Raw genomic sequence first — 64,057 nt, forward strand, 5'->3', positions numbered from 1 at the left:
CCACGAAATTAAAAACACCTCACAGCCATAAAACACGTAATAAAAATGCCTCACCACCACGAAATTAAAAACACCTCACAGCCATAAAACACGTAATAAAAACACCTCACAGCCATAAGACACGTAATAAAAACACCTCACAGCCATAAAACATGTAATAAAAACACCTCACCACCACAAAATTAAAAACACGTCACAGCCATAAAACACGTAATAAAAACACCTCACAGCCACGAAATTAAAAACACCTCAACACCACGTCATTTAAAAACACCTCACCACCAAGTAATTCAAAACCCCTCACCACCACGTAATTCAAAAACACCTCATCACCAACTAATTCAAAACAACTCACCACCACATAATTAAAAACACCTCACCACCACGTAATTATAAATACCTCACCACCACGTAATTCAAAACACCTCACCACCATGTGATTTAAAAACACCTCACCACCATGTGATTTAAAAACCTCACCACCACGTCATTTAAAAACACCTCTCCACCACGTCATTTAAAAACACCTCACCACCACATAATTCAAAATACCTCACCATCACGTGATTCAAAACCACCACATCGTTATTAAAAACACTTCACAACCACGGAAACAAAAGTTTGAGGGAGTCGTTAAATGACAACACAGACTGCCCAGATGTGTAGATACATACAGTAGATAAATGACATGTACCCGAGTTGCCGTTTTGTCATGGTTTAAACCAATCATAATTCAAACAATTATTTTGCACAAATGTATTTGTAATACACGTGATATCACATTTTATAAACAATTGAAGTTGAAAACTTAAGTAGGGGAAAAAAAATTTCCCAAAATTTTCCATAAAAGAAATTGGAAAATTTTTCAAAAACAATACCCTTAGGACATACCGATGGGAGAGATATGTGCAAACCAGAAGTTTGGTACGATTTCACAAAAGTTTGAGAAAGTCGTTCAGTGACGAGACAACACAAGACAACACAGGACAGGACAGACGCTGCACAGATATATATATATATATATATATTTATATATATATATATATATATATATATATATATATATATATATATATATATATATATATATATATATATATATATATATATATATATATTTATTTATTTATATATATATTTATATATATATATATATATTTATATATATATATATTTATATATAGATATATATATTTATATATATATATATATATTTATATATATATATATATATATTTATATATAGATATATATATTTATATATATTTTTTATATATAGATATATATATTTATATATATTTTTTATATATAGATATATATATTTATATATATATTTTTATATATATATATATATATATATATATACTGTATATATATATATATATATATATATATATATATATATATATATATATATGTATATATACACATACACACAGACTTGGCATTTAATATGGAATATTTTTTTTGTGGGGGTGAACTTACTTTTCAAGATGACTTAGAACCAAAAGTTCATTAGAATTATGTTGAAATTATTCTAGATTTTGTTAATGTGTCCTTTAAAAGAAACAAAAACCACATTTCACATTTTGAAACAAATAAATTGATCCTTGAAAGTGATGTAAACTGATATCGAACTCAATTCACGGACAGTACTGTGTTAAATTTGTGTACGTTTTCCAGAAGTATCTCTTTATTTTGCACATTAGCCAAATTTTCTTTCAACAAAAACAAAAGTTAAATTATGACTGGGATTACGGACAGTAAAATTACAGTTCAGTACTTCGTGTAACCCCCACGAGCATTCAGGAGAGCACGTACACGTCGAGGCATGCTGTTCATGAGATTTGCCAAGGTTTGGACAGGAATCGCTTGCCATGCAGTGAAAATAGCCTGCTGCAATTCACGCACAGAGGTCGGCTGCTGGTCCAAGTTGTCGATTTGACGCGTTAATTCTGCCCACATGTTCTCTATCGGATTCATATCCGGGGACATGGCATGCCACTCCATATGCTCGACACCACGGTCAGCAAGAAAATGTTGGATCATGCGAGCATGATGAGGCCGTGCATTGACATCTTGGAAGGCAAAGTTTCCTCGAAAGGCTGCACGAGCAAATGGAAGCAATGTTTCTTCCAGAATGGCCCTGTACTTGAACTGGTTCTGGTTTCCATTCAGAACAACCAGGTCAGTTTTGCCCCCTGCATGAAAAGCAGCCCAAACGGTCACCCCACCACCTCCAGCTTGGACTCTTGGCACAATACAATCTTCGTTGTAGGCTTCATGCACTTGTCTGCGTACTCGGTTGCGGCCATCTTGACGATAGACCAGAAATCTAGACTCGTCACTGAAGGTCACGTGATTCCAGTGTCCTGGCTGCCATTGACGGTGCTCTCTGGCCCACTGCAATCGGCGCTGGCGGTGTTGTCTGGTCAGGCGTCGCTTTCTCAGGGGACGCCTGGCACGATAGCCTGCTTGAACCAGTCGTTGGTTGACTAGCCTTCTGGATACAGGCACATTTGTCAGTCGCTGCCACTCAGCCCTAAGCCGATTAGCTGACTTGGTACGGCCATTGCAGACTAACCGGTGCAGCTGACGATCATCTCTCCTTGTGGTTCTGCGTGCACGTCCTGGCCTCGGTAATGGAGTAGGGACACCCCTCCGAGCATTTCGTTTCAGGATCTTTGACACCTGACCTTGAGTGATGCCATACTGCCGAGCAATAGCACGCTGTTTCATGCCGTAATTCGTAAAGCCACCATTCCATGACAAACAGCATTGTCGAGTTGACGCACCATCTCCAGAGGAAGCGGCAATAACTTTTGGAGATGTGCAGCAGTTGTTTTCCACTACTACAGAACGCAACAACCCTTGTATACCCGACTGTGAAGCCAATCATCAAATGCACCTGTCCGTACATTTTGCCACGCCACCTGTGATATAATCCTGTTGTTGACTTCTTGCTGCGACAGACAATCAGTGACATGGTTCTTTAAACAAATAAATCACCAAAGTGTAAAAGAAACTCACCAGATTGATATACTGAGTTAAGAAAGTAAACCCAAGTCAAGAAAAAAAATAATTCCATATTAAATGCCAAGTCTGTATATCTATCTATCTGGAAGCAGAGTGTCAGGAGAAGGGTTGGCGAGTTTCTTGTCAGCCATTTGAGGTGGGGTGTAGAGGGTATATTGGAAATTCCTTTTCTACATTTCTTGCTCGGCTTGGAGTGTGTGGGACAGAAAGAAGGAGGATGTGTGACAAAGTGGCCCAGGTTGCCTTGAAAGGCCCACTTTGGATATGTTGGAAGTTTATGGAGGTACGTCGAACGGTGTAGGTTGAGGTTGTGGGTGGTGGTTCATTTCAGTCTAAGGGGGTAGTGACTGAGCACGGAAGAGAAGTGTGTGTGTGTGTGTGTGTGTGTGTGTGTGTGTGTGTGTGTGTGTGTGTGTGTGTGTGTGTGTGTGTGTTGTGCAGGAGTGTGTGTGTGTGTGTGTTGTGCAGGAGTGTGTGTGTGTGTGTGTTGCTTTCCAGGAGAGTGTGTGTGTGTGTTGCGTTGCAGGAGAGTGTGTGTGTGTGTTGCGTTGCAGGAGAGTGTGTGTGTGTGTTGCGTTGCAGGAGTGTGTGTGTTGCGTTGCAGGAGTGTGTGTGTTGCGTTGCAGGAGTGGGTGGGTGTGTTGCGTTGCAGGAGTGGGTGGGTGTGTTGCGTTGCAGGAGTGGGTGGGTGTGTTGCGTTGCAGGAGTGGGTGGGTGTGTTGCGTTGCAGGAGTGGGTGTGTTGCGTTGCAGGAGTGGGTGTGTTGCGTTGCAGGAGTGGGTGTGTTGCGTTGCAGGAGTGGGTGTGTTGCGTTGCAGGAGTGGGTGTGTTGCGTTGCAGGAGTGGGTGTGTTGCGTTGCAGGAGTGGGTGTGTTGCGTTGCAGGAGTGGGTGTGTTGCGTTGCAGGAGTGGGTGTGTTGCGTTGCAGGAGTGGGTGTGTTGCGTTGCAGGAGTGGGTGTGTTGCGTTGCAGGAGTGGGTGTGTTGCGTTGCAGGAGTGGGTGTGTTGCGTTGCAGGAGTGGGTGTGTTGCGTTGCAGGAGTGGGTGTGTTGCGTTGCAGGAGTGGGTGTGTTGCGTTGCAGGAGTGGGTGTGTTGCGTTGCAGGAGTGGGTGTGTTGCGTTGCAGGAGTGGGTGTGTTGCGTTGCAGGAGTGGGTGTGTTGCGTTGCAGGAGTGGGTGTGTTGCGTTGCAGGAGTGGGTGTGTTGCGTTGGAGGAGTGGGTGTGTTGCGTTGCAGGAGTGGGTGTGTTGCGTTGCAGGAGTGGGTGTGTTGCGTTGCAGGAGTGGGTGTGTTGCGTTGCAGGAGTGGGTGTGTTGCGTTGCAGGAGTGGGTGTGTTGCGTTGCAGGAGTGGGTGTGTTGCGTTGCAGGAGTGGGGGTGTTGCATTGCAGGAGTGGGGGTGTTGCTTTGCAGGAGTGGGTGTGTTGCGTCGCAGGAGTGGGTGTGTTGCATTGCAGGAGTGGGTATTTCTGTTGCAGGAGTGGGTGTGGTTTTGCATGAATGTGTTTTTGTTTGAGTGGTGCATGTTGTAAGGGTGGTGGTGGGTGTGGTTTTTTTTGTTGTTGTTTTTTGGTGTGTGAGTGAGTGGATGAGGGGCTGTTTATTCTGGGAGTGGAGGCAGTTTTGTTGTTGTTCTAGTCTGTGTTCTCACTGGCTGGGGGTGGGGGTATGTAAGCATCCGGGTGGAGGCGTATGTAAGCATCCGGGTGGAGGCGTATGTAAGCATCCGGGTGGAGGCGTATGTAAGCATCCGGGTGGAGGCGTATGTGCCCCTGCTGGCCCACGTTAGCTGACCGTATCGAGGTTGAAGGGCCAAAACGGGATGATGCTGAGGATCTCGGCTGAGGACCCACTCAGTGAGGCACATTTGTGACCAGGTGTGTTTTGAAATTATATATATATATATATTGTTGCGGATCTCAACGTCGGCCTTTCCTCTTACCAAGGGGGGATTAGTCCCCTTGTCTTTTACTAGCCGACGTGATCCGGGGCTATGACGTTCCTTCTGGACGGCGTTGAATAGGGTGGTAGGCCAAATTATTCCTATTACCTAATTACCAACGCCTCCCAGAAAGCAAGGAAATAACCCCGCCCGAATCACGGTTGTAGTGGAAACGCCAAGCGACAGCGAGCCGTGATCCGAGCTGTTAACAAGAACTAACCCGATCTGAGTGGTTCCGAATCGTGCCACGCTTACCCAATGGAGGAAAGGACTGATACGGTTGAATTAGGAAGAAACAAGGAATAACAATTGGTTTATTTACAATTTGTACAGGAAGGAGGAGTGAAGCTTATACAGTGAAGCTTATACAGTCTTAACTTATCCCAGGACACGGGCCCGTTTCACTCTCAGACACACTCACACGGGGATGTAGAAGGTCAGCGTGACGGTCCAGGGATGATGGCGTCCAGGCAGTCGCTCCGGGTCCCCGACTCGTGAAGCAGATGGTCAGAGCGGCAGAAGCTCCCCGCGGGTCGTTTACGCAAAGCGGACAGTTACAGGGCGAAAGGCATGGCTGGCTGGCGGTTACTGGCGACCACGTTTTAAATGCGTACGTTTTAAATGCACTGGCGCTATATGCGCTCCAAATACCGCTCAATGGGCGCTCCCCAATGCAAGTTCAATAGCAGACGTGCTATTTCAAAGCGCGTATCCGCTGCAGTCCTTTTCCAATGCGCTTTCCTCACGAGGCCTCTTTGCACAGTCACGTCGCATCAGTCCTTTTTACCAAGCGCGATTTCTTCAGTCCTCTTTCGTGCGCAAATCGTGCCAGTCCTGTACAAGGGCTTTGTGCGCGTGTTTATATAGTGCCGCCCAGCGAACCCTCTGGAACTTGCCAGCCGCGCCCTTACCACGCCCCTTAAGCCATGCCCACCGAGCCCTGGTTGGTTGTTGGCTCTTACCGTCTCGCTGCCGCTCCCCAACCTCAACGCCGGCTACACCCTCTCTCAGGCCTACCTCGTGGCATTTGGCTGGTTTCGAGCGAAAACCCTTGCCAGCAGCAAACGCTGCTGGCAAAGGAGGTGGATTAGCCGAATCAGGGCGTGGGATGGATGCTGCCCAACGAGGTAGATTTGGAGGGTGGGCCGCAAAATGAATGGGGCCTACTCTTATTTCTTTTACACAACGCAGGTATCACTAATGGAAATGACCTTATTCTCACACATACTATGACATAACTAATGTTCAAAGGTGGCCTACGTGTTGCTTGTGGACTAACTATGGGGGCAAACCTTTAACCTTTAATGATGGTATATGTACATTCTCAGAACCATAACAATATATATATATATATATATATATATATATATATATATATATATATATATATATATATATATATATATATATATCTATCTATCTATATCTATATATATCTATATATCTATATCTATATCTATATCTATATATATCTATATATCTATATCTATATCTATATCTATATATATATATATATATATATATATATATATATATATATATATATATATATATATATATATATATATATATATATATATATATATATATATATATATATCTATCTATAATTTTTTTTTTTTTTTTTTTTTTTTTTTTTTTTTGCGTGGGTATACAAATTAAGTTTTGTGGTGTGGAAGTGAAACCCTTCTGTTAGCAAGCGCCGAGACCACTCCCTTTTTTCCGGATGAAGTGACAAGCAGTTACTGGTAAGGTGTGTGCAGGGATGGGGATGTGAGCAGCTGTCTTACTTTGCATTTATTTTTGCAGTGTGTTTGTAACACATGTGGGGCCACATCCGATCCGCTGCCCTTTATCCAGATGATCCAGTACATCTCAACGACAGCATTTTGGTGAGTGGTTTAACTCTTTTCTTTCATAACCTTTGGTATAGTGATGCTGTTTGTTATTCAATGGTTCCACAGTTGAGACTGCCTATTGGGCATATGGAAGGCCAAATTGTGCCCTATGGGGAGGCATACAACAAAACCATGCCCCCAGGTGGAGTTGACATCCATTCAAGGGGGTGTGGTCAGTCCGGATAACGAAGCAATTAAGATGGTCAATTAGTTTGTCACTTATAAAACTAGACATGCCACAATACTGATAATAACAAATTAAACTTTATCAAAATGGGCTGTGCATGGAGTAATCTAAAGATTGACCTTATCTTAACTACTTCATTCTATGTGAGATGCAGCAGGCTGTATGACGTAAAAACAACATGCAGATGCAAACACAGACACAAGGTGAAGAGACTCTACAAATTATAACACACGGGATTAATAATCTCTAACTGTACATGATGTACATTTCTGTACATGATTATACATACTGATACATTTCATTTCATTTGATACATTTCTGACATGATGATACATTTCTGTACATGATGTACATTTCTGTACATGATGCACATTTCTGTACATGATTATACATACTGATACATTTCATTTCATTTGATACATTTCTGTACATGATGTACATTTCTGTACATGATGCACATTTCTGTACATGATTATACATACTGATACATTTCATTTCATTTGATACATTTCTGACATGATGCACATTTCTGTACATGATGATATAACTGTACATGATGCATGATGTACATGATGTATATGAAGTACATGATCACGACAAATCAACTTCTGGTTAAATTAGACATTAAAATGTGCTGCATGGCTTTATTCTGTGGCCTTTGATGGGGCCTTGTGCTGCATTTTATATATCTGCAAAAAAAGGGAAGCCAAACGATGAAAATACCATCAATTAATTAATGGGAAGCCAAACGGACGAATAACTTTTATGAAAGGCTTATTGTGTGAGGCCTCATTGACATTCTGATTTAGTGCCACAATTTCTACTGCCAAGGCAACTTCACCTGCCATGAGCTAATCTTTGCCAGTTTGGACCATTCTACACTGATCTTTTGTATTGAGTAAATACCCCATTGTTTGTCTGAAATGTTTGAGTTTCTGGAAGGCTTGGCAATTCCATAGACATGACTGTGCTGTTGGCCGACTCATGTCTTCCTAGCGACCAGGCCTTTGCAATGGAACGACAGCATGGAGTTCTGAGTGCTGAGGACTATGGGAAAGTCCTGCACATGGCTAGCACTATGGGAGACTACCGCTGTTGTCCAGTATGTTTGTTTTTTCTTCTTCTGCAAACCAACAGGACACATTCACATACTACTAATCCATTTTTAACCTCCACTTCAGAATTTACTTAAATACGCATATGAAGGTGTCTTATTTGGGGCCTAAGCCTAGAATCCTTTAGCGTAATGGTTTTCATTGTGCTAGGTTCCTAAACATTTTTAAATAAACCTTGTAGTTTTCCTCAACCTATTTGAAGTAGGATTTGTCGGGTAGATTGGTGAGAGTAAAGGAAAATAAGAACAAAATGTTTTTATTGCTAATATTCGCAAGTCTGTCGGATAAGAGCGAACCAAACTTGTGAGAAAAATGCCTGCCATATTTAGCCAACTGATAACCTACGATCTGAGTTCCACTTCATCCAACTATTACAGATAAATATATTCCATTACATTTTGACATGTATGATGGCTTTCTGTAAACTCATAACCAAAACCAAGATGGTTCTGTACTGGTAGTTGGTGTTGGAACAGCTGAAATTATCTCAACCACTTCATGCTCGAGTTTCCTTCAATATGTGACTTTCAAAATGACGTATGGATGCCAACAAGGCCCTGTGTGTGTGCGTGTACGCTTGCGCGTGTGTGCGCTTGTTCGTTTAGAACGAGACAAACAATAGATTTATAACCATCACAGCTCCCATAGGTCCCTCCCACACCCCCCTCTCCTAATATAATTTTTAACTTACCCTGTACATTCAAACGCCCCAGATACGTCCTTCACATCGGTGTTCAGAAGCACCCAAACCAAACAATGTGTCTCCCTCAAGGAAGTCTACCTCATACATCCAGCTTCCGCGTAAATATAGCTGGCACAAGCTTTGTGTATTTTCATGTCACCAACACAAGCTTTGTCGAAGAGTTGGTTACCATTATTTGGTAATGACGTACAGCATCATCTTTCCAATTACAGACGTCCATTAAATAAATCACCAAGCCAGAAATGTTCACAGGAGGCACTCCCACAATGGTCAAAGTTCATTCATTGGGCGCAATCCGTCGGAGGTTTGTACACATGTTCGGAAGCTTGCAGTATTGTCAGCTGCCCATTTGGCGAGCTAAGAACGTTCTCCAAGTCTTCCGGGCACAGCCCCTTTCTCTCAGGTATTTTCCAAGTATTTTAGGCTTCTTTTAGATGCTTTGTGAGCCAATTTAGGTGACAATCATAGTCTCGCACACACAATATACTTTATGGTGCCTCGGAACACCGCCGTTTCAAGGGGTGTCTGCACATGTGCACCAAGCATTCTGAGGTGGATTATGTCATTTTGAAAGTTGCATATTAGGCCGAGAAAAAGACATTTCCGGTCTCTAGTCAGCGCGCGCATCGATTTTGACCCTGCGCGTCAACAATTTTTTTTTTTTTTTTTTAAATTTCCAACGGTACCTACAAAATCGTGCGCCTGTTGTTGCCCGGCCAGCGCGCTATCTCGGGAAATACGGGTCTGTGAGGGTCGCCATTGGTATCAACGTTCGCGCACGGTTCTCCCCTACAAAACTGCATTTAGTTTGTCCAAATCCAACCAGCCGTTCCAAAGATATGAGTAGTTTTGTGTACCGTGCCGTCATGAATCCAATCGGCTGGATATTGTCATTTATTGAAACGAAGACGTTCTTTGTCGGGTTCGTGTGAAGCAACCAGAAGGCCTAGAGAGCTGCGGGTAGTCTCGTTAGTTATGCCTGGATCCTATCTCGTTTGTCATGAAGTTGTAAGTGTCTGTGATAATCTGGTGGACTGGGAGAAGAGATCGTGGGAGACCATCGGTCTGTTAGACCACTTGCGCATGCGCAGTGTTGACGCGATTGATGCATTGGAATGTTTGACGGTACGGCGAGGCGATCTCGAGAACGAAATGGCAGTCAATAATATGCTTGAAGAACTTAATGATTTTCAGAATAAATACATTTTAAAATAACTTAAGCTTGTGTTCATTATTTACAAAAAGGCCTACTAGTCCCATTGGCTGTCTTTAATTTATATCTGGACGGCACCACAGCAGATGAGGAGGACCGCAAGGCATGAGGACACAAAAAACAACACCTTTATATGTGCAATCCATGCTTTTTAAAAAAGAAAAAAAAAACCGCATCGCCACATCAATTCTGGAAGTTTGGTCTGACCAGAGACCAGCAATATTTTTTTTTTGGCCTTATTTATGTGTTTTGCATTTGCACAAAAAGTAGTCATAATGTACATATTTTTGTAAACGTTTGGTTTAACATCCATGTTTTTGTCCTCCTTGCATCCACAATGCCCTTATTTGGTTTTAAATGTCAAGCTTCAATTGGGGGTAGACTCCACAGGGCTGTACAGCACAATTGTGCAATGGTCACATACATTTGCAAAGGTTTCAGTGGTGCTTTATATCTTGGATGGTCATTTTCAGACTTTGTCCTAATCAGCAATACAAAACTTGTTTATACCAAATAGCAAAAGTCACTTCTTAAACAAGGGAAGTCAGTAAGAGGGGTTGTAGGGACTAATCTGCCTCCAAGGAATTTCACATATTTAGGGAGGTTTCAGTATTGTATAGAAAATGCATTTGAGATAGATTTGGAACTAAAAAGGTAAATTGGAAAATGATGTAGGTTCATGCATAGTGATACGTTTTGTTTGTGGTATGAGTGCAGCTTTGCGTTTGTTGTCTGGCATGATTTACACTTTAGAATTGCCCTTTAGAATTACCCTTTAGAATTACCCTTTAGAATTACCCTTTAGAATTGCCCTTCAGAATTACCATTTAGAATTACCCTTTCGAATTAAACTTTAGAATTAGACTTTAGAATTTGACTTTAGAATTACCCTTCAGAATTAGACTTTAGAATTAGACTTTAGAATTAGACTTTAGAATTAGACTTTAGAATTAGACTTTAGAATTAGACTTTAGAATTAGACTTTAGAATTAGACTTTAGAATTAGACTTTAGAATTAGACTTTAGAATTAGACTTTAGAATTAGACTTTAGAATTAGACTTTAGAATTGGACTTTAGAATTGCCCTTTAGAATTACCCTTTTTTTTTTCTTTCTTTTTTTGTATACAAGATCGAGGCTCGTGAAAGAGCGAACATTAATCACACAGAAAGACAAACCGACACATAAAACATATAACATCGGGAGCGGTAGACAAGATGGGGAGAGAGGAGGAAGGACACAAACACAACATTTGAGAGCAGGGACTGAGAGACATCGAGAGATCTGTGAGAGGGAGAGGGCATTGGGGGGCGGGGGCATGGGAAGGGGGGGGGGGTGGGAGAGGTATAAAACATATGGACACTGCCAGGACTTCCAGGAAAGAAGTTGGAATTTCAAACAAGGTGGATCTGGGGTGAATTAGCGGGGGTAGAAAAGATCAAGGTTTTGGATGGGGGAAGATAAGAGATGGTGGTGAACAGCTGTTTTAAAGACCTGGAGGGACGAGTGGGATTGAAGGGAGTGAGGGAGTTTGTTCCAGAGGCGGGAGAAAAGAGGAATTAAAGAGTGAAGTTGAGCAGAGAGCCGAGATTTCGGCAGTTTAACCATCAGAGGGTTGCTGGCAGATCTTGTGCGACCTGTAGGAATATTTGGGGGACAGAGCACAGAGAGAGCTTGGGGTGCAAGGCCGGAGAGGACTCGGTAGAAGACAGAAAGACCACCTACCTGCCTGCGGTGAGTGAGTGAAAGGCCCTCAGAGATAGCTTCATCACGGGAGATTCCAATAATTCTGAAAGCTTTGGTTTCGACAGCGTGAAGCCGAGCTAGGTGTGAGGCAGGAGCACCAGCCCATAGGGGAGAACAGTATTCCATTGAGCTGCGGATGAAAGCCTTGTATGTGGTGAGGAGCTCAGGTGTGCCGAGGAAGGACTTCGCACGACGGAGGATGCCCAGTCGGCGACTGGCTTTGGAGGCCAGCTTGGAAATGTGGTTTTCCCAAGAAAGATCATGGCAGATAGTGAGACCCAAAAGCTTGAGCGACAGAACTTCTTGGAGAGGATTGTTGAGAAAGTAGATGGGAGGGTTGTCCAGTCGATCTTTTCGGAGAGACATAGTAAGAGTGTGAGATTTGTCAGGATTGAAAGACATGTTCCACTTGTTTGACCAGTCTGTGATTTTGTCCGTCTTCAGAGAGTGAGGAGGCTGCAGACTGCCGTTCTGAGGGAAGAGGAATGGAGCGGCAGAGAGTGGAGTCATCAGCAAAGAGATAGAGAGGATTTTCCAGAGAGTCGGAGAGATCATTGATAAAGACCAGAAAAAGCACAGGGCCCAGAACACTGCCTTGGGGAACTCCAGCCTGAACAGGAAGGGGAGTTGAGAGAAATCCATTCAGGGCCACACGTTGACTACGACCAGAGAGGACGTCCGCAAGCCATGCATGGAGATTTCCATGGATACCATAGGAGGAGAGTTTGGTGAGCAGAGCTGGGTGCCAGACCGTATCGAAGGCACGTGATATGTCGAGGGAGACGGCTCTGATTTCCTGTTTGGCATTGAGGACCTCCATCCATTGTTGAGACAGCAGAAGCAGCATGTCCAGAGTAGAGTGACCTGGTCTGAAACCAAATTGATGATCAGAGATCAAGCCATTGGAGAAGAGGAAAGATTTCATATCCAAAGCAATGATGGATTCCATGACTTTGCTGATAATTGGGAGCAGGCTGATTGGTCTGTAGTTGCAAGGATCTGTTTTTGCACCTTTTTTGTGTAAAGCGGTAATGTTTGCTGATTTCCAGGATGCTGGCAGATGACCTTGAGCAAAAGAGAGGGTGAAAAGGACAGAGAGAGGGTGAGATAGAGCAGCAGAGCAGGATTTTAGGACCCGTGGGCTGATGCCGTCTGGTCCAGTTGCAGAATCAGAGTCGAGGTTAGACAAAAACTCCTCCACCTTGTCAGGAGAGAAGGACACAGAGTCCAGGAGCAGTTGGGTTCGACTGGGAAGGGTGGGAACAGAGAGAGATGGGTTTGGGACAAAAGATTTTGAGGCAAACACAGAGTTGAGGCATTCGGCTTTGTCACGTGCGATGTCAACTGTGTGGCCATTTGAGGTAAGGGAGGGGATGGAGGGGGAAAAAAACACCAGAAACGGATTTGACCAGACGCCACCAGAATTTGGAGGAAAGAGAGAGGTTTGAGAGTTCATTCTTGAGTGTGGAGAGATAGCTTCCTGGCACTCCTGAGGGTAGACACACACTTGTTCCGAGCTTGGTGGAAGGAACTGAGATTGCCTTCAGTTGGATTTGCCTTCCAAGAGGCAAAGGCAAGTTGTTTCAGGGCAACTGCCTCACCACAAGATTCAGTGTACCATGGACGGGAGGAAGGGTAAGACAACTGAAGACGAGATGGGATAAATCTGTGCATGAGAGAGCAGTTTGCTTTGGAAGAATTCCCAGGAAGAATTGATGTCAGAGGCAGTGGAGATGGGAGACCAATCCAGACGATTGATGGCTGCTTGAAGACCGTCCCAGTCGGCCTGAGTGAAATGCCAGACTCGTCGACGCTGAGGAGGCTCTCTGAGAATGGCCAGAGAGATGTCCACTTTGACGAGCACATGATCAGAAGAACCGATTGGAGCAGAAGAAGAGCAGCAGACATTAGCAGGGAAGTTTGTCATAACCAAGTCTAGAAGAGAAGATACTCCATTGGCTGAGATCCGGGTCGGGAAATTGACAGATTGTGTCAATCCCAGTGAGTCACAGAAGTCCTTTGCTGAGGTTTCATGACTGGTGAGAGAGGAACCCACACCCAACCAGCTGGCATGATGACAGTTGAAGTCACCACATATGAGGAAGAGAGAGTTGGGATGAGTGGATAAAAGTTGGTCCATGTTGTCAGACAGTGAAATGTAAATGGAGTCATCACTGTTTGGCGGACGGTACAGAACACATATGAACAAAAGGTGGGAGCGGAGAGGAAGCCGTAGCCAGAGGTACTCTTGGGGGTGAGGAGGAGAGAGGGCAGTGCAAGGAGAGTGAGGAAGAGAGTTTTTGATAAAGATAGACACCCCACCACCAGGACGAGGCTCAGGTCTATCATACCAGAGGAGGGAGTAACCAGGAAGAGATATTAAGGAATCAGAGACATCTTGAAGGAGGAACGTCTCTGTTAAGCAGATCAAGTCTGGATTGTCAGAAGCAACCTGTATGGAGAGATCAGTCAGGTTTGAGCGAAGGCCCCGGATGTTTGAGGTCCATACCGTTAATGAAGAGAGAGGGGGAGCATCGGGTACAGGACAGGGGAGGGGATGAGTAGGGTAAGATGAAGGATGAGAGGGGGAGGTAGGGAGAGCAGTTGATAGTGTGTCAGAGATTACAGAAGAGTTCCAAGAAAGGGAAGGATGAGGAGGATGAAAGGTTTGATGGTGAAGGGATGATGCACAGTGAGGGGTTGTTTGAGGGGGGGGCAGAGGAAAGTAGAAGGTTGGGGGGGGGTTTAGGTATGAGATAGAAGGGAGACGAAGTGGGGAGGAGGCAGCTTTGAGGAGGAGGAGGGGGGAGGAGGGAGAATTGGAGAGGAATGGTATGGGGGTAGATTTGAATGGGAGGGGTTGGGGGGGAGTTTTGAAGGGGAGGAGTGAGGGGGGAGTGTAGGAGGGGAGGGGCAAGGGGGGAGTTTAGGTGTGGAGGGGCAAGGGGGGAGTTTAGGAGTGTAGGGGCAAGGGGGGATTTGGAGGGGAGGGGCAAGGGGGGAGTTTAGGAGGGGAAGGGCGAGGAGGGAGTTCAGGAGTGGAGGGGCAAGGGGGGAGTTTAGGAGTGGAGGGGCAAGGGGAGAGTTTAGGAGTGTAGGTGCAAGGGGGGGGGGGATTTGGAGGGGAGGGGCAAGAGGGGAGTTTCGAAAGTGGATGATTAATCAAAGACAAACATTGATAACAAATTGGGTTTGTTGTGATTTTCAAGTTAGCAATCCGATTCAGAACGATGGAGGAGGGGTGGAATGAATGTGAATTTAGACCATGTAGTAAGGGAGACGTATAAGAGATTGAATTTCTTTTTTTTGACATGGAATGAGATGGAGAGGAATTTGAAAAAAGCCTTTTAAATAGGAAGAAAAACAGCGTGTTGTAATATAATAATAATAATAATAATACATTTATTTTATATAGCGCTTTTCAAGAAGCCCAAAGACGCTTTGACAGAGTACAAAAAAACAAGTGCAAAAAGACAAAAATCAACAGGTAAATAGTCAAAGCAAAAGGAAGGAGAAGGAGAAGAGATAGTCAGGGGTTAAGTGCTGTGGGTTAAATGTTGAATGCAGTGTTGAACAGGTGGGTGTTGAGTGATGTTTTGAATGTGGTGAGTGAGGAGGAGTCTCTGATGGTGTGAGGTAGTGAGTTCCAGAGGGTGGGAGCAGCGATGGAGAAGGCCCTGTCCCCCCAGGATCTGAATTTGGTCCGCATGGGGTGGGGGGGGGGGGGTCAGGAGGTTGGTACCAGCAGAGCGGAGGTTGCGGGTGGGAGTGTGTCTGGAGAGGAGGTCAGTCAGGTAGGATGGGGCCAGGTTATGGAGGGCTTTGTAGGTCAAGAGGAGGATTTTGTACTGGATTCTCTGGGGGATGGGGAGCCAGTGAAGCTTGTAAAGGACGGGGGTGATGTGGTCACGGGTCCGGGAATGGGTGAGTAGACGGCCAGCGGAGTTCTGAATGTATTGGAGTTTATTGGTGGAGGGGACAGACCACTGAATAAAACACTGAAGGGGAAAGTTTATACATATTTAAATAATATTAAAACAGAACCGTAAACAATCTTATATGCACAAAGTACCAACGGGGGGAGAGCTGAGAGGGACCACCACGAGTCACGTGAACAGGGCAAAAGGTGGATGGCAAGGAGATAATGGCGGCGGGCGAACAGCACACCTGGACAGAAAGTACAGGATGAGACAAACAGCACACGTGGAGAAAGGAAAAATAAATGTTTTTGGTTTGTTTTTTTTTTCGTTTTTTTTGGGGGGGGGGTGGGGGGATTTACTAAGAGCCAAGCAAAACACGATGTAGGGGAGTTAAGTAAACAAACACCGATGGGGGTACAAGGCCGCACACGCGGAGCAGAACACGATTAATTAATTACGAGTTACAGGAAATTCAAACCAAAACTAACTATAAACAAACAATATTACGCATGGACGATAAAATAACGAGTTGAAATTTGACAAACACACGAATGAAAAAATAACCGCTTTGGATGCCCGGAGAGAACCAAGCCTCAAGGTCGGAAACTTCAACAACTAGGCCACGTGGCGCGAAATACTCCTTAGAACTTTAGAATTACCCTTTAGAATTACCCTTTAGAATTACCATTTAGAATTACCCTTTAGAATTAGACTTTAGAATTAGACTTTAGAATTACCCTTTAGAATTACCCTTTAGAATTACCCTTTAGAATTAGACTTTAGAATTAGACTTTAGAATTAGACTTTAGAATTAGACTTTAGAATTAGACTTTAGAATTAGACTTTAGAATTAGACTTTAGAATTAGACTTTAGACTTAGACTTTAGAATTAGACTTTCGAATTAGACTTTAGAATTGCCCTTTAGAATTAGACTTTAGAATTAGACTTTCGAATTAGACTAGAATTGCCCTTTAGAATTACACTTTAGAATTACCCTTTAGAATTACCCTTTAGAATTACCCTTTAGAATTAGACTTTAGAATTAGACTTTAGAATTAGACTTTAGAATTACCCTTTAGAATTACCCTTTAGAATTAGACTTTAGAATTAGACTTTAGAATTAGACTTTAGAATTAGACTTTAGAATTACCCTTTAGAATTAGACTTTAGAATTAGACTTTAGAATTAGACTTTAGAATTAGACTTTAGAATTAGACTTTAGAATTAGACTTTAGAATTAGACTTTAGAATTAGACTTTAGAATTAGACTTTAGAATTAGACTTTAGAATTAGACTTTAGAATTGCCCTTTAGAATTACACTTTAGAATTGCCCTTTCGAATTGCCCTTTCGGATTGCCCTTTCGGATTGCCCTTTCGGATTGCCCTTTCGGATTGCCCTTTCGGATTGCCCTTTAGGATTGACCTTTAGAATTTGCATATCATGGATTGAGAAAGGTTCTTATTCTTTTTTTGTTTTACAGATGGAAGTAAGGAAATAAGTAAGCCAAATATTGAAGCGGCATCACAGCTTATAAATCATGCCACTCCTCTCTGTTCTGTCTCCCAATAGCGAATGCACAAAGTACTGTTCAACGGCAAGTTTGTTTTTGGATTCATGTTCCGATTCGTGTTCAAAATACAACATTCAATTTAAAGAAGTTGTTTCGCGATCATAAACTGACCTTCACAGACAGAGGGATGGACAGGAACCAATTGCTTAACCCCACCTTTCGCTTCGCATGTGTGGGGTAATAATAGAGCGATTATCCTGTTACCTGCTGATCACACTTTGAAAGCATGAAAGAGGGTGAGGGGATGTGAATGAGTATATTACCCTGGACAGACTTCTTTGTTGTTCATCTGGTGGACGTTGGTTTCATTTACATGAACTTAAAAGTATTAGCATTTTCTTTAATATTGAAGATTATAATTGTCAGATTGTGAAATACTTTGCTGCTTTGTTGTATCCTAATGGTTGAACTTTGGGTTAATCCATAAAGTCGTCTTTCACCAAGTAAATAAAACATTTTTTGTGGTTTACCTCTGACTCTTCAATCTGCAGAGCAACTGTGGAGAGCAGCAGGTGCGAATTCGCAAGGTGCTCATGAATTCTCCAGAGATCCTCACTGTGGGACTTGTCTGGGATTCGGAGCATTCCAACTTCTCCGAGGATGTAATTCGCAGCCTGGGCACACGCCTGCAGCTTTCCAGTGTGAGGAATAAGTTTTACCAGCAGGGCTTTCATTTTCCTATTCCTGAAACTTGTGATGGAACTGATCATTTTGATTCCAAAATTGCTTTTGCTCATCTGCCTCTTCACTTTACTCTGTGTGGTGTTGCAAAAAGCAGACTGTGTGATGTAGGAGTCCTTTTTTCTGCATTGGCCATGGGACTGTGACCACGTGTTTCCTTAAAAATCCTTGTTTGAATACTGTATTTAGGGATCTTGAATAACGTGTTTGTGTGAGCATTAATTCCATAAATGGAAGGCCCTGGTTGAAATCTCATATCTATCTGTTGCATTGTAATGACCTTGTTCCTTGAAGTGTCATTATTGTACAGATTTTAAAATACTGTACAGAATAAAAAACAACTCGACTTTATCCATAATTTTCCAAACAAGGATTCATTAAAAAAATATCTGTGGCCCATCTGGTGTGGTGTAGAGCAGTAAACTGTAGTAGGCGTAGAGCAGCAACGAAGCAAGCTCTATCTGGCGTAGAGCAGCAACGAAGGCTGGAAAGGGTGGAAATGCGAATGGTTCGGTGGATGTGCGGAGTATCGTTGAGAGAGAGGAAGACAAATGATAAATTGCGAAAGATGATGGGAATAGAGCCTGTGATTGATGCTGTGAAGAGGAACAGGTTGAGATGGTTTGGTCATGTGTTGAGGAAGGATGAAAGTGACTGGGTGAGAAGAGTGATGGAAATGAATGTCGAAGGAAGTAGAGGACGGGGAAGACTGAGAAAGACTTGGCTAAAGATGGTGGAAGAAGAAATGGGGGCAAGGGAGTTAACAAGGAGAGATGCAGAAAATAGGGCAAAATGGAGAAGATTGTCATGGGGACCGCAAGGCTAACCCCCACTCTTGCAGGGAAATGGCCTTAAAATGCCTGTTGTATCTGGTGTGGTGTAGCTATAAAATCGGTGGTCACTCTGATTTACATTAAAAATTGCTAAATTTGTTTGTAATCGATTAATAATTTTGTATATATGTTTTTGTTTTCCTTTCCAGAGGTTGAAGCTCATGGAACAGCTAAACAACAGGGTGGCAGGAAAACTCTAACAAAGGGGCAGATGGGAACATTCAAACACTAATTACCAGTTAAAGCCTGTTCGGGATAATTTTGGGAAGTAGATGGTATTGTACCAGTTGATTATTTGGAGCAAACAGGTATCACCACAGGTGTTTAGTCCAAAATGCGAAAATGTTCAATATAATTAAAGAAAAGAGTTGAGAAAAGTTTGGCATAGGTGGTTGTTTCGTCACGGCTGTTCTCCCATTCACAAGTTGCTCTAGCAACCATTCATGATGCAGATTTGCATTGGTCATTCTCCTGACATGTTCAACGGACCTGGATTTTAATGATTTTAACATTATAAAGCTTAAAGAACCATATTTTTATTTATATGTTGAAATATAAATGAAAGGATAAATGACAAGACAGCAAGTTGACAGACCAGTTGAGGGGCAATGATTGGTCGAGAGGTTGATCGATTTGATTGGTCAAAATGGCGGTCTATTTGAATGGTCGAGATGGCGGTCAATTTGATTGGTTGAGACAGTGTAAAGAGGAGAACAGGCACACAAAAAACGTACAAACACGTTACAGTATTAGAAGGGGATTGGTAGGATGGGAAAAGGGTTCATGGATTAGTGAGAGTATAAAAATTGGGTGTAGCTACCAAGGAAACCACAAGGTGATGATGGGCAGAATTCTTCAGAGTGCAGCGCAGAGCGTGAGACAACAGACAAGTATGGTTTCACAAACGGCAGCCTAGTGGGATAAAGGAATGATGAGCATCTAGCCTATATTTATGGAGGATAACTAGAAGTTGGTTCCTGGAAAACAGTTTGTGACTTGAGATTGGGATGGACAAAGGGAAGAGAGCATGGCGGACATATCGATGCCAAATGTAAGGCAACCGAAAGTCGAGTCTTCATCATCTTCCAGTGGTGGGTGAGAACCAAACCCTGGGGCTCAACCCTAGATGGTGATACCAATAATTCAAAGCACCTTGTTCTGAACTACCTCCAGGAAAGCAAAGAGGAGAAACAAATTTATCAGCAACAATTACATTGTGTTCTCTGAATGAGAGGTTTGAGACAATTATTTGTTAAAGTTAATTCATTGGAGCATCAAATGGAGTCAATTACATTTTAGTGGGTCTATGGTGTCGCTCGTTTTTTATGCAAGACCCCTGACTTATTGATCAACCCTCAAATTAGGTAGGAACTGGTTTTGCTTGGACATTTGGCATCATTTTTCAGGCCAAATTTAAAATGCACATTTTACGCATGTACCTTTTTATGCATACACACATTTCCAGTGAAATACAGATTGTGAAGGAATGCTGAGCACCAAGTTCCAGGTCCATGACCCGAGAAACGTTGCCTGCCGCACTCAGATCTTCTACCGTGTGACAGACGAGAAGGCAAAGCGTGCGGAGCTGTTACTTGTCGGTATGGTGTGCTACTACGGTCATCACTACTCCACATTTGTGTACAACACGCGCAACCGCAAGTGGATGTACTTTGACGATGCCGATGTGAAGGAGGTACGTTTTGCGAGTCCTTCACGGAAATTGTTGGGGTAATGTTGAAAACCTTTTCTCATTCATAACGTGTTGAAAAGCTGTTGGTGTTTGGAATATAATTGGTTATTCAAACCTAGGGTCCCTGGTGTTGGGCTAGCGGCTAGGGTGCCGGCTTAGGATCCTCGGATCCTGGGTTCGAATCCCGGTCAATCGCTGAATTAACGCCAGGGGGGTTGACTCAGCCTGTCATCCTTCCGAGGTCGGCAAATTGAGTACCAGTTCACTGGTAATTCCCTGCTTGTCGTTAAAGGCGGCAAAAAGAGTTGGCGTCAGGAAGGGCATCCGGTCGTAAAACATTGCTTCAAAAAGGGGACCGAAAAACAACAACAACCACAGTTCCCGAAAAAGGCCAACCCCCGCTTGCGGGGAAAAATGGCCTCTAAAGGTGGTTTATTCAACCCTAGGATCCTGAGTTCGAATCCCGGTCGATCGCTGAATTAACACCAGGGGGGTTGACTCAGCCTGTCATCCTCCCGAGGTCGGCAAATTGAGTACCAGCTTGCTGGGATGAATGATCCCGGTGTGTACCCCGGTTTAGAATAGGTACACCGGTATCCCTGCTCATCGTAAGAGGTGACTAAGGGTTGGCATCAGGAAGGGCATCCGGCCATAAAAACATTGCCTCAAACAGGGAACCATGATTGTCATGGGGCCCGCAAGGCTAACCCCCGCTTTAGCGGGGAAAAATGGCCTCAAAACGATCATTCATTCATTCATTCAACACTGATACTGGAGCACAGGAAAGATGTCAGTGATGTGGTTTGTTTTTTTTCCTCACATCTGAGTACCAGTCTGTCACCAAAGATTTAAAGGACAAACTTCAACTTCTCTTGGCTAAATGCAATAAATATGTAAATTCAGGTGGTGAGAAAATTGCTTGCACGCAAGTTAATTTTGATCTGCACTGAAAATAAATCTCAATTTACCTTTTCTACTTTTGTGTTTTTATATTACTCTTCACTTTGATTATTCAGAAAAATTAATGTACCGGTATGTATAATTGTATATGTTGACACTATAGATTTATTGCCAATTGTTTAGATTTTATTTTGTTTTTGAGTGCACCAATTAGATGCTCTGATTTCCCTTGTTTTAACAGGTGGGTTCAAAATGGAAGGATGTGGTTGCACGCTGTATCCGCAGCCATTACCAGCCACTTCTCCTTCTCTATGCTGATCCTAAAGGAAGTCCTGTATCAACTAGTGAAGCTCCTTTAGAAACCACGTTTCTTGGCCCCCAACGCTCTCGCAATGGCAGTGTGGATTCTGGTTTGTGATGTGCTGAACTTGCACTCCTTCTCTCTAGTTCCTTCCTGTCTCCTATTTGCTTCTCAATTTGCTTTTCTCTTCTTTTTCTTTTTCCCTTTCTGTTTTTTCTCATTAAACCTCCTTGGCTTTCTTCCTTTCCTCGACGGTTATTTGTACTCTGCACATCTTTCTTTTTTTTTCAACCCGACACTCCCCCCCCCCCACCCCTTGCTTCTTTGAGCCTTGCCTGTTCCTCACTGGCATGAGTTAGTGGTGGAGCCTTCGGTTTTCTTTAACATGGATGCCTCCAATTCAACCCAAACTTTCTGCTGAGATGTATATACAGTGCATTCAGAAAGTATTCAGACCCCTTCACTTTTTCACATGTTGTTATGTTGCAGCCTTATGCTGAAATCGTTTAAATTCTTTTTCCCTCATCAATCCACACTCAATACCCCATAATGACAAAGAGAAAACAGGATTTTAGAAAGTTTTGCAAATTTATTAAAAAGAAAAAACTGAAATATCACATTGGCATAAGTATTCAGACCCTTTGCTAAAACACTTGAAATTTAGCTCAGGTGCCTCCCATTTCTCTTGATCATCTTTGAGATGTTTCTACACCTTGATTGGAGTCCACTTGTGGTAAATTCAATTGATTGGACACGATTTGGAAAGGCACACACCTGTCTATATAAGGTCTCACAGCTGACAATGCATATCAGAGCAAAAACCAAGCCATGAGGTCGAAGGAACTGTCTGCAGAGCTCAGAGACAGGATCGTGTCCAGGCACAGATCTGGGGAAGCCTACAAAAAAATCTCTGCTGCACAGTTCCCAAGGTACCCAAGAAGGTTCCCAAGAACACAGTGGCCTCCATAATTCTTAAATGAAAGAAGTTTGGAACAACCAGGACTCTTCCTAGAGCTGGCCGCCCAGCCAAACTGAGCAATCGGGGGAGAAGGACCTTGGTAGGAGAGGTGACCAAGAACCCGATGGTCACTGGCTGAGCTCCAGAGATCCTGTGTGGAGATGGGAGAAACTTCCAGAAGGACAACCATCACTGCAACACACCACCAATCTGGGCTTTATGGCAGAGTGGCCAGACGGAAGCCTCTCCTCAGTGAAAGACACATGAAAGCCCACAGAATCTTGTTTCTCACAGTCTGAGAGTCCTATAGGTGCTTTTTTGCAAACTCCAAGCGGGCTTTCATGAGCGGGCTCGTGAAAAATATTTCGACTTTTAATCGCAAAATTACCAAATTTATAAATCGCAAATTGGAAAAAGACACATGATATATCTTTTTTTGTGGGGTTTCAAGGGATAGGATAGCTTAGTGTTGAGGTGGTCTGAGCGTTTGGGTTCCCCTTTAAGCTCCAAGTCCTGCTAAAAGGCGTTTTTGTGATAAAACAGATACAATGTTTCACAACTTTGAAATTTTAATTTCATGTAAGTAAGTTGATTATTAGCTTTCCAATGCTCTCATTTATATGATTCTATGACATCAGGAACCCCATTAAAATAAAACATGCACACACGCACACTCACACATACACGCTTTTGGTAACAAGAGAGTTCATCGAACAACTTATCCTGTGTAGTCTTTTGAAAAAGGACACAGGAAGGGTCTTTTCAACTCTTGCTTTACGTTTCCATGCATGATATACATTGGCTTTGTTCGTGAACGTTGAATATCAGGCGCAATGGCAACCATACAAAGCAGATGGGTCAAACAGAAGTCCATAACTGAACCATCTGGTAACTCTTCTCAGAATAAACTGATGGTTTTGGCACAATCTTTGAGAAAAAGATGCTTAACAGATATTTTGAACGAAGTTGCGTTGCCAGCCGTCGCCATTTTTGTCTGAATCCCGCTGTTACTCTATCCCCACAGAGCATGCGCAATATATAATTGTTTGAGAGTGTGTACAATTTTGCGCAAATACTGCTAAACTGGAGATTATTTTTTACAAGTGCAAACAAGGCAATTTGTGTTCGACAGTGTTCAAATATATAATTCGATTGAAATAAAATAGATGTTGAAGTTGTTTAAAAAATAAAATAAAATAAATAATCATTCAATTGGAATTTTATTGCCGATTATATACCGTCTTTTATACTACTTTTTTTTGTGTGTGTGTACAAGATCGAGGCTCGTGTAAGAGCTTAACATTAATCACAAAAAGACAAACTGACATATAAAACATAAGATAAAGGGAGCGGGAGACAAGATGGGGAGAGAGAGGGAAGCACACAAGTACAACATTTGAGAGCAAGGACATCGGGAGATCTGTGGGAGGGAGAGGGCTTGGGGGGAGGAGGCACGGGAAGGGGAGGGGTGTGGGAGAGGTATAAAACACATGGACACTGCTAGGACTTCCAGGAAAGAAGTTGGTGTTTCAAAAAAGTGGATCTGGGGTGAATTAACGGGGGTAGAAAAGATCAAGGTTTTGGATGGGGGAAGATAAGAGATGGTGGTGGACAGCTGTTTTAAAGACCTGGAGGGAGGAGTGGGATTGAAGAGAGTGAGGGAGTTTGTTCCAGAGGTGGGAAAAAAGAGGAAGGAAGGAGTGAAGGTGAGCAGAGAGTCTTGATTTTGGCAGATTAACCATAAGAGGGTTGCAGGCAGATCTTGTGCGACCTGCAGGAATATTTGGGAGACAGAGCACAGACAGAGCTGGGGGAGCAAGGCCGGAGAGGAGTCGGTAAAAGACAGAAAGACCACCAACCTGCCTTGCGGTGAGTGAGTGAAAGGCCCTCGGAGTTAACTTCATCACTGGAGATTCCAATGATTCTGAAAGCTTTGGTTTCAACAGCGTGAAGCCGATCTAGGTGTGAGGCAGGAGCACCAGCCCAGAGGGGAGAATTATTATTTAACATTCTAAATAAGTTCTTCATGCCTGTTTTGTTGTCGACCGTTGTCGTGGGACAAATCGTTGTCGACCCAAATGGAATTAAAGGAAGATGGAAAAGATATATGGAAATGCTGTCGAATACAGAGAATGAATGGGATGGCAACATAGAGAGTAACCCAGTTTTAGGACCGGCAGAGAAGATAACTGAGAAGGAAGTTGAGGAAGCGATAAAAGCAATGAAGAGTAGAAAAGCGGGAGGGCCGACGGGAGTTGTGGGAGATATGTTGAAGGCAGCAGGAAGTTGGGGTGTGAAGAGAATGACAGAGATCTGTAATCTTGTGGTGAAAGAAGGCCGCATTCCAGTGGATTGGGAACTAAGTACCCTCGTCCCTCTATACAAGGGGAAAGGTGACCCTCTGGAGTGTGGCTCGTACCGAGCGATAGAGTTATTGGAGCATGGAATGAAGGTATTGGAAAGGGTGTTGGAGAGGAGGATAAGGAAGAAAGTGAAGATCGACGAAATGCAGTTTGGATTCATGCCAGGAAGAGGAACGACAGACGCGCTTTTCATTGTGAGGCAGTTGCAGGAGAAGTACATGGAGAAGAGGAAGAAGTTGTTTCTTGGGTTTGTTGATCTGGAGAAAGCATTCGATCGGGTTCCACGCAAAGTATTGACTTGGGCATTGAGGAAGTTAGGAGTGGAGGAATGGTTGATCAGAGTAGTGATGGCAATGTACAAAAGAGCGTGCACAGCTGTAAGGACGATGGACGGGAACAGTGGTGAGTTTGAGGTGAAGGTGGGAGTGCATCAGGGGTCGGTACTAAGTCCACTACTATTTGTAGCTGTGATGGAGGTGCTGGCTCAGAACGTAAAGGAGGGTTTACCGTGGGAGTTGTTGTATGCAGATGATCTGGTGTTGATTGCGGAAAGTATGGATGGACTGAAGGAAAAGATGAACACGTGGAAGGAATGTATGGAGACAAAAGGTCTGAAGGTGAATATCGGAAAGGCGAAGGTGACGGCAAGTGGTAAAGCATGTGGTGAGGTGGAAAGAACTGGGAAGTGGCGCTGTGCTGTGTGTAGGAAGGGTGTCGGAGTGAACTCCATTCAGTGTACAATGTGCGCTGAGTGGGTTCATCAAAAATGTAGTGGTCTGAGAGGGTCATTAACCAGTGTGGCAGCTACATTCAAATGTAAGGTGTGCACAGAGGGAGCTGCAGATGGAGGAAATGTTGAGTTGGATCTTGGAGACGGCGTGAAGCTGGAAGGTGTGAAAACATTTTGCTACCTCGGAGACATGCTGAATGGAGAAGGTGGATCAGACTCGGCAACGGTTGCTCGAGTGAGATGTGCATGGAAGAAGTTTCGGGAATTGAGTGGCGTGCTGATGAGGGGAGTGTCGTTGAAGCTGAAGGGAAAGGTGTATGCTGCATGTGTGAGAAGTGTTATGATTTATGGGAGCGAGACATGGGTAATGAACGTAGAGCAGCAACGAAGGCTGGAAAGGGTGGAAATGCGAATGGTTTGACGGATGTGCGGAGTATCGTTGAGAGAGAGGAAGACAAATGATGAATTGCGAAAGATGATGGGAATAGAGCCTGTGATTGATGCTGTGAAGAGGAACAGGTTGAGATGGTTTGGTCATGTGTTGAGGAAGGATGAAAGTGACTGGTTGAGAAGAGTGATGGAAATGTATGTAGAAGGATGTAGAAGACGGGGAAGACCGAGAAAGACTTGGCTAAAGATGGTGGAAGAAGAAATGCGGGCAAGGGGGTTAACAAGGAGAGATGCAGAAAATAGGGCAAAATGGAGAAGATTGTCATGGGGACCGCAAGGCTAACCCCCGCTCTAGCAGGGAAAATGGCCTTTAAAATGCATGTTGTTGTTGTTGTATGCCTGTTTTGTCCTTTGTCATCCATAAAAAAAGTAATTTCCCTGTTTTGAATGATTTTCAATTTTGCTAGACTGACAGATAGAATGAAGCAATTACTTTACCAAGAGAGCGCATGTGTGCTCGGGACGAGATTCCGTACAATTTGCCAAAATTCGTGCTAAAGTACTGCGAAACCACAAGTTTCTGTTCCGATTCGTGCTCTCCAATTTTTAAGATACAAAATTCGAAGTCGTTCCTCAATCATAGAATGACGTGTGTCACAGTGGTATTATATGTACCTTTCATATTCCCTCCCTTGTCTCTTTGTCTCTTTTTTGACATAGGCCGCGAACCATCAATTTCGAGTGACTCAAAAACAGACTCTTCTAATGAATGCTTGCTACACCCTCATTCGGATTCCTCTGACTCGCAGTCTACAGTTATTCACAACATGGGACCTCCTGGAGATCACATTACAGGTGGTGAGACTGCATGGAATTTGATGGATGAGGAATTTCATGAAGCTTTTTGAAGTAGTATATTTTGTGGTGATGCTATATTAATGGCATCTACTCTAGTCAAAGCTTTCTTGATGAGGGCACTTAAAATGAATATCGTTCTTATGGACACATAGTTCACCAAGTTGTATTGTTCTTAAATATGGCTGATCTTGTTTTCACGGTCGTTGTGCTCTGCAGAGCCTCCCGTTTTGGAGCTCGAATGGAAGAAGGGTCCACGGAGTGGTGCTGACAAAAGGAAAGGGCCTGGAAGAACGAGCAATCCAGTTCGGGATAAAGAGTCGAACTACCATTCTAAATACATGACGGAAGGTTGTACCATCATAATTGACATTCTTGATTTATCCAGGAAGGCAAATTCATGTGCTGTGATTATTTGATGCGTTTAGTCAGTTGTATGTCATGGGGACCGCAAGGCTAACCCCCGCTCTAGCAGGGAAAATGGCCTTAAATTGCATGTTGTTGTTGTGTTGTTAGTCAGTTGTATGCATGTGGACAAATGAAATAGGTGAGAGTTGTAAACAGGGGCCGGGGTGTGGGTGCCCCTGATTTTAAGCCCCTGATTTTAACGAATCGATCTCCCCCTCCCCTCCAATAAGATTGGCAAAATGTTTTTTTCTGATGTTTCAAAACCTCAAAATATTCTTTTGGTTAATGATTGTAAATTATTTGCAAGCGTTCATTCCAGTTTTGATGTCATTCTATATGTATTACGATCGGATTAAATAAAGGTTATAATTGATTCTTTTTATTGATGCCAGCAGAAACTCTTCAAGAAAAGTCCTCACACTCAAAGTTGAAATTAGATGCCGCTAAATCAAAGCCCAAGGTCAACATGGTTCTTGGCCAAAGTCGTGCTGACGGAGGTGGGCGACACGGCGATGAAGTGGCCGGTGCAGAGTTAGGCCTTCAGCGACGGCGCAGCCTCTCCGAGGTCAACGGACAAGATGTGGTGGTGTTTATGGCAACAGGATCGGCGACCCCTGCTCGACAGCGGCACAAGGCCTGGAAGCCCAACAGGGAAGCTTTGAACGTTGACAGCGTGTTCCAGGAGCAGCGAGAACGACGTGCGGGGCACAGCAGCATTGGGGTTGGCAGCAGCAGTTGTGAAAGCAATCTTAAGGCTGGACCAACAACAGAGTCATTGAGCATTGCAGGAGTGCGGACACTTGTTCAGACAAGACCTCTAAAGGGTGGGTTTGTCATTTTGCTTTTGTTTTCTTGTGCGCAGGTGTTGTGTCAATGAAATGTTGAAATTGACTGATTTTTCTGGCCTTTGCAGGAAATAAGAAATATGCTCGACTTTCATCAATTGGATAATCAATGGATTTTATCAACTGAAATCGAATCGGCGTATGTTAACTGCTATGGGAAGTGAGAGTGAGATGCAGCTGTTTTAAGTGCACATCCATCATCAGAGTAAACGTTTACTTACTCTTTACTAATTATCAGAACAAAACTTCACAAAACACAGTATTTAACTTGTCCACTGATGCATTCATGAAGATTTGTAGTCCATTGTTTCATTAATTAGCCGAATTGTGACTTTAATTATCCACGTGCTTTTTGGAAAAAAAAACGGGAGATATTGTAGTCTGTCCGTCACGCTGTCTCCTAAACGGTTGTGCAGAAATTCACCAAACTTGGTAGTTATGATCACTGCATGGCAAGAATGTGCGAGAGCAGTATCATTTTTCGAGTACCAAAAATGCAATTCCAGGCACATTTGTATACATTCCTTTCATTAGACTCTGTATATCATTATGAAATCAACATTGGGGGACGCATGGAATGTGTAACAATTTATTGGATTTGACCCCCGGTTCAAGCCCCAAGGCTTGAGATCTCGGGATCCTGAGTTCAAGCCCCTGTCATGCCGTTGAATTGACATCACTTGGGTTGACTCAGCCTGTCATCCTTCCGAGGTTGGCAAAATGAGTACCAGCTTACTGGGAAGAATGAGCCATTGGAGTATCCTACGCCAGAGTGGCGACCTGTCCAGGATTGTGCCCAATAGGTTAGGAAACTGCTTTGGCAGCCCCATGCATCTGAAGATGCAAAAGGAGTGGTCGTCTTCTACATTGCTAAAGGTGGGAAACGTGGGGATTTGCAATGGTGCACTATCGACTTTGCTCTAGTTCTTATTTTTTAAATATAGTCAATAAGAATGGAATAGTCATTTGTGTGAGTATCCAGGCATGTGTAGGTGTGATTACTCATGCACAGAAACACTCACACACAGAAACACTCACACACAGAAACACACACACACAGAAACACACACACACACAAACACACACACACACACATACACACATACACACACACACTCACACACATACTCACACACAGACACACACACACTCACTCACTCACTCACACACACACACACACACACACACACTCACACACACACAGACACTCACACAAACACACACACACACACACTCACACACACACACACACACACACACACACTCACACACAGGCACTCACACACACTCACACACACACACACACACTCACACACAGAAACACACACACACAGAAACACACACACAGAAACCCTCACACACAGAAACACTCACACATAAACACTCACACACATAAACACTCACACACATAAACACTCACACACAGAAACACACACACACAGAAACACTCACACACAGAAACACACACACACAGAAACACTCACACACAGAAACACACACACAGAAACACACACACAGAAACACTCACACACAGAAACACTCACACACAGAAACACTCACACACAGAAACACTCACACACAGAAACACTCACACACAGAAACACTCACACAGAAACACACACACAGAAACACAAACACACACACACACACATACACACACACACACACACATACACACACACACTCACACACAGACACTCACACACATACTCACACACAGACACACACACAGACACTCACACACACACACACACACACTCACTCTCACACACACACACACACAAACACACACACACTCACACACACACACACACACAGACACTCACACACACTCACACACACACACTCAGACACAGAAACACACACACAGAAACACTCACACACAGAAACACACACACAGAAACACTCACACACAGAAACACACACACAGAAACACTCACACACAGAAACACTCACACACAGACACACACACAGACACTCACACACAGACACACACACAGACACTCACACACAGACACTCACACACAGACACTCACACACAGACACTCACACACAGACACTCACATACAGACACTCACACACAGACACTCACACACACACTCACACACAGACACTCACACACACACTCTCTCTCTCCCAACTTCCTACATGTTGACTTTCTCACAATAGCAACCGTATACTTGGTGGTGGTTTAATATAAATGATGAATTTTTAAATATTGATATTTTTCCCTTTCCCTTTACGCAAAATATTCCTCACAAATACGGTTGTATTGGAAAATTTGTTTGTTTAAAACAATAATTTAGAATACATTGCCTGACAACACTTTGCATGAATAGGATGTATTGTACCTATGCGTTGACTGTTAAAAATCTTTCACCAGGTGAAGATTTGATGATTATGTCGCTGAAGTTGTTTTTTTTTTTTGTTTTTTTTTCCCCTTTAATTTCTGCTAATTAATTGATGGTTCATTCAACATTTTATGCAATTGTGCAACAAGAGCATCTCATGGTTGTTCTTGCAAATTTCTTGCATCATTAAGTGCAATAGTGCAACACTATTGCACTATTGCAACACTATTGCAACACAACAACACTATTGCAACACAATAGTGCAATAAGTGCAACACCATCCCTGGTGTTGGGCTAGCGGCTAGGGTGCCGGCTTAGGATCCAAGGATCCTGGGTTCGAATCCCGGTCGATCGCTGAATTAACGCCAGGGGGGTTGGCTCAGCCTGTCATCCTTCCGAGGTCGGCTAATTGAGTACCAGTTCACTGGTAATTCCCTGTTTGTCGTTAAAGGCGGCAAAAAGGGTTGGCGTCAGGAAGGGCATCCGGCCGTAAAACATTGCTTCAAATAGGGGACCGAAAAACAACAACAACCACGGTTCCCGAAAAAGGCCAACCCCCGCTTTGCGGGGAAAAATGGCCTCTTAAAGGTGGGTTTTTTTTTTATTAAGTGCATTTTTAATTCTCCCAATTTGGGCATTGCAATGTATTGCTTTGTTTGAGTGTGTGGGAGAAGCAACAAGGACGTGGTGTTTCTGATAATCGATGAATTCAATTGTGAATTGATTCAATGACAATTGAATTGACAATTGTCAATTGACACTTGACAATTCAATGATTAATTCAACTCTTCGGCTATTTTGACATTGACTACTTGTTTAATGATGATGACCCACTATTCAAAATGAGTGATAGTATTTGTACCACATTGATGCAGCTTGCGGAGAAAATGATGCAGCACGAGTCAACGGGCATCTGCTGCGGATAGAATCTGGTTATGACAGTGGAGATCGCTGCAGCAACAGTTCAGCTAGCCTCGACTCGTCACCTCTCACCGAGGGGCCACTCGCTGCTGTGCAGGGTGCACCTCGGGGCACAGAAGGCAGGTGAGACCTGCACTGCATGGTATTTGTGCCTTATTGTAATATATTCCTGACTTTACAGTAATAAAGCGAAACATTAAAATAATGCGTTTTGATCTCGGCAGGGAGCAAGATTGTTCCGAAGGCACTCCTGTGGCATTTACTTGTCGGCGGCGATTGGGCAGACCGGAAAGTCCTCTGACTTCTGCTGTGCAATTGAATCCTCAGATGTGTCAGGGAGTTCCAGGTACAAAAAATGTTTCGACCTCGCTATGCATTTTGACTTTTATGGTTTGTGATGCGTACATCAATTCCAGTTGGCATCTGGGCCAAAAATAATTTTGGGTCATAAGCGGCAATGGAGAGAGGGTGAGTGAGAGAGGGTAAACCACCTTTAGAGGCCATTTTTCCCCGCAAAGCGGGGGTTGGCCTTTTTCGGGCACCGTGGTTGTTGTTGTTTTTTTTGGTCCCCTTTTTGAAGCAATGTTTTATGGCCGGATGCCCTTCCTGACGCCAACCCTTTTTGCCGCCTTTAACGACAAACAGGGAATTACCAGTGAACTGGTACTCAATTAGCCGACCTCGGAAGGATGACAGGCTGAGTCAACCCCCCTGGTCGTTAATTCAGCGATCGACCGGGATTCGAACCCAGGATCCTAAGTTATCCTAAGCCGGCACCCTAACCGCTAACCCAACACCAGAGCTAACCCAACACCAGAGTGAGAGAGGGTGAGGGGAGTTAACTACTTAGCAACCCCTCCCCCCCCCCCCCCCCCCCCCCGGCATATATTGCCTATTTATAATTTATCTTCCATGAGCCAGGGTGTTGGCTTTTCCTGGACAACTCTAACTGCTCCTTTAATTTTTTATTTTTACCTTCCTTTTTCTTGACGACTCCAACTGCTCCTTTAAATTTTTTTCTTTACCTTCCTTTTCCTTGACAACTCTAACTGCTCCTTTGAATTTTTTTTTAACCTTCCTTTTCCTGGACATCTATTACTGCTCCTTTAAATTTTTATTTTTACTTTCCTTTTTCTTGACAACTCCAACTGCTCTTTTAAATTTTTATTTTTACCTTCGTTTTTCTTGACAACTCCAACTGCGCCTTTGAATTATTATTTTTACCTTCCTTTTCCTGGACAACTCTAACTGCTCCTTTAAAAAAAATTTTTTTTTACCTTCCAAAGGTTATCTTGCTCCCTTTACCTTCTTTCTTGAGTTTAGAAATAATAAGTAGCTTGAGGACCACCATGCCTTTGTGTGATCTTATGTTTCAAAAAAATTGTCAGTCTAATTATGACATGATGCTCTGGAATAAGTGAGTGCCATTTCAGATCCACTAAATATTAAATTATTCAAATAACTCACAGATTTCATCATTTTACAGTTCTTTATTTCATTTGCAACAAACTGAGAGCATCCATTTCTTAAATGGTCACCAGCAATATGTGCAGTAATTCGACAGCGTTCCTCCTTGGGCTGTTTTTACCAACTGCCAGAAAAAACAATTTTGTAATTTGGGGGGGGGGGGGGGGTCGGGGAGGGTGGCAAGGTGAGCGAGGGAGGGAGGGAAATCCCTCTATTGGCCCTGTCTCTTTCAGGCTCGCCCAATTTGCATCACCGGTCCCAGGGCGACGAGGTGTCAGCCTCAGAGGGACTCTCAGATGAAGCCTTCTACCCCAAGCCCTCCAAATTCATGGATGTGGATGAGCTGATAGCTCAAAGTAGGGACCTTGTACACTGTTTGTCCATGTAATGTTTTTCCACTCCTTTTATTTGATGCCACATCCATCATCATTTTCATTGTCTCAAAGGCACTCGTTTTCATTTTTATACTCTACATCTGCTTCTGCCTGACTCTGTTTGGGGAGAGAGAGGAACAAATCTTTGTAGCTTAAATCTTTCCAGGCAACAGACCATTGACACCACTATGCACAGTTTTGTATGAAGGTTCGTGATCACGTGTTCCTGACAGTGACGAATAGTTATCTTACTATAATTCACCAAATGTCCGTCCGTCTGTCTGTCTGTCTGTCTGTCTGTCTGTCTGTTCGAAGGTACCGTAAATCTGCTGAACCGATCACAAAGATATTTTGGGTGGATAATCCTGGGATCTCCAGGAGTAAAATAGGCTATTTAGTTTTCCTAATTTCAGCTTTGGTCTCCAGCATTCTCAGGTTTGGACTCCCGCATAGCATTCGCGTTCGCATGATGTTCATTGTTCTCATTGGGACGATGTTGTTTTCCTGGGTGCGTGCACAAACGGCTGCACCGATCGCTGCACAGCTGCACCTGCCACGATCAGGACACGGGTTGAATACCCGCTTAAGAGAATTCTAACGTTAACGTTAACGGGTTTTTCAACTGAAGGAAACACGTATCGGGAGTACATACGTCATAGCGATTGTGAACACAATTATCGATCACGATTCACGACCACGATCATAGTGTATCGAACATTGTGGGACATTTGGTGAATTATAGTAAGGTACTGTTTAGATTTTGATGATTTGCGTGTGATATGATTTAACGGATGTTTATATGAATCGTTTAAAATATAAAAAGCCTTCAATTTCTGATATTTTACCTTTTCATTTGGGCTTCCCAATTGAAGCCCCGCCCTTAGGGCGGGTACCATTGCTAACATTCGCGTTCGCATAACGTTCATTGTGACGATGTTCTCATTGTGACGATGTTGTTTTCCCGGGTGCCGCATAAACAGCTGCACCGATCGCTGCACGGCTGCACCGATCAAACTCGGTGACCTCGGACAAAGACGTTTTATAAGGACACGGGTTGTTAGAGGACACGGGAGTACATACAACATCGGGAGTACTAACTGCACGCGTCTTCAGTATATAAATATAATAATAACCACCTTTAGAGGCCATTTTTCCCCGCAAAGCGGGGGTTGGCCTTTTTCGGGAACCGTGGTTGTTGTTTTTTTTGGTCCCCTTTTTGAAGCAATGTTTTACGGCCGGATGCCCTTCCTGATGCCAACCCTTTTTTCCGCCTTTAACGACAAACAGGGAATTACCAGTGAACTGGTACTCAATTAGCCGACCTCGGAAGGATGACAGGCGGAGTCAACCCCCCTGGCGTTAATTCAGCGATCGACCGGGATTCGAACCCAGGATCCTAGGATCCTAAGCCGGCACCCTAGCCCGCTAGCCCAACACCAGGGTCTTCCCAACAACGCGTCTTCAGTATCAAGCTTAAATCTGTCATGGCGGATCTGAAGAGCGGAATGCTTGGAGAAGCGGTGGGCTACTTCGGCATGAAGGAGGATCAGAAACGTGGACTCCCACACTGCCACATCCTGCTGATACTTGCTCCCACATGACGTTATTTTCCCGGGTGCCGCACAAATGGCTGCACCGATCGAGATTTAACGGATGTTTATATGAATCGTTTAAAAGAAAAAAAAAGCCTTCAATTTCTGATATTTAGCCTTTTCATTTGGGTCTCCCAATTGAAGCCCTGCCCATGGGGTGGGTACTGTTGCTAGTTGATCTAATCTATTGTTAGTCTTCGGCCGTTGATTCAAATCCTTATATTTGCCGTCATTACCCCCACACGCACGCAGCGAAAGCAGGGTTGAGCAATTGGTTCACTTTGTCTGTCTGTCTCCAAACGTTAGTTTGTGATCGAGGAACAACTGAATTTAAATTGAATGTTATATTTTGAGCACCAATTGGAAAATCAACCTGCAGTTTATCAGTACTTTGGCTCGGAATTTGTCCCGATTGCGCATGCACAAAGAGGTGTGAGATCATATTTTTTACTCCGGGAGGAGTGAGTGTCTGGCAGTCAAACAAAAATGAAAATCATTTCAAACAGGAAACTTGCTGTTTTAGTGACGTCATAATGGACAGAAACAACAAGCACGAATAAATGAATGTAACGTGTTAAACAAGGTGGTGTAAAATATGCCGCACTTTTTAAATCCATATTTTATATAAATTGAATTATGTAGTTTCACACTTTAAAACATAAATTACTTTATTGGCATTTTAAAAACCCTTCCGTTTAACAGTACTTGGATAAAAATATTACGGCATTTTACATCATCTCGACCAATCATATTTGCTGCTCGCCGACCCCGCCCATAATCCCCCATATCCTTTTTTTTTCTCAAGACTGCGCAGGGTAAGGTGTTCTATGAACTCTAGTTTTTGTGATTTGGCTGAAAATGATTTCTTTGATCAGATTTTTTTTCACAAGGTGATTATTAAAGCATTCTACACGGAGATAATTCAGGCAGTAGTTGGTGGGAGAGCTATATGTTAAGCTTCAGCAAAATGTGGCAGAAGTAACAGAGATATGACAAAAGTTTCATGGACATTACGCTGGTGATGTCTGGTTTTGTTCAACAATATAAATTGCTTGTGCAACAACAGACGGGATATGTTGTTATTGGAAGTAAGGGTGTGACCCCTGCATCTACTGACCAACCAAAAATACATTTGTGGTTTCTAGCAACTTAATTGCTGGACCACCACACTCTTTCCAGAGTTTTGAGTGTACCACGACTTGTCGAGAAACGTTTTTAGAATAGAACGCATCCTGGACAGGTCATTAGTCAGACCTAGAGGATGCTTGACTGAACCTGAAGAAATTTGGAATTTGGCCAGGATGCTGGCGATACCTCACCTCCTCCATGTGAAATATACCGTGGGAGCTTTAACGTCCACCAATGACCAGTTCTAGTAGATGGATCCTCCGACTTAACGTCCATCTAACTAACAGCATGCATGTTGATGCATCACCCTGCCTGTGAATCAACAGGATGAAAGTTTATAGCTGGGTCGGGATTTGAATCCTAGGCTGGACAGCATGGAGGCGATTGTCACAGCGCATACTTATAGGGTCTAGGCCATCCTGCTAGCCCTTACCACATGGTACGGAAGAAAAAAAAAATTAACTTTATTTCTTAAAATATCGTTTTGTCGAAAAAGGGTGGTTAGAGATTAACTGATTTGACTTTTTGTGAAAAGGGATTCTGAATTGTGAGATTAAGTGGGTGTTAGTGTTAGGCTTTTGTCTACCATGGTAAAATGTGTATATTTCATTTATCACTCATTTTTGGGGACTCCAGTAGTTCGTCTCATGTTACAACTTGATGAGACGGTTGATCCGGCGATGGCATCATTTTTGCAGGGCTCCGGTACCTCACTGGGTTATAACAGTAGTACTGTTCTTGGATCATGTGGTGGAAGACCTTTAAACACGTGGTTTATCATTTGTGGGGTTTTTTTTTTCTTTTTGTTCACTCAAAAGGACTGCACGGCTTTGATTGCATTGCAAAATAAATTGTGTTTGGGGTGAGGTGGTGTGGAGAGTGGGTGTGTACGGCACGATGTTGATGAACATGGTGAAATGAGCTCCATATGTAAAATTCTGGCTTCCAAAGATTTATTGGCTGCATTTGATAGAGCCAGTTTAACGAAAATGTTGCTCAATCTTACTAAAACCTTGCAATTGGTCACCGGCTTTGACACTCATACAAATTTTTATTACGGACTCTAGGCATCAAAAAGCTAAATATATCGAACAAACAGTTTCAAATGGAGCACCTCGTCGCCGTTAGAGCATTTAAATTGCATCAGATGCGGCAATAAATGCGAATTGTTGCTCCCTGCTTGCCGGCTCGATGACAGACGACACCATTTGCAATTTTGCCATCTCCATCCCGACTCCGGTTAGAATCCCGTGCGGCCACAGGCAACTTGCTGGTTTTCAAGGAAAATTTGTTCAACATGCATGCCCTGATGCACTTGTGCTTTATCTACATAACCTTCTCTTTAGTTTTGTTCTCCCGATTTTGTTTCCCACCACACTTCATCGTGTTCCATTTTGACAATGGCATGCATGATGTAAACTACACACAAGGGAACATGAATGCCTTTCGATATGAAGAGACTAAACATCACAAATGTTACTCGGAGACGAGTGAGCGAACATGTAACTTTTACAGACCGGCGGGGCGGTGAAGTGTTGGCACACATGGCAGAAGTTCAGACTACCACTGATGGATCCACCTGCTTGCCAGGCACTGGGCTTGCGATAGCCATTTACAAATGCAGCGATTCCACGTGTGAGTTGATCACTCACCTTATTTTCACTTCCGATAGACATTTACAAATGTTCATTTTAACGATGTTGAGCCATGATTCAACGAGGCTATCAGTTGCACAAGAACCTTGTTTCCAATGTGATCATTGAAATGGGTGTTAAAACTCTTCTGCACCAAATGAACCACCATGTGCCCTTGTACCATAAGCCTGCAAACCACGGTAAATGCTGCCTTCTTTACAGACTGCATGCCCACCATTAGCCAGCTTCTCAAACCTTGCTAACAGTTGCTCTTCTCGTTTTCCAGCCAAGCCTAACTCGCCGCTTGATGGTCGCTTTACTCCAGAGCTCGCGTGGAGTGCTCCCATTGATGCAGATGTGTGCGTGTGCTCGCCATCCGAGCGAGCCAGGTACAACTAACCTGAAAGCTTCATGTCGCTCGTGTGCCGAGTCTAATTGCATGCTGCGCACAACTGCTATGGTTGATAACTACTGGGGATCTTGAAGAAAGACGCCTCTTTCTATTTTCTCTTTATTTGTGCTGTGTCTTGATCATTGAGGCTGCTTACCCCTACCCACCCCTCCCCTTAATAAAAATTTTTTGGCAGTATACCCCAAAGAGGTGTTTGAAATTGCCAGATTTGGGATATGTGAGAGTGCGAGGGTAAGCGTTCTTTACCGAGATGGATTGTTTTAGAATTAACTTTGTATTTTCACTTGATATTTTTTATTGGCCAGGTTTTTGATAGTTTGGCTAAAACCTTACATGTCTGAAACAGAATTCAGTTATGACATGATTTTAACCTTTTGTACTCATATTTTCCCTTCCATGACCACAGCACTTTCTGGGGTGAAAGCAGTGACCTGGTATTGCAAAGACGACTCAAATTAGATTCAAGTCCTGCCTCCTCACCACCATCGAGGTTTGACCGAGCTGCTGATGTCTACCCTTCATGTCAAGAGTGGCCTTGGGCAGCTGTTGTTGCGGCAGGAGCTACGCTGCCCCGTCCACACCCAAACCGAAGGGCAACTAGTGAACCGGAAGGTTGCAATGCACATAACTACGTTCACCCACCAGCAGCAGACTCAAAAGATTTGATAAACTTCAATATGCCACTGTCCCAATTTCAAGCAAGTCCAAGCGCTCTTGAACTATCTCAGCGTTCTCGCCTCTCATCTTCAACTGAGCGTCTTTGTACTGGCTATCATGCTCCTTTACTCCGAACAAGAAGTGATGCCACTGTAATTGCAACAACGCGAAGCAACCACGAAACTGTGAGACTCCCAGATGTGAACTGCAATGAAACTCATGCTCTGCATGCAACGAGGGTCTTGTCTGGGGTGCCAAATCTTGTGCCACTACGCTATGAGCCGATTTCACGCTCTTCTGAATCAGTACGCGATGCAGTTCGGGCAGCAGCAGCTGCTGGTGCAACACTGCGCCGTCGAAATTCTGATCACGACAGTTTGGCTAACAATGAACGGCAGGCCATCACTATGGCAGCATCTATGCTGTTGCCTTTGCCCAGCACTTTGGCAAACACAACCGCTGTTCCACCCTTCTGGTCACCAGTTGATAAGCGGAGCTCACCAGATTTAGGTCAGCTTGGTGGTCCAAGGCCACGGCCTATGGGCCCAGATACATGGCGATCTTGTGAGGCTGTGCATTGTCTGGTAGGCCGAAGAACAGAGACCAGTGTTGGGGGCTGGTCAGGCGGTGTCTTGGTTTACCTTGCGGAAACAGCAGTGTCCTCTGATGAAGTGCCATGCCACTATCCTTTGACACACCAGGACCTGGAATGGGAGCGTCAGTGCAGCAGTGTTGTTAAGATGCCCAGTGTCCGTAGCCTTGTTGAGCAGTTTCAGGATACCACAAGGCCACTCCCCACAAGTACTGTCCCCCGTTCAGCAGGCTCTAGTCCCGTTCACAGGCCTGACCCCTGCCATAGCCGTTTACGGCAAAAAGAGTGGCTCGACATGCCTCCTGTCAAAAATGCAGGCAGGGCGCCAACGGAATGCATTGAGCCAATAATGAGTAGTGGGCAGCTTGCTCCTCCCTCTGCTTCTCCTCCTCCACCACCACCACCACTGCCACCACCACTTCCACACGTGTTTCCTAGCGAGGAAAGACATGAAGGGTTGGTCTCGGAGGTATCTGATTTAGAATCACTTTTTCAAGCAAGCTTGCAGGCTGGAGTTGGTGTTACCAGCCAGCGAAGGGAGAGCGGACGGTCGGGAGCAATGGCAGGGGGTGAGTTGCAGCTTTAGTCACTACAGACTATTTTCCATGATCTGAGTGAAGCAAAATGAAAACGGCTTGCACAATTAGTTGTTTTTTTTAAATAAAAAAATGTCTATCTCATGCGAAAAAGTTAATTTACTGCAAAGCCATAATAACAAGCTTATTTTGGTGCCCTTGCACAAAAGTTAAATGCTGCAAATTAAGTTTTTTGTTTGAATGATATTTAATCAATGTGTGTGTCAAGCAGCAGGCTCTACTGCAAGAAAATCTCACCAGGCTCCTGCGTACAATTTGGCCTTGCGTGCTCGTGCACGTGCCCCCTTGCATGGCCCTGAACATGAGGTGCTGAGTGAAGGAGCGCCACGACGGGGCAGGTAGGAAAGAATAGTTTTAGACTGCCTCAAAAGTTTTTCCTTGATATTTCTTAGAGTTAATTAGAGGAGGGTCACTATAATTAATGGGAGGAGGTTAACCCTCCCCTCAGCCTCCTCACTTGGCCTGTGTTGACCCATTCCTTCCTGCTCTGAAACCCATCTCACTCCCCCATACCTCCCCTCTCTCGCACTCCAATCCCCCAGTCTCTGTTCTTCCATCCTTCTTTTTCACTCTGTAGGTCTCCAACATCAGAGGGCTATAAACAAATTTCTCAGATCTCTATTCAGATTGTTTGCTCGAACTACATACATTATTTGTCTGTAAACCTTTCCTAGCAGGACGTTCACTCACCTGTCTACCTCACTGGCTGCTCCCTCCTATGTGTTGACTGATCCAGGTCATGTGTTGCTAGTGGTGTTGCGATTTATGTTCATAACTTCCTTTCCCACAGACCCTGCCACTCCTTTAATTTGGTTCCCTTTCTGAGATACTATTGTTTCTATGTGAGGTTGCTCTTCCCTTGAACTTTGACGACTCCATCTATAAGGTTATTATTTTTCAGACATTGGGATTCTCTGCTGTTTTTCCCATCACAGTTCACTTTCTATTCTGTGGAGACTTTAATTGCCACTATGCCAGTTTACTGGGAGGTCGCCCTCAAACTACAACCCATGGTATTGCAGCCAAGGCCTTTAGTGATCCAGCTGCCCTTATCCAGTCTCTAACGACTTGCATCTCTCCAACTAGCAGACATTCTTTGTCGGAATTATTTGTCAAACTTCCCCTTCATGCTGTCCTGCTGTTCTTAGCTCTTTTGATCACACACATGTGAACATTTTTATCTCCTTGGTGGTCTTCAGACTGGCGCAAGGTGCCGGCAGGTATGGCAGTCCAGCAAAACAGATTGGTTTTGTCTGAAATCTACTCTCTCCCTCAGATGGGTCCGATTACAGTCCAAGGCTGCTCTGAGCCGGCGGTCTGAGACCTCTGCGAACGGCTGAAACGATGTTAGAATTTACTGGGTTCAGATTTTGCAATTATGATTCTCCAAGGATCGTTCAAATGAAAGCCGAACCTGGCGGCTGTTCACGCACTTGTTGGCAAAAGGCAGGAAGTCGTTTCTTTACAATTAAAAATGGTTTTATTAATGATGTGTTCGGGGGGTGGGAGGGGGGTGAGGGAAGGGCTGGACATGACACTATCAATACGTAACAAACCAAGTGGTTGACAGACAAATAGGGATGAAAGGAACACAATCTTATTTCTAATGAAAAACATTCCCTCATGGCACCAAATTACCGGATTCGCACAACGAATAGAAACACAGATGAGGACTTGAGGCAGACACAAGCTGGTTTTGGTTGCAGGATGATGAGTGTTGGCTGGTGTGGCACAAGGTGACGTGAGGCTCAGGGAGCAATGGCGATTAGGGAGATGGCCAAGGAGAGAGGGGGATGTCTCTTCCTCTGTTCCAAATGCTCAACTGCCGCGCTCATGCACGCAGACATGGCCTTTTCCTCCTCTGGGACCGTCATCATGGGCGGCGGGTCCTGTTGTTAGCCGCTCAGTGTCTGTGGGCATTATCATCTTCCGGGCCATCCTGCCATATGGCGTGGGCCTTAGAATAAGTGTTCTGCCCTCATCCAGGGCTCCGCAGCTTACTTTACTGTCATGGCTAGCAGTCTGCAGGCCAAGCAGTCCGTGGTGTTTACAGGCCACACAGTTCATGTTGCTTCCTATAAAGTGCCGGGGGTGCCACAAGTCCTCCACCTGGCCTCGCCTGTCACATGATGTTCTGCATAATGCAACCATACCCTATTCTGCTTTAAGGTTTACAATAACTGCCTCCTTGGAGCATGTTTAACTATATGCCCTATCTCTGACAGTTTCCATGATGTGGTGTGGATCCTCTCCTCTCCCCTGTGTGTGATCATCTCTTCTTCTCCCTTGTGTGTGATCCTCTCCTCCTCTCCCCTGTGCGATCCTCCCCTCCTCTCCCCTGTGTGCGATCCTCCTCTCCTCTCCCCTGTGTGCGATCCTCTCCTCCTCTCCCCTGTGTGCGATCCTCTCCTCCTCTCCCCTGTGTGCGATCCTCTCCTCCTCTCCCCTGTGTGTGATCCTCTCCTCCTCTCCCCTGTGTGCGATCCTCTCCTCCTCTCCCCTGTGTGCGATCCTCTCCTCCTCTCCCCTGTACAGTGTACGTGATGAGGGGAGGGAGGAAGATGAGGGAGGTAAAGGGGGGGAGATTTCAGGTCCTGAAGTCACATCTTGCATTACGTGGAATTTCACATTACAAATTATATTTCCCATGTGCATGGACATGGATTCACATATTATATGAAGTAAATAAATAATGTAGATTACATAATTTCTGGATCTGACGAGTTGCCAGTTTAACTATTTTGTAAAACTCTGCATGCAGCATCTAACTCAAGATGTCCAAATGTCATAGACGTATATTTCCGTGGATGTCCCATGGGTGCCCCACTAGTCTGTCTATATTATAAAACAGGAGTGTCCGTTTGTCCCGAATCTACTCCCTCAGTTTTGGGGCTAGCCCTAGTCAAACCTTCTGTGGAACGTTCTGGGGTCCCAGCGGGCGTTGATGAATCACCCTGCATGCAAAATACCAGGGTGACAGTTTACAGCCGACCTGAGATTTGAACCCAGGGTAGACAGCTCAAAGGTAAATGTGTACACCACTAAAGTCTAAGCTATCCTGCCAGCCCAAATCTTCCTTTGTGTTCCACCACGATTTTCTCAATTTTGTTATCAATAGTCACACCAGTCATACAAAAGACTTTTAAAATGGTATGTGCTGCTGCCTTGCTTGACCCTCAGCATTTAATTGAGGTGATAGAGCACAGATAAACTCCATGGGTTGGAATCCCATAGGGATTTTTCTTTTATTCTCCTGCTGACTGTGGAGATAGAAGCAACATCACAAGTTAGCATCGCCAGAACACCGAGCGTCCCGGTAAGTTCCGTCGCTTCCCCCAAGGTCATCAGCTGTGTTTACCTGAATTAAAATCCTGTATTGTCTGGCGTCTGCACGTGTGTACATGATTTGTGAGAAACCTTTTCCTTGAGCCCTAGACCCTGCAAAAAGTAAATAAGTAAATGGAAAAACCACCAGAGATTTGCGGGATTTATTTTTTCTTCCTCTTCACACATTTGCTCTGCGAAGAGGCTGGAGTGCTGGACGGCACCTGTGGCTGGATAGTATAATCGTCCTCCCCAGCATGCCTTTCTTTTTATACAAGGTCGAGGCTCATGGGAGAGTGAGAATGAATATTCGCAAAGCAGGCACATTGGGGAAAGATTCCCATCAAGTCTTCGACCACCATGTCTGTTTACAGCACCCTCATTCCTCTTCCCACTCCAACGTCTCATTAACTTTATCTGCAGTTAATTCCATCAATTAATCTTGGCAATTTTGTATCACGCATCGAGAATGTCAAAAAACATGGATGCAAATATGTTGCGTTCACCAAAATCATCCTGAATGTTTCGTGTAGCTCAGGTGTAATGAATTTTGTTTTGTGTGGCGAATCACAATTCCAATATGGAGAAAACTAATTGAGAAGTACACTTTATTTTAATGGACAGCATAACATAGCCAAAGCCTGTCAATTGTAATGCGTCTGCTAAATCTGCCGACAAGTCAGGACCAGAAGACCAGTTCTGATCAGACCATGCACCCCTACCCCCGCAGGGATGAGGTGCAATCAGGTTCTGATAGGTTGTCCCGCTTTTGAGTTTTTTTGTCTCCCCTGTGTGGATCCGTTATCCACACAGGTGTGGATGTGGCTTTTGAGGCCACAAATGAGGTTTTTGTCTTTGATCGTTTTAGAGGAAATGAAAACCTTTACAGAGATGGTTACATCGACTGTTTTCAACACGTTAGGCCCCTGGTTATACTGGCTTTGACTCTTGAGAGGGTATGTGGTTGTTGGCATTGGAAGAAGAGTAGGTTGGTGCTGGAGAAGTCCAATGTTTTTTTCAAGTTTCCAATTTAGATGACCCTTCATAGAATGAAGAAGTTGTTTTGCTCGGGAAGCATCTGTGTCGGTGGACAGGTGGAACAATGGACGCGGAATCAACAGAACATTGACCGAAGTATGCTAACTGCCGAAGGAAGCAAGGAGAAGCTCATCTTCAGGCGTTAAGCCTTCATTGAAGCAAAAATGCAAAAGGAAACTTTCGTAATTTGCATAAACCAAAGATGCGTCCAAAAATACCTGGGTCGCAGGGGTAAAATTTTCAAAATTGTCAGAGACTTCAAATTAGGCTCAAATGAAGGGGAATTTTACACGGATTCATATCATAGCCAACTCTGACATGAATTTATGTAAATTTCTTCCTAATGGGAATACCCGACCCGCAAAGTCAGCACACAAGATGGTGCATCAGTAAGAGTGGTATGTAATGAAAAGTGTATAATCCGGTGAAAAGTGTGTATCTGGTGTGGAATGAGAAGTGTTCTAATTTATAATTCAGTCTTTCTCTGCGGCAGTAGAGTTCGAAATGGCTGATTCAGCTGTTGATGATGGGAAGTGCCTCATCCCAACCTGTAGCAGGTCTGGACCACTACAAACATTCAAGCTACGAGGAGTCAAGAAAGTGATTCAGTGTGAAACAGAGAGGGATGACGATGAGACCCGTAATCGAATGCAGGCTATTTTGGATTCTCAAGGCGAGCAAGAATCAGTAGTGCTTCATAAAAACTGTTATTGTTCATACCTCGAAGGACCATGTCGGAAAGGTTGCTCAGAGAAACAAGGATGACGGCGATGAACCACCAGTTGTCAAAATTAGGTCACGAGTGAAAAATTTGCTTTTAAAACGCAATGCTTGTTTTGTGCTGAAGTTTGTAAACCTGTAGATCCTGAACATCCTGAGAGGTGGGACAAGGTAGTACAGTGTGAAAGAAAGGGTGTCGCAAATGCTCCACCTTCAACGGTGTGCATGATTTAGCTGCAGCTGAGGCACAGTATCATCTTCGCTGCTATGATGTGTTCAGGAAAATCCCTGTGTATGCTGTCCAGACCTCGATGATTGATGATGAAGCTATGAAATTGCTTGCTTGTTGATGAGATGTATGCTAATCGAAAGCTATGTACTTGGACATCCATTGAACTAAATGATAAGTGTGTGAGTTATGGTGGTCAGTTGACGTGTAAGCAAATGTTTACCATGCTTGTTACGCATTTGGGTGATGATGCTGTGGTTCTTCGTATAGAGGGTTGTGCATCCATTGTTGGATTCAGAGAGCTTGTAGGTAAAATCTGTAAGATTGTCAAAGTGGATACTATGGATGAGGAGAAAGAGGATGCTTTGGTAATAAAGATCACAACCGAGGCACGTGGCGTTCCATTCAACAATAACAACTTTGATCTTGGTGATTTCACCCATGCCAAAACAAAGCAACAGACAAGTGCTACACTTCTTAGGTTTGTCTCAGAGCTCATCTCAAAAGGTGAAATCACAAAAGCGTCACTGAGCCTGTCACATTCCAGACAATCTCACATTACCAATGAAGGTAACCAAACAACGCTTGGGTTGGGTGTCAAACTACACCGCAAATTTGGTAGCAGTGATCTCATTCGGATCTTATATGAGCATGGGCACATTGTGTCATATTACGAGGTGCTGCAGTTCCGGAAGTCGGTGGCGAAGTATGTCGGTGACAATGCTGCCATGCTACATCGGATGATGGGGCTCTGTCGGACAGTCGGAATCGTATTTGGCTGGTATGACAACTTTGACTTGCTGGTGTCAACTCCAAATGGTAGCCGTGAGACCCACGCCATGGCAACAGAGTTTCAGAGGCAACCAGCTGGGATCATCGAGGCCGGCAGTGCTCAGCCTGGCATCAGTACTGTCATAATCCCTCGCCTCACGTCAAAGCAGGCCAGGTCTGTGGGAAATAACAGGCCCGTTCCACTTATGCACTATACTGGCCCGAAGAAGGTGAAGCCCCCTGCAGTGCCCACTGGCAAGACCACCGGGATCAGCTACACCAAGGCTAGTGGTTGACAGGCCAGTCTGGTGGCTGCCCAACAGAAGGACACACAGTGGCTCAACAGCCTGATCCAGGGGCACGATGCTATGGAGTGGAATGGATTCAACAATCAGCTAGCCAGGAGCCAGGGTGTACTCAAACCTGCGAGCACCTATATGTGCGGTCCATTGATTGACGCGCCACCCTCGCACCCGGACACCATCCTCACAACACTCACGCACATGCAGAGGTCACTGCTTGACATGGGGATGACATACGTTCATCTTTCCATTGACATGCAGTTGTTTGTAGTAACCAAACAGAACGTAATCGCCCATCCTGGTGGGATGCATATTATACAGTCGTTCATTGGCTGCATTGCTAAGCTGATGAAAGGTTCAGCGTTGGATGTATATGTATCCGTAGCATACGGGGGTCTGACAGGTATCTTCAATGAGAAGTCCTGGGTGAAAGCCATGCGGTCCTTTCGGGGCGTATCAGCGGCGCTCTTGAAGCGGTTTCTATCATCAGGGCCAAAGACCTTTGAGTAGATAGAGAAGTATCTGGACACTGCTCGCCTCCATCCTACTGGCCGGCATTGGGTGGACAACTTCCTTCTCCCCACACTCCTTGTCCACCAGTTTGAGCGTGCAGAGAGAGAGGGTGACTTCTACCTAAAGCAGCTGACCATGGAGCGCATGCTGAAGTACTTCCCCGCTGGTCATGTACAGTACGCCCGCTATCTCACCCAGTACCTGCTGGAGATGCGTGCACTCCCTGCTGAGGCCAAGACGGGCCTTGTGTCCGGCGCTTTTGTCTGTCGGCACCATGAAGGATACTGGAACACTGTCTCTGGTGACCAGTTTGGCGAGCAGACTGCCATCACAATCGGCAAGGGAGCTCTCGAAGGCATGACTCTGTCTGCTGAGCGTGTTTGTGAGTGGATTGACGCCTTCCCTGTCACCGTGCATGTGTCAGACCACATGGACTACATCTACTCTGCTGATCCACCAGATCAGTCTGCGCAGAAACAGCACAAGGAGGAGTTGAAGCACCGGCGTGTCATTGATGTGGAGGTGGAGAAGCACATTCACCCCTTGGAAGATCACCGCCCTCATCTGTACAATCCCGTCACTGGCCAAATTGCCCCTGCTGAAGTGAATGTGGCTGATTCGATTGTGATTGGAGAAAAGATGGAGAGCAAGTACAGCGCCAGTCTCCCTGATGGGTTTTACGACCCTATCAGTAGCCCCATCAAGACGATGGACGTTCTCAAGAAGCAGGTCAAGGGCAGCAAGGTCAGGCGAGTCATCGACCTTGAGAACATCTTTCTCCGGCTCTTGCTAATTGGTCAGCGGCGGCAGATGGAGCTTGGGCCTCTGTTTGCCTATGAGCTGTGTGCAGTGCCTCCATCACTCATCGTCGAGCATGGTTGTCTCCGCAAAGGCAACATTGACCTGTACTCCCAAAATTATAGGAACATGTGTAGGCCATCTTCAAATATGAACAAATTATCCACGTAATGACTAAAATAATGTGATTTGTCCTCTGAGAGTCCAAAACGGGACCGTGTCATAACTTGTCCTTTGATCTTGACCTGATCTTCACCTTGAACCGAAAAATAACATCGGAAATGGATTCTACACCTCCCAAAACCCCTTAAAAGAGGTATTATACATCATTCCACGACAAACGGTTCCAAAATTAAATTTGCAATATGGCCACCAGAGGCCGTCTTGGATTTATGGAATTTACCAGAGTTGCCCAAAGATGAAGTTTGGGCAACCAAGCTGAATTTGCTGTGGGAACCCATGGGAGTACAAATCCATCAAAAAACTTTATAGGATAGAACATTTCTCGGTTCATGAAATGACCAATGGACTATTAGCATAGTTCTTGGATCAACATCCGTTGATTCCTTCCATTTAAGCACATTATTAACCTTTGTAATGAATCAGTGCTGTTGAATTGCTGACAAAGTAGATTATAATAAAATACAGGCTTGGAAGGTGGGGATGATTATAGGGCATCAGGGACTTTGCTGACGTCCAGCTTTTCACACCGGTTAACATCAAAGTGAAGGCAAGGTGAAAACAAGCACCTATTTAACTTGTGCAAATTAAGGGTACCTTCCAATATCTTAAATGACTCAGGAAAGATTAAAGAGTGCGCCAAAATATTGTTGTGCATTTTGGGGCTCAATCCACCACCTACGTCCAGGAACAACATTCAGACGGAAGTCAAACAGTTCAATCTTGGTTTCATCAGACCACAGAATCTTGTTTCTCACAGTCTTAGCGTCCTTTCGGTGCTTTTTTGCAAACTCCAAGCGGGCCACTGTGCTCTTGGGAACCTTCAATGCAGCAGAATTTTTTTTTGTAGGCTTCCCCAGATCTGTGCCTCGACACAATCCTGTCTCTGAGGTCTGGTCTGCAGGCAGTCCCTTCGACCTCATGGCTTGGTTTTTGCTCTGATATGCATTGTCAGCTGAGACCTTATATATAGACAGGTGTGTGCCTTTCCAAATCATGTCCAATCAATTGAATTTCCCACAGGTGGACTCCAATCAAGGTGTAGAAACATTTCAAAGATGATCAAGAAAAATGGGAGGCACCTGAGTTAAATTTCAAATGTCATAGCAAAGGGTATGAATACTTATGTCAATGTGATATTTCAGTTTTTTCTTTCTAATAAATTTGCAAAACTTTCTAAAATCCTGTTTTCTCTTTGTCATTATGGGGTGTTGAGTGAAGATTGAGGGGAAAAATGAATTTAAACGATATCATCGTAAGGCTGCAACATAACAAAGTGTGAAAAAAGTGAAGGGGTCTGAATACTTTCTGAATGCACTGTATCCCCCAGAAGTTGATAGGAAAGTTGGGCCTGTTGGGCTTGAACACCTCCCTCTGTAATTGGATCCTGGACTTCCTGACCGAGAGACCTCAGACAGTACGGATCGGAAATAACATCTCCGACCGGTGCCCCCCAGGGGGCTGTGTGCTCGGTCCACTGCTGTTCACATTGCTGACTCATGACTGTTCTGCCAAGGACAGTTCAAATCATATCATCAAGCTTGCTGACGACACGACAGTGGTGGGTCTTATCAGCAACAATGATGAGTCAGCATACAGAGAGGAGGTGGAGCGGCTAGCAGTCTGGTGTAGTAACAATAATCTGTCTCTTAATGTGGATAAAACAAAAGAGATGACTGTGGATTTCAGGAAGGCCCGTGCTGACCACTTCCCACTGTACATCAACGGTTCCACCGTGGAGACAGTTAGGAGCACCAAGTTTCTTGGTGTACACATCACAAATGACCTCAAATGGTCCTTCAACACCACTTGCCAAGCCAAGAGAGCACAGCAGCGTCTCTATTTCCTGCGACGCATGAGGAAGGCAAGCCTTCCCCCCTTCCAACCTCACCTTATTCTACAGGGGTACCATTGAGAGCGTCCTGACCAGCTGTATCACTATCTGGTACAGGAATTGCAATGTCTCGGACCGCCAGACTCTGCAGCGGATAGTGGAGACAGCTGAAAACATAATTGGGGTCTCTCTCCCCTCCATGCAGGATATCTATTACAAACGCTGCACACGCAAGGCCGCCATCATAGCTGATGACCGTTTCTACCTGTCCTATGGACTTTTTTCCCTCCTGCTATCTGGGAAAAGGTACCGCAGCATCCGGGCCAGATCTGCCAGACTCTGTAACAGCTTCTTCCCCCAGGCTGTCAGGCTCCTCAACACCATTTTACCTTCCACCACACACTTTAATTTAACTAACAGGGTCTAAACGCCCTCACCCTCACCCCCCCCCCCCCCTACTTGCACTACATATATCATATGCTGCTATACACATATGTTTCTACATAAATGGTTTACTTATCAGATGTAACCTACAGTCAACTGTTCAACTCTATACATTTTGTTAAAGATTTTATTTTATGTTGTCTTGGATATACTCATATTGCCATGGATATTCATTGTGTATTTACTGTTTACTATCCTGTGTATTTATAGTACTAGCAATGGTACCCGCCCTATGGGCGGGGCTTCAATTGAGAGGCCCAAATGAAAATGCAAAATATCAGAAATATAAGCCTTTTTTATTCTAAACGATTCATATAAACATCCGTTAAATCATATCACACGCAAATCATTAAAATCTAAACAGTATTTGTAGAATTTCAATAAAAGCCACATCACTGTTCATATCGGTAAATATTATTCCATCGTATTTGGAAAAACTGGAAAATTGGAAAAATTTGAAATTGGAAAAACAATATAGCCTATTTTACTCCAGGGGGTCCCAGGATTACCCAGCCAAAATTTCGTTGCGATCGGTTCAGCCGTTTTTGCAGTACCTGGGAACAGACAGACGGACAGACATTTGGTGAATTCTAGTGAGATTGTTCTGTGTATTTATGGTATTGCGTGACACTTGTCATGTCCAATTGCACTATGTGTAGTCTTGCTTGAATGTTTATATTGCAGCGAGGTCCAGGAGGAACGTCATTTCGTTCCATTTTGTACTGTATTGTATATGGATGGGATGACAATAAAGTTTATTGAATTGAATTGAATCGAGTTGAAATTTGCGGAGTAGATCTAGTTTTACTTTCTGGTTGGAAGCACCTTTCTTTCTTAAAAAAAAAAAAAAAACATCTATATATATATATATGTGTGTGTGTGTGTGTTTATATGTGATATGTATACCCTTGCAATTTCTTTTTTGAGTTTTGACAGGGGATTTGTGTTTTGTTTTTGGGAGCAGATCGAGCTGTTGGCAGTATTTAATGGTTATGAAGCAACAGTGTGTTTCACTGCAATGTGCAGAGGGAAAAACTATAATGACCTGTGCCACCGACAGCATTCAAGATGCAGAAAACAAAGAGCCAAGCTTTGTGATTTGACGACCAACCAAGGATGCTGCCCTTTCATCCAATGGCCTCGCAGAGCTACTCACCCAGATTGGAGAAGCTTTTTTCTTTTCTTTTTTTACGCACGCATGCTTCATTATATTGGCCTTACTGTGGCTGATCAGTGATCAGGGTTGCAAACGAGGAATCTGATGCAATACCCTTACCCTGCCCCTAAAATGAGAGCCCTTTTGAGCTTGCAGCCGAAAGCTGACCTTCCTGAGCATTTTGGAATACTCGCCATATGAGTTGGCGGGCCTGACGTGTGGCAGGACGCTGTGTTGGTAGCTGTGGAGTTTGCATTGAATGTTTTGATGACGTATGATGGAAGAATGCTGATTATGAATCATGTAAAAACGCATTCGTCAATAGCGTTTGCCATAAGCATCTATTTTACCCAGGAATAGAGATTTTATAAACGATGAATATGTATGCATTCGGCTGCTATACACCTGTATATATGGCTACACTATTTTGGTGTGTACATATATATAAATATATAAATATATACCCTTGCAACCCCTAATTTTTAGTTTCAAACCTACAATCATTCTGAAATGCATATTTTCATACTTCCAATTGAAGGGGGTTGAGCGATTTGCCAACATCTGTTGCCAAAATGAGGAGTTTGCATCGTGACAAAGATGTGAGTATTGCAGTATGGATTGAATGCTTTATTTTTATTTTATTTTATTTTGGAGGAAAAACGGTGTGTAAAGCTTTTTTAGGCAAAGGTTTACGTTTTCAAAAGAGCGAATTGTTGAGATTGTGATAAATGAAAAAGGGTCTTTTTTTGGCACAAGCTGCTGTGTTATGCCCTTTGAGGCCTACCATGTCACAATCAAATCGAGGAAATGCAATAAAGTTTCACCTGCCTTGATGCCGAAACCTCTGTTTCTGAACCTTGATTGTCAATTCAACATCTGACCATCTCATCTGGGCAATAGGTTTGTTTTATATCAAAACACACACACACACACACTATATATATATATATATATATATATACATATATATACACACACACACACACGCACACACACACACACACACACACACACACAGTCGAACTCCAACGTACGTGTGTTCCATGTATTTGCGGGTTCTGCATATTCGTGGTTGATAAATTGCGACCTGCTTCTACATTTGCGACCCTGTGTCCCATGTATTCGCGGTTTTTTGCGGGCGCAAATTAAATATTTTTTGCATGAGCTACGAGCATAACGGTTCTAAAACATATCTGCCACGAGCATGACCTACTTCTACATTCGCAGACGTGTGCTTCGCATATTCACAGCTTTTCGCAGCAACATAAAAATATTTCAGCCACGCTACAAGTGAGCTGCATGGCATGTCCCACCATTCACACTGTAAACCGCTTTGTGGCATGTCCCACCATTCACACTGCATACATAGCTTCGCAGAATGTCATGCCAGATGCGTAACACATCATCCCCCGTGCATTACTGTACAGAATGAAAACACTCCACCGCATCTATTCCTGAAATTAGCAGCTACTCCATATGGCATCATCCGAGCTCTTATACAATGAAAATGCTCCACCACATCTACTACCTGATGTGTAACACGTTATGCCCTGCAAGTTCCCAAATGAAATCGGGCAAATACTCTTAAAATTTATGCAAATCCTCTTAGAATTTCAAGTCAATCGGATGAAAATTGATGATTTTAGAAATTTGGCTGTTGTTGACCTCAAAAAGTACTTGGTGGTTGGATTCAGTGACCAGATATGCAAATGCTCTTAATTTCCAGTCAATCGGATGAAAATGGAGGATTTTAGAAATTTGGCATATCTTGCGATATTCAAAAATTCGAAAAAGGATTTTCAGACAAAAATACTTGGTGGTTGAATTCAGTGACCAGATATGCAAGTCCTCTTCAAATTTCAAGTCAATGTGATGAAAATTGAGGATTTTAGAAATTTGGCAAAGTTGGTGACCTTTGGCCTATGTTGACCTTTGACCCCAAAACAATAGGCTTCTTGCTTATGACCAACTCTACCATTTGGTGACGTTTCGTGAAGATCGGTTGAAAATTGTGACCTGCAGGCCGGTGACAGACAGATCTGAGATCCCATCGGGTTCTTCGTCACCTCTCTTACCAAGGCCCTTCTCCCCCGATTGCTCAGTTTGGCCGGGCGGCCAGCTCTAGGAAGAGTCCTGATTGTTCCAAACTTCTTCCATTTAAGAATTATGGAGGCCACTGTGCTTCAATGCAGCAGAAAAAATTTTTGTAGGCTTCCCCAGATCTGTGCCTCGACACAATCCTGTCTCTGAGCTCTGCAGGTAGTTCCTTCGACCTCATCGCTTGGTTTTTGCTCTGATATGTATTGTCAGCTGTGAGACCTTATATAGCCAGGTGTGTGCCTTTCCAAATCATGTCCAATCAATTGAATTTACCACAGGTGGACTCCAATCAAGGTGTAGAAACATCTCAAAGATGATCAAGAGAAATGGGAGGCACCTGAGCTAAATTTCAAGTGTCATAGCAAAGGGTCTGAATACTTATGTAAATGTGATATTTCAGTTTTTTCTTTTTAATAAATTTGCAAAACTTTCTAAAATCCTGTTTTCTCTTTGTCATTATGGGGTATTGAGTGTAGATTGATGAGGGAAAAATGAATTCAAACGATTTCAGCATAAGGATGCAACATAACAAAATGTGAAAAAAGTGAAGGGGTCTGAATACTTTCTGAATGCACTGTATATGCCTCCTCATAATTATATCCGAGTTATATGGACAGTTCCTTGGAGTTTCTGCTCTGACATGCACTGTCAACTGTGGGACCTTGTATAGAAAGGTGTGTTTCTTTCGAAATCATGTCCAATCAATTGAATTAGCCACAGGTGGACTCCACTGAAGTTGTCGAGATCTCAAGGATGATCAATGGAAACTGGATACACCTGAGCTCAATTTGGAGTGTCATAGCAAAGGGCATTAAATACTTATTGACTGGAGACATTTCTGCTCTTCGTTTATAATTATTTTGTAATAAATTATTTTTTAGAAATTTCCACTTTGGCATTATAGGGAATTATGTGTAGATCAGTGACAAAAAAATCTCAATTGAATTCATTTTCAATTCAGGCTGTAACACACACTGAAAAAAGTCAAGGGGTGTGAATACTTTCTGAAGGCACTGTATGTCCACCGTGACCTGTGTCTCAATCATTCTTCTTGGCCCGTTGGTTTGACCTGTGTTTTTGCCTTTCACTCTGCTCATTGTTGTATCATGGCTCCGAAGTGCAAGACCAGTGCTGGAAATGTATCGACGGCGAAGAGGCAGAAGAAAGTGATGAGCCTGAGCCAAGAGGTGGAGCTGCTGGACCGACCTTCGAGAGGAGAGTGTGGCCTCTGTCAGCAGGCATCGTGTCGATGTGCACTACATAAAGAAGAATGAGGAGGTGATTCGCAGAAGTGTTGTGGCGAGCACTGTATGCGTGGGTGGCGCGAGCATGAGCGATGATGGTACCAGCAGTCCCAGTTCATTCACAGTGAACAGAGGATGGTTTCACCACTTCAAGGACCGGCACGGTCTCAAAAATGTAAAGCTCACATGCGAGCATCCCTCCGAGTACCACAACGTGGCCAAAGCGTTCCTTGCTCAACTCGCGAAGCTGATCGACGAGAAGTGATATCTCCCAGAGCAGGATTTCAATATAGACGAGACCGGCCTCTTCTGGAGAAAAATGCCCATGAGAACTTTCATCTCCAAGCGCTAGGAGACAGCATCGGGATTCAAGGCTGCCAAGGATTGGGTATCTCTTCTCCTCTGTGCAAACGCAAAAGGTGACTACCGTGAAACCCATGATGTTGTACCATTGCCTGAACCTGCGTGCTCTCAAGGGCAAGAACAAACACACTCTGCGCATGTTTTGGAGCTCCAACAGGAAGGCGTGGGTACTGCCACCAATCTTCATGGACTGGTTCCATAATTGTTTCGTTTCTCAGATGGAGAGGTATCTGGTGAAACAAAGCCTTGCGTTCAAGGTTCTCCTGCTCATTGACAATGCTCCTGGCCATCCCACAGACCTGGACGTGGCTCACCCGAACGTCAAGGTGATCTTCTTGCCACCCAACACCACCTCAATCATCCAGCCGCTCGACCAAGGTGTAATCTCCATGTTGAAAACTTATTACACCCGCCGCACCTTTCGCCGCATTTTGGATGAAATTGAGTCCAACCGAGGGCTCACCGTCGAGCAGTGTTGGAAAGAGTTCACCATTGCTCACTGCATTGGTGCCATCAAGAAGTCGCTGGATGGTGACATCAAGGAGTCCTCCACCATCGTGTGCTGGCACAACCTGTGGCCACAAGCAGTGAAAAAAACTTTCCAGGATTTCCAGACAACACGGTGGAGAGAAATGAAATTATCGGGTTAGCATGGCTAACCATGGTGGGAAGGGAACAATATGACGACATACAGCCTGAGGAGTTGGAGGATCTTATCACCTCACATGGTGACAAGCTCACCGAGGAGGAGTTGGAGGCCATTACCAAGGTTTCCAAAGAGGAGGAGGTGGCTAGTAAGGAGGAGGAAGAGGTGCCAAAGTCCACCCTCATGGTCATGTTCCTGGGTGAGGTGCTGCAGGACATACGGGCAATTGCTGACAGGGTGCAAGAAGCCAACCAGGTCACGGAGCATTACCTCATTTTTAATGGGGGGATTGGATGTATGGTGTGATGCTCCCATACAAAGAGCCGCACAGAAACCTGTGGCAATCCGCCAGACAGCTCTCCATCACACATTTCTTCCGCCATGGTCTCTTCAACTCAAGAGCATCAGCTCCCTCTCCTCCCTCCTCCTCAGTGCACGGCTCATCAGCGCCCTCACCTACATTTATTTTGGTGCTCGATTCATCAGCAACCTCACTTGGGTCGGCTTCAGACTCAGAGGAGTTCACTGGGTTTTAATTCTTCATCATTATCATTTGAAAAGTTGCGTGTATTTGTGAAATAAAAGTTTGAAATGGTACATGATGATCTTTTATTTTTTATTTATTTAAGTTTCACGATACATTATGGTTTTTCGGTGGCCTCCCTCTATCCTTGATCTTCTCTATCTTCTTCCAAACCGCCTTCTTTCCACCAATTGCCTTCGCTACTTCTTCCGTGCACCATACCTGGTTTCTCTCCCGTGACGATGCACGCTTTCCTGACGTCCTTCCACACAACACTTCTCAATTCCCCAAAATGCCTCGCCGTACTTCCACTCCTTCTCCAAACCTGCTGCTTCTTCGCTAAATTGCTCAAACCTGGCCCTCACCCTCTCCAGCGACATTTCCCCTCCACTTCTCCCACCTAATAACCTTCTGACCCCTGCTTTTAACCTCCCTCCTTTTTTTCCTCATCACCACAAACACCACAGGTTTGTGCTGGAATGTAACATGCTCTCCCACCACTGCCTTGCAATCCTTAACCCTCCACAGCCGTCACTTCCTTACCACTACCAAATGCAGTTCTCTTCTATGCTGTCCACTCCTATAGGTAATCTTGTGGCTTTCCCGCTTTTGAAAGAATGAACCAGCTATGGCCATCCCATTCCTTGCCATCAGCTCCACCAGCTCTTGACCCTCTATCTCGTTCCCCATCCAAATTTACCAACACGTTCCTCTTCACCCAGCTCCGCTTCTCCGACATGCGTGTTAAAGTCACCCGCAATGCACAGCATCACCTCCATCTCAACCATTCCCATCATCCTCTAGTGTGTCCCTGAATTCCTGCTTCTCTGTCCTAGACCTTCCCGTTTGTGGCCTATATACCCACATTACACACATCATTTGCTGCTAACACCACCCATGCCATAACTATCCATCACTTCTATCTTACCACTCTGACCACCTGCTTGTTTATGTCGTCCAAAACTATTATTCCTACTCCTTCCATCCCCACCTGCATGCAACAGCTTGTAACCTTCCACCAACCTCCTCGCCCTGTCTCCTTTCCATCTGGTCTCCTGCACACACATTTCCAACCCCATTCTCTGCATTATCTCCTCCACCTCAACCCGTCTCCCTCCCTCCACCCCCCATTGATCCCACATTCAAACTACCTAGCCAAACCTCGCTACTGAACCTTGCCCGCCTGGCAGAGCTAGTACCCTCTTGATTATTTTGTGGCAATCAGGTCATCAATCAGCAGCGCTGCCCTGGCTGACCTGCTCACCTCCTAATCTAAGCTGTATATCGTATACCTCCTAACCTCCTACCCGAGTACACACACACACACAAACAAAAACACCCACCCCTGCTTTTTCTCCATTTGCTCCCCTCCCTCAAGGTATGGTATGGTTAAGGACTTTTGATAAACTGTAAGTACATTCCTTCAAGAAATTGGAAATGGGACGTGGTGTTGTCTTTTTTTTGTTTTTTTGCAAACATTTTTTATGAAACGTGTCAAAAAATAAAAGCTGAACTTCTGTACTCTTGCCTCATATTCATATTTTGATCTCAAATCCAAATTTCTTGAGTATACGCAATAATAATTTTGACTTCTGTTCTTATAGTTATTGAGGGCACTGTATATGTCACAAACAAGTGCGCAAAACAATTACCAAAGAATACCTGCATATAATGAGGCTGATCCTGAAAACACACCTCTCCCCAAGAAACAAAATCAAAGCCATAAACCAACTAGCAGTACCAATGTTCCAATACAGCTGCAGAATAGTAAACTGGCCAGAAGTGGAAAAAAACAAACTAGATATCAAAACAAGGAAATTCACTATCCACAAAATATTCCATAACAATTAGTGCATCCTGAGAATATACCTGCTGAGGAAAGGAGGTGTCATCCTGATGGAACTCAATCAAGTGCACAGAGTGACGACTGCAGGATTAGCAGAGTACATGAAAAGCTCAACAGACTACCGAATACAATTAGTGCACAAGCATGAACACAAGCCAGAAAAGGTATCTTTCACTCACCTTGCAAAAAACTTCCAAAAACAGGTTTGAATAGATGTCACGCACTAAACCGAAACAGCAACAAATACAGCCTCAACGATTGCAAAAAAAGAAAAGAAAAATGCAAGACAAAATATAAACGCATATACAGTGACAAAAGGGAGAAAGACAAATGAGCAGGAAATTTTTTTTTTTTTAAGTTGGACAGATTGGGATTAGACAAAGAAGGACCACTGGAATGGCAAAGGTCAGCTCAACTGGGATGGAGAACGAATCATTATTAATGCGCAAGACCAAAGACACCACACCAATGGCTTTAAGAAGATGGCGGGACTGAGTCAATCAGACAAGTGTAGGTTCTGTAAGGCAGAAACAAAAAGCATGAGTCACCTCCTATCGGAATGTAAAAACTCATGTCAGAATAGCTGTACACCCAAAGGCACAACAAGGTATGTAGAGTAATCCACTGGCACATCTGCAGAAATTTCAATATCCCAGTTCCACAAAACTCGTGGAAACATGAACTAAAAGCAATCATTGAAAACAAGGACATAATGCTCACATATGACCTGATGATCCCATCCAGCATGAATGTAGAAAACAAAGCACTGTGACTGGATATAGTACTCAGATACAAAAAGGAAAATAAGGCATTGTTAATTTAGGTTTCAGTACCCAGTGATTTTGGTCTAAATAATGCAGAAATCAAGAAAATGACCAAATATGAAAATCCGAGGAATGAAGTGAAAAGATCCTGGTAGTTGAAGAGCATCAAAATTGTACCAGTGAAAATTGGAACAAGGGGAATGATAAAGAAGAACCTTACAAATATCCTACAAATCATCCCTGGGAACATTACCACAGACGAACAACAGTTGGAGGCTGTACGGGGCTCAGTGACTCACTCGGTGACGATCCTGAAAAGAGCCCTTGGAACAAAGCTCTGAGAACACCACAACTTCACAACTTAGTCCATGAATCGAGATCCTTCGGCGGTGGTGGTGGATACTTTGAGTCCTGGGAGGACTACATTCCACCTTCTAAAACTCAAATTATGGAGATAACAACCAACCATGCATACACACGTACACGTACATACATATAGGTATACACACACACACACACACACACACACACACACCACACACACACATCTCGTTTTTTCATTTCTGTTCCTCACAATTCTATCTCTCTCTTTCATTCACAGACACACACACACACACACACACACACACACAATTAATTGCACAGTATTGGTTGTTCCTAAACTTAAATATAAATAATTAAAATATAAATAATTTAAAGGATTGCTGTAAATGATGTTAATTTCACAACATCCCATATTCAACTTTATTTAAATTGCAAACCTCAAACATAGTTTCTCCACCTAAAGCAAGAACCTTAACCCGTAAGCAATTGACTAGTTTCCCGACTGCATGGATCATCAGCTGGGCACGGTTCTTCCTCGAGGTTTCGATCCTTTCAGCCCAGGACCTCTCCAAACGGCGGAACCACAACCTCGATCATGGATCCACATCAATTGATGGTAAATCAGTAGATCCACAACCTCAGTTGCGTCCAGGCAGTCAGTCAACCCATTATTGCAACATCACTTATTCCAACTTTACTCGCAATAGGATTTAATGTGTTATCATATATTTATAAGTTTCCTTACACACGATAATATGATGATATCATTAAATCATTCACATAGCCTGGTGTTGGCTTAGCAGTTAGGGTGCCGGCTTGGGATCCTGGGTTCGAATCCTGGTCGATCGCTGAATTAACGCCAGGGGGGTTGACTCAGCCTGTCATCCTTCCGAGGTTGGCAAATTGAGTACCAGCTTGCTGGGATGAATGATCACAGTGTGTACCCCGATTTAGAATAGGTACACTGTATCCCGACGCATTGTAAGAGCGTGACCAAGGGTTGGCGTCAGGAAGGGCATCCGGCCATAAAAACATTGCCTCAAACAGGGAACCATGATTGTCATGGGGCCCGCAAGGCTAACCCCCGCTCTAGCGGGGAAAATGGCCTTAAAACGATCATTCATTAAATCATTCACATCTTACCTTAAATACATCAATTTACCAACCAACATGACCACACAACCTACCTTTCTATCAAACTACACTTCGAATGTTCAAACTGTCATTTATAACGGTTTTTGGCATGCTGCTGATTGGGACACACACACACACACACAAAAACAGTTTGACCATAAAAAGGGCACCATTTGATCATACTGAGTTTTTCTTGGGAATAAATGCCAAATTTCCTTAAATTGCCTGTGATAGAGGCTTGTTTTGGACATGGATAAAGAATAATTGGGAAATTTAACATCAAGCAGCATATCTTGATTTATGGTACATAGAGTCACGTGAAAAAGTAAGTACACCCCGTGTAAAGTTTTGACTTTTTCAACATATTTCAACATACGGCTATTTGATCTTCATTTCAACAATATTGATAGATAAAGGTGATATAAGATAACAAATATCATGAAACATTTACATTTTGTAGTCCATTGTATAATTTAAATAAACATAAATGCAAATTTCGCATGTGGAAAAAGTAAGTACACCCCTACATTTATCACTACTTCAAATACCTAAAATTAGAATCAGGGGCACCAGCTCAGGTGCAAATGATTAGAACATCGTTAGAGAGGATCTTGGAGGAACCTGTCTTATTTAAACCTCAGACATTTAGTTTGGTTTGCTCTTTGTTGTTGAAGTGTGCGGCGTCACCGTGCCTAGATCAAAAGAGCTCTCTGAGGCCTTCAGAAAGAAGGTTATAGATGCCTACGAGTCTGGGAAGGGATTTAAAAAGATCTCCAAACAATTTGAAATCGATCATTCGACTGTCTGGAAGATCATCTACAAGTGAAGAAGATTCCAAACACCTGCCAACTTGTTCAGGCCAGGCCGCCCCAGCAAGTTCAGCCCGAGAGCAGACCGCAAGATGCTGAAAGAAGTCTCTAAGAACCCCAGAATGTCATCATGGGACCTACAGGTAGCTCTTGCCACTGTTGACATCAAAGTGCACGAGTCTACCATTAGAAAGAGGCACAAATTTGATCTACATGGGAGGTGTGCCAGGAGGAAATCTTTGCTGTCCAGAAAGAACATCAGTGCAAGACTAAAGTTTGCCAATGAACACCGAGGCAAAGACCAGCACTTCTGGAACAATGTGCTCTGGACAGATGAGTCAAAGGTAGAGCTATTTGGCCACAGTACCAGAAGACATGTTTGGTGAAAACCAAAGACAGCATTTGACCACAAGAACCTGATACTGACAGTAAAGCATGGTGGTGGAAATATTATGGTTTGGGGCAGCTTTGCTGCATCAGGGCCTGCGCAGCTCACCATCATAGAATCCACTATTAATTCTTCATTGTACCAGAGGGTGCTTGAGGATAATGTGAGGCCATCTGTCGGAAAGTTGAAGCTCACCGAAGGTGGACCTTGCAATATGACAATGACCCTAAACATACCAGTAAATCGACCAAGGAATGGCTGAAAAGAAAGAAATGGAGGGTTCTGGAATGGCCAAGTCAAAGCCCGGATGTAAATCCCATCGAGATGTTGTGGGGGGACTTGAAACGAGCTGCGCATGCAAGAAACCCCTCAAACATCGCACAGCTGAAAGAATTCTGCATGGAGGAGTGGGCAAAAATTTCTCCCAGTCGATTTAGAGACTTTTAGACAGTTATAAGAAACGCCTACTTGAGGGTGTTTCTGCCAAAGGGGGCAATACCACCTATTAGAGCCAAGGGTGTACTTACTTTTTCCACATGCGAAATTTGCATTTATGTTTATTTAAATTATACAATGGACTACAAAATGTAAATGTTTCATGATATTTGTTATATTATATCACCTTTATCTATCAATATTGTTGAAATGAAGATCAAATAGCTGTATGTTGAAATATGTTGAAAAAGTCAAAACCTTTTGTACTTACTTTTTCACGTGACTGTACAATCATATTATCTTGAAACAAAGTCACCGAAGACAGTGCAGAGGCGATTCCCAGCATCTCGTGTACCTATTTACAAAACCATAAAGCCTGTGCTGAAGATGAAAGATGCTGATCATTAGAAAACACGAACAAGGGCTGTTCAGGACGACATGTTGGTGTTTGTGTCCCAAAACTATTGATACTGTATGGTAACACATGGAGAGGAGTCCATACACATGGGAGCAGAAGGACAGGGAGGGGGAAGCAGGATGACAGAGAGGGAAGCAAGATAGGGACGGGGAAGCAAGACAGGGAGGGGGAAGCAAGACGGAGGGGGAAGCAGGAGGACAGCGAGGGGGAAGCAGGAGGACAGGGAGGGGGAAGCAGGATGACAAAGAGGGAAGCAAGACAGGGAGGGGGAAGCAGGAGGACAGAGAGGGAAGCAAGACAGGGAGGGGGAAGCAGGAGGACAGAGAGGGAAGCAAGACAGGAAGGGGGAAGCAGGAGGATGGGGTAAGCAGGAGGACAGGGACGGAGGGGAGCAGGGCGACAGGGAGAAGGGAGATCAGGAGGATGGGGAGGGGGAGCAGGATTGAAGGGGGTAAACAGGTGGGAGCGGGTGAGAAGGGGGAGCAGGAGGATGTGGGAAATCAGGATGGGGGTAGGGTGAGAGAGAACAGGACTGTGAGGGGGGGGGGGGGGATAATATACCCCATCCTGTGCTCCTTAGGCGCCATTGTTACTCTGACGTGTGAACACTGAACACCATGGGGCCGGCACAGCATGTCTTTCTCAAAATACCGCCCGTCACGAGCAAATTCCACGCATCGCTTCGCTAAATCTGGAGGAGGAGAGATCTTCGTCTTCTTTTTAAGTTTTATGGCGTTTTCAGAGCTGTATACACGCCTGCGCCCGGACATAACAGCGGTGAACGAAGGAGCCTTTTGGTAATCTATAGCTGAGTTTCTCCGTAATGTTTTCTGACTCTGTAATGCTTCCCTGTTTAATAAAGAAGAATTATCAGATGTAGAGTTTCTCCGTAATGTTTTCCAAGTTTTAATAAAAAGTTTCTCGTTAAGTTTTAAGAAGATCTGAGCAGTGCATTTTGCCAAAAAGCAGGAAATAATAAAATGATTTTTTTTTTGCAACATGAAAAAAACAACCTATTCTATGGAGGTGTGAATCAAGACGACAGTGAAGGAGAACAGCCTCGCTTACATAAATACACTTTGTTATAAGAATCACTAATGTTGTTAAATTTTTCAGATTTAACTCCAGGTTTTGATACTTATCAAGTGTGTGGTATCCGAACCTGAAATCCGAATCCAGATTTTGATTATATGCTTTAATTAGTCTGTGAGAATAGATTGTGCTTCCAAGGTGAGGCACGTTTGGATATGGCAAAGAAAATGGTGGCTTAAACACCAAGCGATGTGACAGGGGCTCAGCAAGATGGCGCAGTCATTTTGGTAAGGTTTTATTTTTTGGGGGATGAGCACCCCTGAAATGGTCTTCAAAAGGGGTGTTTTAATACACAAACACCCAGTTTTCATTCCTGCACTCGATTAGAGTTCGAGAAATGTGCATGCAAAGTTTGGGTCTGCTAGGTTTCATAGTTTTGGAGTTATGGAGGAGACACACACACTGCCATTTATTATTATAGATATACCAGCAGAAGTACCCGGCGATGCCAGGCGGGGGAGGGGAGGAAGGGGAGGTGAGGGGGAAAGGGGAGGGCAGGGGTAAGGGGAGGGGGAGGCAGGAGAGGAAGGGGGTTCATATATATGCTGGTGGGTGAATGTGGCGTTCATCACGTTTCTGAGTTAAGTGTGATGCCGATCAGGAAGAAGAAGAAGCCATACTACCAACTTCATACACTTCCGGAATTGTTTGAT

At 44.0% G+C, this 64,057-nt stretch overlaps 1 protein-coding gene across 4 annotated transcripts; it reads left to right on the plus strand.

Moving 5' to 3' along the window:
- Positions 1 to 6,786: 6,786 nt before the first annotated feature.
- Positions 6,787 to 52,159, plus strand: LOC137424626 (ubiquitin carboxyl-terminal hydrolase 54; the record flags this gene model as incomplete). Of its 4 annotated transcripts, none has more annotated exon segments than XM_078769454.1 (16): positions 6,787 to 6,869; positions 8,059 to 8,164; positions 17,823 to 17,972; positions 20,389 to 20,538; positions 21,677 to 21,845; positions 26,898 to 27,035; positions 27,252 to 27,383; positions 27,836 to 28,264; positions 31,512 to 31,680; positions 31,782 to 31,903; positions 33,258 to 33,380; positions 37,634 to 37,753; positions 38,039 to 38,141; positions 38,571 to 39,982; positions 40,221 to 40,347; positions 51,223 to 52,159. In XM_078769454.1, coding segments are annotated over 16 exon segments (3,576 nt in total), but the record flags the coding sequence as incomplete, so codon positions are not given.
- Between the last annotated feature and the right edge of the window lie 11,898 nt (positions 52,160 to 64,057).

Source organism: Myxine glutinosa, unplaced genomic scaffold (genome assembly GCF_964187855.1).
Source record: "Myxine glutinosa unplaced genomic scaffold, kmMyxGlut1.1 SCAFFOLD_2604, whole genome shotgun sequence".
NCBI lineage: Eukaryota > Metazoa > Chordata > Myxini > Myxiniformes > Myxinidae > Myxine > Myxine glutinosa.